Genomic DNA, 72,089 nt, shown 5'->3' on the forward strand with positions numbered 1-72,089 from the left:
TATACGGTATGGCAAACCAACAGGCAGCAGCATCTGAGATGATGGCTCAAGCTATGGAGAGGGTGGCCACTTCCATTGTCCCCCCAGAAAGGCAGATGGAGCAACTACAGCAGGCAACAGACTCCATTTGCCAATCACTCAGGGAGGACATGTTGGCGTCCAACAGGGACAGACGGGCGGCCCTGGACACTCTGCGGGAAGCCATTTCTTTAGAGTCCCAGGGCCAGAGGGAAGCCCTGAGAGTAGAAGTCCATCACCTCAAACTCTTGTGGACCTTGAGGGTTCCACTGTCACGAGGACAGAACAGCTGCTGGAGCGGCTCACACGTACACTCTCAGCAGAGATGCAGGCAACTCGGGAGGAGGTCCGGGCATCATGTCAGGTGGTGCATGGGGATCTCCGCACCATATTCCTCCAGAACGAGACCTTCCACACCCACATGCTTGCTGCCATGGAGGACCAGACTAGGGCTTTGCGTGGGCTGCCTCCCATAGCACCACCACCTCCTGTGGCGGCAGCAGCACAGGGTGATGAAAGCGACCACAGCGATTCTGAATCTCTCACGATAGCGTAGCCATGCAGGCCATGAGCCCATGGAGGTGTTTTTTTTTCGCAACATCCACACAGGTGGCTGTTGGTATGCACCCTGTCCTCTGACCTCCTGGGTGGCCTCCCCCACACCCCTTGGCCTCCACATGGCCATTTTTGATTTTTGATTTTTGATTTTTGTTTTTTGATTTTTGAGTTTTTGTTACAGTGTGTTGCCTTGTGTGGCTCCCGTGGGCATCCACTGTATTCATGCAGGCTTGTCCTGAGTTTGGGTTAGATGCTTGGGTTCCTGAGACACACACCCCTCCTGCTTGCCGTTTCCATGGGCTTGCAAAGGGTGTGCCCAAGTGACAGTGACTTACACAGTGATGTTGGTCTCCCATGACATGTGTGGGCAGTCTGTAGTCAATACTGTGTATACATTCCTAGTGCATATTGTTGTAGTATTGTACACTGCATGGTGTATTGATGTGTGCTTGTGCATCCATGTCTGCTCCTAATTTGCAGGTTCATTCCTCATGTCTTCACAGGGCCGTCTACTTTGGAAATGGAGTTCATGTTGTAAGCAGTGCACTTCCAGATTTGCGTGGCACCAACACTGTATAATTGGAAGTGGTCGATGTGCTAGCATCACCAGGTTGTAAGACTATGTATCCTTTAACTTAGTACTGTCATGTGAATGCTATGTTTGGGGTTGGCTAGCTGCATTATATTGTGGTAAGTCTTTGGTCATGTGTGTTGTCAGTTCTACATTAATGGGAGCATATTGTGTGTGGCCATTTTCCATTCGGGACACTGTACTTTGTGACACTTGTGTCATGTTTTGGGGATTCCTTTGTTTGCTCTCACATAGCATGACATGCCATGGTGTGTTAGGTGGCGGTGCTGGGGAGGTGTTGGGTGACATAGCACTGCTGTCATGTTGTATCTTGCAAGGGGGTCATGATTTTGGCAGCATTCAAGTGTGTCTTTTGATGACACAGCATTGGTGGTGGAGACATGAGTGGGACATGAGTGGGGGCCTGCTGGCAGGTGCCCTGCACTGCTGGGGGGTGAGGGTGCAAGGGGACATGAGTGGGACATGAGTGGGGGCCTGCTGGCAGGTGCCATGCACTGCTGGGGGGTGGGGTGCAAGGGGACATGAGTGGGGGCCTGCTGGCAGGTGCCCTGCACTGCTGGGGGTGGGAGTGCTGGGGGACATGAGTGGGGGCCTGCTGGCAGGTGCCCTGCACTGCTGGGGGTGGGGGTGCTGGGGGACATGAGTGGGGCATGAGTGGGGGCCTGCTGGCAGGTGCCCCTCAGTGCTGGTGGGTGGGGGTGCTGGGGGACATGAGTGGGGGCCTGCTGGCAGGTGCCCTGCACTGCTGGTGGGTGGGGGTGCTGGGGGACATGAGTGCGGGCCTGCTGGCAGGTGCCCTGCACTGCTGGTGGGTGGGGGTGCTGGGGGACATGAGTGGGGGCTTGCTGGCAGGTGCCCTGCACTGCTGGGGGGTGGGGGTGCTAGGGGACATGAGTGGGGGCCTGCTGGCAGGTTCCCTGCACTGCTGGTGGATGGGGGTGCTGGGGGACATGAGTGGGGGCCTGCTGGAAGGTGCCCTGCACTGCTGGGGGTGGGGGTGCAAGGGGACATGAGTGGGGGCCTGCTGGCAGGTGCCCTGCACTGCTGGGGGGTGGGGGTGGAGGGGGTCATGCGTTGGTGATCAGTAGTGCAAGCTGATATGTGGCTTGCCTGGGGGGCATGCCCATGGTGGATGGGCTGCTTGCGGGACATGAAGTCCCCTGTGGTGTGGGCTGCCTGCAGGGGCCTTGGAGGGTGTAGAGGGAACACCTGGGAGGACCCACACTGCCAATTCACGTGTAGGACTCCCCTGCACCCCAGATATACAAGTACCCCATTTGCACAGGGCCTTCCCACGCACCCCCGAAATACACGTACCCCGCTCGACCAAGGCCAATCGCGTGTGAAACTTCCCGTGCACCCCAGATTTACACGTACCCAGGCCAATCACGTGTGAAACTTCACGCGAACCCCAGGAATACACGCACCCCACTCGCACAGGGCCTATCGTGTGTGAGACTTCCTGAGAACCCGAGATTCACACGTACCCAGGCCAATTGCGTGTGCAACTTCACGCGAACCCCAGGAATACACGCAGCCCACTCGCACAGGGCCTATCGTATTTGAAACTTCCCACAAACCCCTGGAATACACGTATCCCGCTCCCCCAGGCACGATCGCATGTAGAACTTCACGCGCACCCCTGAAATACATGTACCCCGCTCGCCCAGGCCCAATCGCGTGTGAAACTTCCCGCGAGCCCCTGAAGTACACGTACCCCGCTCGCCGAGGCCCAATCGCGTTTGAAACTTCCTGCGAACCCCTGGAATACACCCCCAGGCACGATCGCGTGTAGAACTTTACTCGCACCCCTGAAATACATGTACCACGCTCCCCCAGGCCCGATCGCGTGTAAAACTTCCCGCGCACACACGAAATACACACACAAGCTAATTTTTCACACAGCAGGTGTCGTGTTTGTCGTGTACCCCTTTGCACATCATTTGTCCTTGGGGGCCACAGTATGGGACATTTATCAGAGCTGTATATTTGTGCTTTTTGTTAGCGCACATTTTGGCGCACATTTTTTTCCAGCGCAGGGATGCTACCGCCTGCCTTCGTGTGGCAGATGGGTTTGGGTCAGTGCGCGTCTTTGCCCGTGCGCTGGTTTGCCCTATTCGATTCCATGAATACATGTTGTAGGCGAGCGTGTGGGCGTTCCGCGCACTTGCCTCCTGTACTTCCCCCGTGACGCCCACATTTTCACGAGTTGTTCCCCATTCCGCGTGTTACACCCCGTGTTCCGCCTACTTTTGTCATGTGCACCGCGCTATGTGCGCTTTCGCTGTGGCCTTAGTGTACGCCGTTAGATGACCTGTGCGCCGGCCTGCGCCGCACACTTTTTCAGCGCACATCCCTGATTTTACTCGCGCACGGACTTCCATGAATAGATGGTTTCCCTGCGATATTCGCACTTGCACTGCGATTTTCGCTCTTTCACTGCGAATCGCACGTTTTCGCACGCTTGCGCCGAAATTTTCGGCGTACATTAATTCCATGAATTGACCTATATATATGAGCCTCTCGATCTAGGACAAGCCTTTGGGAATGATTCCAGAATATTTAAAAGGCATATTGATTATTTCAGAACATTTGTATATATTTGTTTTCTTTTAATGTGTAAGGTTGAATATGTACCGCCAATAACACAATAAAAACATTAAAACAAAGAGAAATTGGAATCTGAAAGACAGGATTACTGAAAATGTAAAAAATATGCTGTGGGAGGCGGAGATGGCCTTTAATGGCCCCCAGCACGAGCCCAGGTAGGCCCGAGTGAAGTGAAGGCATACGCAAGGGCTGGGCCACTAAAGGCCATGTCCGCCCCCCAAAGCAGTGCTGAAACCATTCCCATCCCAGGGTTTAACCAGGGTGTGAATGGTTTATTTTCCTTTCCTCCAGTGATTGGTGTGCAAGCAATGCCAATATCTAGAGGAAAAATATGGCTGCCACTATAGAGAAAAGGCACTGGGCCTCTTTATGAGTCACCCGGTATCGAAATAACGGTGGCGGTAAACCCGCCACCACCGTTGTTTCCATACCGGGTGATCTCGAGTCCTGCAGGCGGAGGTGTCATTCCCTCCAGGTCTGACCTGGCGGGTTTAACACCACCCGCCTTCAGGCGGACGTGGAAACACCGGCACCATCACGTGATGGTGCCGGTGATTCCAATTCCCCTTTCCCATCGAGTCCTATGGTACTCAATGGGAATGGGGATTTACCGAATTCCGCCTCCTGAATTCCCTGGTCACCAGTACATAATGCCCCGGTAATTCTGGGAATCACAGAGGCAGAATGGTAATACGAGTCCGTCTGTAACCTGCCGGAATTTCAGGCACGGTTACCGCTAGACTCGTACTGAGGCCCACTAAGTCCCTTTTCCATGTCCATGGTGGCGGCCAGGAGCGACAAGGGAGATGGGCCAGATCCAAAGCTCTGGTACAGTAGGCAAGTGGGGAGGGAGGAGTGTGGTAGAGGTTTGGATTGTTTTGGGGGGTGGGGAGGCAACCAGGAGAGGCTTTCCCGTGCCTCCCCACATAAAAAATGAAGAACTGGCAGCAAATGTGTATTCTCACCCCTGTTCCATCCACCTGATTGGCTATTCATTCATCCCCGGGAGCGAATGAGCCTTATTTTGACTTCATTTCATGCTCCTCTGACAGGACAATTTATCAACCCTCACACTTAGCACTATTTGCACAGACAGAGCCAGTCAATGTCATGTAATTTCAGCTGCACTATTGGATTTCCATTCACGAGAGAACAGTAGGTGTGAGTAAAATTGCATGATTTACTTCTGCATATTTGTTTTTTGTTGCCATATTTCTTTGCTTGTAGTGGAAATCATGCCGGATTCTAACACCTTAGAATGGTGAAATAAGGAATATTCACAAGAGGACATAAGACACTCATGAATGTTTTGTTTTCCTGATGGTGCTGCAGGCATGCTGAATCCACTTTTTTCTGAAAGAAAACAAATACAAGTATCAAGCACTATTTGCCTATTCTACATCATCCTCAATAACTTCACCAGTGTCTACTGACCAGTGGACTGATAGTAAAAGCAATATCTGCCATAATGCGGCTCTAGAATGTGGGTCAGGTCGGAATAACCTGCTGTTGAAGTGGGGGAATTACACCTAGTATCTTATTCAGAAACAATATTTTGCATTGTTGTTTCCATAATCTTTCCAGATACATATTTTCTAAAACATTCCAACAGGTAGGGCATTCACAATTTTTAAAAGGAGCACAATGTCATAGAAGAAGGTGTGTGTGTATGTGTGGTACATGCCATTTTACCACACATCATGACTTAATTTGGCATACACAACAACACCCCTAGGGTATTTTCTACTCATGTATAGTGTTTTAACATCAGTGGGATGGCGACATTTTCTGAGTAAAGACCCGCCATATACTATCACAGACATGATGTTTAGGTATTGTTTGACATTCTGCCTAACATTAACACATGTTAACTTCCTATGCTGATGTTGGATTTATATTACCCAAGTGTGACCCAACCCAGCATGTACACCCTCCTCACACATGCAACGACATGACATGTAACGTTATGCATGAATTAATGTGTCACCAAGTTATACATGAATGAGTGTGTCACCAACATCTTAATGGCTTGTAACATTCACAGTGTGTATCATGCAGTTGCTGCAGGAAGATGGCAAAATGTAAATGTACACCATGAAAGCATTTAACTTAAGTCATATTATGAGTCAATGAATGGGGTGGGCACAGAGTGGCTCTATTTATATGCAGAGGGATAGAAGTGTGTGCATGTTTTGCAGAGGGATTTGACACCACATGGTGCATCATAGGGACGGTCTACACACACAAGGAGGACAACAGCGAAGCCCCAGGAAGGCTAGCAGCAAGGTGGCAGAGGGATGTAGTCAACATATGCAAAAGCAGGAGTACAGACTCAAGTGGACTGCACTCAGTGGAAGGTAACTTTAACCTACTAAAGCAGTTGCTTACTGATGTCCATTTCTAAGAACAGGCCCTCACAACCTCATGCCCACAAACCACTAGACAATTGCAGAAGAGAGCCACTACCATGTGCAATACCTGGCAAACAAACTGCTACAAAATTGCCAACACACAGCAGGACAGAGACAATGCACACAGAAGCCCGAAGCAATGAGGTAAGTAAAGCCCTATTAACCCAACCCTAAAAGCTCAAGTTGTGCATGCACATCTCAAACACACACAAAAAAACACAACCACCTCTCTGCAAAGCAACCTGCATGCACTTCACCACACTGCAACGACTAAACATCCACACAGAGTCCTGCACAACAGCCCATAGGAACCTACGGAGCAGTAAATCGCACCCTAGCCCAACAAACGTTGCAAACCGAACTGAAGCTGTCAACAGGCTATCACAACTCTCAGTCTACTTGTTTCCGATACACCATACTAGCCCACCACTCACCACACACACTCTTATCTTTCAGATCTGCCAGAGTGCCAGGGGACCACTCCAGTGGTGATATTGCGCTATACAAATGATCTTTAACATTAACATTTAGTTGGCAGATGACACATTCAAGTATTATAGGTTTATGTATCGTTTGTACTTGTAGTATAAAAAAGGGCCAAGTTACTTTAGTACTCAGGGGGAGATGAGTGCAATGTTGTATGCAAAAGATGGGGGCGGGTGGAGACATAGATGCTGTAGTACCTTCTCTTGGAAGCATGCTGTTTGTTGTGGAATGGAGGAAACCTGACAAAAGCACGCCACATGGGATGGGAGAACATCTGTGACCTGTACTATTGCCCATGCATGTGAAAGAAATACTGTGTCTATGTTTCTTTCTGTTAGGAGCTAGTGGCAGTCTATCTGAGTGCTGAGCACAATATCAGCTCAGCAGTCGCTGCTTCCTGCATTGCTTTCCTGTAGCACTGGTAGCTTTGATTATTTGTGGTAGATATTTGATGTGGTCCTTACGTAGGAAGACGCGTATTTGACATTCTTGTTCTGTGCAAGCATGCAGTGCTTTTATATTGTAAAATGCCCTTCCCCTACCTGCCTGCATCATTTCAGATCATGCTGTGTGAATAGTACGCCTCATACATTACCCATTTTCCTGTGGGTATGGGCTTTGGGTGAATAATTTATTTTGGAACACTGATCCTGGTGAGCAAGATGACTTTTCTCTTCCACCCCCAAGGTTTAACATAATATTAAAGTTAGGCTTTTTCATTCCATTTTGGCATCAATAAACTTGTTTGGGTGCAACATATTCGGATGTTAAATTCCTTTGCTTTCTTCACAAATGTGTGGATAGCTGGTGTGCTATAAATATTGTCAATTACATATTGAGATTGTGTTGCTGTGGTAGTAGTAGAAGTTAGCATGTTTCTATATTCTGCTGTGTTTATTTTTCACTGCAAATATTTAGATGTAATTGAAACATGGACAAAACATGCAAAAGTTAAGAAAAAATTCACGTCTGAACATTCGTATTTTAATTTAAAGAATGATTTTCCTTCACACTTGGGAAATTGATTTATTTTACAGACTGTTCTCAAGTTTTACAAATTAGAGGTGGATTATCTGAAGAAATGTTACAGGAAAATCTCAAAACAACAACAAAGCGACATTGCATCAGTTCAACATTGCATTAATTACGTCCCGTCCTCCCTTCCTTGTCACAGTCTTTACTACATGATAGCTGACTGCCTTCCCAGTAAGGTTGCCTGAGGTCACTTCCCCATGTTGCACTCACAGGCTGTGGGTGCTGCACTGTAGCAGAGCAGGTGGACACCTTCTCCCTGGTCTCTGCCCCTTAGCAACATCCCATTGGAATAACAGACAAAAAGCCACTATTAGGAACCTGTGCATGAATCCTTGCAGCATTCCTGTATCACATCGAGTATATGAGAGATGATATGCACTCAGGCAACCGTTAAGCTTCCCTCAACCCTGATGGAGCCCCTTCCCTCTGCCCTCCAGCACCGGATACCATTGCGCTGGACTCCCCATCAAATCGTGCACTGCTGGGGGTAAGGATTGACTTTTTTGCTGACTTTTCATTAATCATGGCAAATAATATTCAAACTGCCTCTTAATTGCACCTTATCATTGTGCTTGCCTCCTCTTGGTCTGGCATGCCCTGCATGGCGCGCTTTGCGTGAAACCCACTTGGGTACATTTACAATCTGATTTGTGTGCTGTATGCTGCCTCCATCCTTTGAGACCCTCTAAGATGGCCGTCATTTTTATTGTACTGCTTGCATTATGTTGTCCTGTTGTGGGCCAGCCCCTGCCCCCCTCCCACTGGCTGCCATGGCCCCTTTAGCAAGTGGCTGAAGCCGGGAGGCAGGAGCCGGCCACACCACCTACGGCCCAAAACGGGGCCCTGTCTACCCCTGTCCACCACGGTACGCCACTAGTCCTCCCCTTATTATACCCCTTAGTGAACCCCCGCCAGTGTCTCCGTGTCCCCTGTGTCCCCGCCAGTGTCTCCGCACCCCCCTGCCCCCGCCAGTGTCTCTGTGTCCCCCCTGCCCCTGCCAGTGTCTGTGTCTCCCCTGCCAGTGTCTCTGTGTCCCCCATGTCCCCGCCGTGTCCCCCGGCCCCCGCCAGTGTCTCTGTGTCCCCCCTGCCCCCACCAGTGTCTGTGTCCCCCCTGCCCCTGCCAGTGTCTCAGTGTCCCCCCTACCCCCGCGACTGTCTTTGTCCTCCCAGGCTCTTCCAGTGTCTCCATGTCCTCCTGCCCCAGCCAGTGTCTGTGACCCCCCTGCCCCTTCTAGTGTCTCAGTTTCCCCCCTGCCCCCGCCAGTGTCTGTGCCCCCCTGCCCCTGCCAGTGTCTTTGTTTCCCCCCTGCCCCTGCCAGTTTCTCTGTGACCCCCTGCCAGTGCCTGCATGTCCCCCTGCCCCCGCCAGTGTCTCTGTGTCCCACCTGCCCCCGCCAGTGTCTGTGTCCCCGCTGCCCGCCAGTGTCTCTGTGTCCCCCCTGCCCCCACCAGTGTCTCTGTGTTCCCCCTGCCCACTCCAGTGTCTCTGTATGCCCCCACCAGTGTCTGTGTCCCCCCTGCCCCTGCCAGTGTCTCTGTGTCCCCCCACCAGTGTCTGTGTCCCCCTGCCCCCACCAGTGTCTCCGTGTCCCCCCTGCCCCGGTAGTGTCTGTGTCCTCCCTGCCCCCGCCAGTGTCTGTGTCCCACCTGCCCCCACCAGTGTCTCTGTGTCCCTCTGCCCCTCGTCAGTGTCTCTGTGTCTCCCCTGCCCCTGCCAGAGTCTGTGTCCCCCCTGCCCCCGCCAGTGTCTCTTTGTCCCCCTGCCCCTGAAAGTGTCTGCGTTCCCCTGCTCCCGCCAGTGTCTCTGTGTCCCCCCTGCCCCCGCCAGTGTCTCTGTGTCCCCCTGCCCCTCGCCAGGGTCTCTGTGTCCCCCTGCCCCTGTCATTGTCTTTGTCCTTCCTGCCCCCGCAAATGTCTCTATGTCCTCCCTGCCCCGCCAGTGTCTCTGTGTCCCTCCTGCCCCCTGTCAGTGTCTATTTATCCCCCCTGCCCCCACCAGTGTCTCTGTGTCCCCCCAAATCCCACCAGTGTCTCTGTGCCCCCCCCACCCCCTGCCAATGTCTCTGTGTCCCCCCTGCCCTCTGCCAGTGTCGTCCCCCTCCCTTCCTCTTCCCCCTCCTCTCCCCTTTCTCTCCTCCTTCACTCCCCCCCCTCTGTCAAATCCTTGTACTACCCCAGTTGCCTTCCGACATTGAAATCCTTAGCCGGCTGTCTTGCCTTTCGTCCTACCCATCCCCCTCCCTCACTTCTTGACCACTCTTAGCACTTACTCTTATCACTGGTCTTGACCTCCGATAACAGCTTGTCTGTCCCCTTCTTCCCTTCTTGTTTTTCTCCCCCTCCCACCCCAGTACTATCTTGAGTAGCCATTGACTCTTTGGATAGTCTTTTGTTTTGTTCCTCACCTTCCCCTTTCTCTCCTCTCCCCTACCTCCCCTCCTTCCCCTACCTCTTGTCACTCTTGCACTGCAACAATTGTCGATAGATATAGTAATGTTACGGCTAGATTTGTTCTCCTTCTTTCCTCCTTATCCTCTCCTTTTTTTTTGTTCCATGCACTTTACTATATGTTTATGATTTGATAGTTATTTTTCTCATTCTGTACTGTTTCAAGGACTTGTACGAATGTAATTGTATTCTCACATGTTCCCTCCCTCCTTGAAGCTCTTTGAAACACTTTTTTGTGTATAGGCGCTATACAAAAAAACAATCAATCAATCAATCGATCAATACCCACACGCTGAGATAGTGGATGAATGCTATCAAGAAGATGCCCTTTGCCAAGCTGTCGAAATGGAGCATGAACAGAATGGATGTACATTACAACAAATTCTAATGACAGTAAAACAATGTCATAAAGAAGATATAAGAACCTATGCTGAAACAATATAAAAATACTTAAGGATGGCGATATAATTGGAGTACTAAGAGAAACATGTATGATACAGTAATCATGAACACAAAGAAGAATGAAGTGATTCACTAGTTATTAACTGTAAATATGCCCTAACGCAAGGTAGAAAGAACACATAGATGCTTGCTTATAAGAGGTATATATTCAACGTTTAGGCCGACCATTAGAAACAAAACGGATGACGGCTTATGTCAATCAACCCAGCTACCTCAAAATACAAGCCCAGGATCACAAAGTGAAAAGTCGATGAAGAGGCTGTTTTTCCCTTGCAAAATAAAGGATTATATTGGTCTGAGGCCAAGGCTGCTATTTCGTGAGATGAAGGAAAAGTAGGAAGGGAGTCTAATGAGCAGAACATGTGCAAAGGACATATTTCTCAAGATTGGGAGGAACAAGAACATTTACAGATGCCAAGTATTGGACAATTAAAAGTGTAATAAGATTATATGTGATAAAGTGAGCAAGTCTCTAAAGGCCAAGAGGAGCAACTGCAACTAGTATAATTGAATCAAACAGTGTTAAATACACTGTCATCAAAACGGACACATTTTTGGTCTCTTAACACCTGGTGAAGAGCTCACAAACAAGGGCTATTCATTAGGGTTGAAACTAAGATAATGGTGTGCCTACACTCCCTTGAATGTTCCAGGACAGTGCAGACTGGCAAGGTCAATATTCAAACTGAGGACACTGACATCAGGCCTACCGATGAGAGAGGGTAGACTAATTGGGAAAATAAGGGAAGAGCTGATGCATCTCAAAGCACCTCGGTTCCATTTCTATGTATATGCTGCTAGCGAGCCAAATGTTCAAGGTTGGGTTTGGGTTGCCAACCAATCAGAAAAGCCTGCCATGCTCTTTTACATACAATTTTGCACACCGAAGTACACTAAAGTACTGTTGGCTGTTGCAGGCGACTCGTCTAAGACTTCACTGGATTTGCCTGCCTTGGATTTGAAAAGACTTTCCCTGTCGCCCAGCTAGTCTGCATTAAAGCAGACGTCTTTGGCGGGCACACAGAGGCTGCCTGACCCTCAATTTGGAACTTGCCACTCGATTGGACCAGTAGTCGAAAGCCCGCCTCTGGCTCCTCCCCCCCATTACATTCAAATACAACGTGTGCAGCGCACCCGCGCGCACACACGGAAGTACACTAAAGTACTGTTGGCTCTTCGCTGCTTCGATGAATTTTGATGTTAAGATTGTGCCTGATAACATTCTAACTTTGATCTCGATATAAGGCCTGACTTTGACTTGTGGTTCGGTAAGATAAACTTGAAGAAGTTTACTCAAAGTAAATTATTTGGTGTGTTGCCCTCTGCCCTTTTTCTGTATCGTGGCTCTTCTAGCTACTGTCTCAGTGGCGCATTCGTATTTACAAAGCGTGTCCTTAACTCGCTAATTTAGAAATGCCAGTTACCGTTAACTATACTGTTAGCCATTTACTTACACTTATTTACCTCACCTGTGTTACCATTCTTAGGAATTCCTATGATAACTGTCTATAACAGTTATGGGTGCAGGCTTACAGAGTAAATGTAACCACTTAACCATTACGGCACTTACATCTTCTAACATTGATTCACTTGTTTGTAACGGCCGCACATCATACATTGAACCCACTGCTTTAGAAGCAATGATCCCAGGTACTCTTGCGGTGGACAATGCCTGCCCTAATTTGTCTTCATATGCGGTTATGATACACGCCAATGAAATTAGTTCACCATCAACTCCTTGTCCCATAACTTCACATGGTGATAGAAATATGAACAACTCTCCAGCTATGCCTTCAGCAAACTTTTCGGAAGTTGCCCCGAGGTGCCCTTATCGAACCTATCTACCAGTGATCTACACAATCGCATCATAAAAAACCTATCCACCAGTGATCAACATGATCGTATCATAAAAAACATGGCTGCCCTTGATGACCAAGTGTCCCGTGCCATAGGTACATTGACCCCTCTTCTCTATGGCCCGCTTAAGAAGTTTCAAAGGGCTCTGTCGCAATCACTTGCTGACCAAGGTTCGGTAAGTGAGCCTGTTTGTGTCAGTTTACAAGATATTAACCACAAACTGCCTCCTCCGTGTATGTCCTATTCATTGGTTATTGCAGATGTCTCAATTAGGCCTTTCCAAATCGATCTTTTGGATGGCCCAATTGACTCAGGTGAGAAACTTTTGCGATCGCCATGTACTTTTCCAATAATCATTAAAATACTAGATTTACTGGATAAAGGGCATGACCTGAATCATTTAGAATTGAAAGAGAAAAAAGGCACCCTGCACCATCTAGGCTCCAAAATGGATAAGATTGAAGGTTTTATTATTGCTTCAGACACCTTACGAGCCATAAATAATAAAACTACTCAGTTTGCCTCGGTGCAATTTGAAAAAGCTACTCAAGCTGGTGATGAGTCAAGCACTCACGCCCCACAACCTCCAAGCATCTCCAATACCTCCTTGCCATGCAACTGCACATCTGAATTAAAATAACTTAAAGTTTTAATAGAAGCAATGAATTCTGCCATGATTTCTCAATTGAGCAAGCTGGTTCCCCGTGCTGACTGTCCGGATAGTCCTTCAACTTTGGTGAGGGTGCTTGACGAACAACAGCTGAAGGAACGTAAATTCCGAAAAGGATTTCTTTTTCATGTCTTGCCATGCAAAAAAGGTGCACCTAAGAGCAATGAAAAGAAATACAAAGAGGAAAAAGGAATCCATGGCTAAAAACTCTGACAAGGAGGGAAGTAATAACAATATGACATCATTGAGATCTGAATCTTCTCAGATCTTCCAACAAGAAACGGTCATAGTATGATAGTCTGATGAGGAAAGCATTGACCTTCAGCAACTCTCAAAAGAGAGTCAGGAGGCACTAATATTGACTCCAAGCATTAAATCTAAATCACAAACCAAAAATAAAAGGATTGAATCTATCACGAAAAAAGCAAGGGTCCCTGTGAAAATGACAACAATTAAGCCCCCTCTAGCCGATGTCCCGATCAAAACCCTTCTGGTTAATCTCGAATCATTGGTAACTGAAAAGGAGACCAAAGTGATCGACGAGACATCTCTCTCACACTCGAAATCAAATTTGACCAGCTATTTTCCGATTTTAGGAAGAAGCTGTACTACTAGAAAAGACGTCACACTCGAGCATTCCATCGCCAATAATGAATTAAAAACCAATACCAACCCTCATCCGGAATTGAGAAAATCTTACAGTGCAGCTTGCACTGAGCTTCCTTGTTGTCCAGGGATCCCTGTAGGAAAAAAAGAGATTAGCAAAACCAAGTTCTCAAATACTGTAAATGGCAAGGGAAAAGTCTCAGTATTAGATACTGAATCTGCCCAACATAAATCCAACTCCGTAGCACCCACCCCTGGCAAGTACAAGATGCCCTTGTCAGATAACGAGTTGGAAAATGAACAATCTACTTCAATGAAAAGGAACAGTACCTTTGGCAATGTGGAGGCAAAAACTATCTTTGCCCCTACTCACATTTCCATAAATGGTCCAGCTCTGAGTAGAGTCGTTCCTGAGACCAACTCTAAGGACCTTGTGAACTCTTATCAAATCCCTCTAGGAATTCTGAAAGAAGCACTGGAAGAGGGTACGTTTAGTATTGAAACACTCATGAAGCCGATCCCTGAAGTAGAACCATTGCCACCTTTATGCACTGAACTAAAAATCCCCTTGAAATCCCACCATGAGATTCTAGAAATTCTCAGAAAGGCTTTATACACCCACGATTTAATGTTGAAACCCAAAATAAGGCATTACCAACATCCGGATCGCAAATGGTGAAAGGGGAAGCCCCCCCCTTTGAATTGAGGAGAAAAGCCCTGAGAATTCGCATGAGGTTATTAATAAATTCCACCTTGTTGGCACGAAGGAAACAGGGCTTCAACTGCAGGGTAGCGCATTAATCAATCTTTTATCCTGTCGCTTTTCTCACCTATCCCACAACTAAGAATGGTCAAATCTGAAGACATTCTTAGAGTGTCTATAGCCCAGACTGACAATTGTAGAGCAGTATGCTATTTGAGCTCTGAAACCATACAGAAGTTTCTTTGGTTTCATCGTGATGAGCTCAAAAATCAAGGTCTAAACCTATTTACCTTTGAATTGGAATCTACAGCCAATGACTTTCTAGCCTACATTGACCCTGTTGTTGCTGCGAAACCAGTGAGTGGTATTAACGCTCAACAAACTAACGGTAGAGTTGATGGAGATTTGCATGCGCTCCTAACCCATTTAGCCATAACAAAAGGTATGCCATGGGTTGAACCAATGGTCACTGCTTTTTTGGGAACCAAAACACCAACTATTTCTTCGTAGCATGCTGAATATGGTTTGCTTAAGGTTCTCTCTTGGAACACCTGTGGCTACGCAAATTTCATGGGATGGCATGCATCATTACCAAGCAAAGATCAACCAACGATTCTAATATTACAGGAGACAATGAAACTGACCGCATTTTCTATACCAGGGTTTACCACTCATTGCAAGCTTGCTAATAGGCCTCTTTCAGGACGACCCAGTGGCGGCCTTGTAATAGCCATTAACAATTCGGTTAACCTCCAGTCAAAATGGGTATGGGAATCTGTAAATCTTTTGGGTGTCTTGTACAGAACAACTTGTCTAAAAAAAACGTTTATTTTAATTATTTGTCTATACTGGAATCCCGCTAGATCCTCGATCGAAGTAATGCTAGACAAACTGGATGAATGTCTAGGGAACATATCCACGAAATACCAACCCCTAGAAATTATTATTGGAGGTGACTTCAACGGTGACTATAGGGAATTCAGTGAATGCAAACCTCTTAAACCCTCACATCTGTCACGAGGAAGAGGTGCGCAATTCAGAGAGCTACTAGAAAATTGGGATATGGATATGGTAACAAGTAATGATGTAAAGAACCAAATTACATGGTCCCGTGGATCCAAATCATCGACAATTGATTTTATTTTTGCCACCCGATCCCTGTTCACTCTCATCTCACCATTGCAATATAGTTGCATCCTTACTAGTGACCATGCACGCATTGTTTGTAATCTGAAATGGGAATGCAGACTATTGGCTATTGAACCAGCTCTGACACTAGTTGAGATCGATCGTCCTCAAATCTCCATTAGATGGAGTCAAGGACTGTGCCAGCAATTTGTTAATTATGTATCACATCAGATACAATCATTTCAATTCTCCAACAAGGAAATTGAACCTTCCATGATAAATTGTTATTCTGATGTGATAAATAATGTGCTTTCCTTCTTTAGCAAAAGGTATACTGGGTGTGCTCACCCCCACCCGTTTGATTCCACTTTTAAGATCCTCAAACGAGTGAAAAATAAGGCACTTAGACAACTCAAAACATCTAGCCGATTTATGAGGGCGCAAATTCTGAAGGAATTTAAGAGGAACTTGAAACACGCACGTATACTTAAATACAATAGAGAGAATTGCAACCCCATTAGAGCAATATCTTTGCATGACACAAGAACAATATGGCGCATGATGAGAAAGCATGACAAAGGACTCCCATCAACCTCATTTTGTTGTATACCTGATAGAGTATGGTGTGACTACATAACAACCAAATTACGCATTCCATTGAGATTTGAGTATGTTCCAAATGTACAGTTGTGCTATAGCAGGATCACCCGATTGAAATGGACGCAGGAAGATCTCAAATGGGCAATGTCAAAAATATCATACTCTAAATCAGCAGACCCTGATGGCTTTCCTCCCTGCCTTTATAAAGCTGACCCTGAGTTTTGGGTAGAAATTTTGAAAACTAAATTTGACTTTATTATCAATAATGGTCAAATTCCCCCCTCATGGACTACAGCTAATATTGTCCAAATATTCAAAAAGGGCGATCCTTCTATGCCACAAAATTACAGACCAATCTCTTTGATCGATACAGATGCGAAATGGTTCGCCATTCTTCTCTTACACGACCTTGAAAAGTTTATTGAAGAAAACAGCCTTTAATCGAGACACCAAACAGGTTTCAGAAAAGGTATGAGTACCTTGTTGAATGCTGCTGTCATGTCCCACCTCACTGCAGGCACAAAGGTAAAGAATTCTCAATCTATATACATGGCCATGATAGACATCACATCAGCTTTTGATAATATGGTACGAAACCTCCTATGGAACAGGTTGAGGTCGATGGGAATCCCCTCAGCACTACTCTATTGGTTTATCAAACTCCATACTAACACCTCATACAAAATAAAAATTTCTGTAGACGGTAGAACAACTGATCAAATTAGCACGTCCATTGGTCTCCAGCAAAGCTATAATTCAGCGGCAACTTTCTTTAATCTGTATCTTTCTGACATTGATAAGGAATGGGACCATAGCAACTTGTTCTCTGTGAAAATTGGTTCTCTACAGCTGAAATGGATCACGTTTGCAGACAACATCATAGTCTTCGATCCCACGCCAGCCGGGCTGCAATCTAAGCTATAGCTTTTTCAGAAATTTGCAGTTGCACATAAACTTATTCCAAACCCTGCAAAAACAGCCATTTTAAAATTCGGTACTGTAACAATCAAGAGGGTCAGTTATACCACGGAGGGGCCCGAGACCCAGAGGCCCACCTGGTTGGGGAATGGTGGGGTCAGGAGATATCTAATCCAGGCGAAGCACAGATGGAGGAGTGTAATATGGAACTCCAGGACGGGCCCAAAAGAGTCGGAACGCAGCCTTTCTGCGAAGTAGCAGAGACGCCGACGTTCGAATCTGGCGGAGGTGTGAAAGACTTGGAACATTCGGGCGGACACACAAGAGTCAGAACATCGCACTCATATGAATTAGAAGTCACGCCGACGTTCGATTCTGACAGCCGGCAGAGAAATCAAGGAAACGCGCGCAGGGAGAGGCGGGGCTAGCGCAGCATGGGGAACCTGCGGGTGCTCGGCAGTTGTAACCCACATGAGAACCGCGGAGCCGCGGACTATGGAAATCTGTTACGCTCACCTGGTGTCCACGGGGGCGTCGATCTGCACTGGGCTGTTGTTACCTCTTCCAGCGACACACGGGGCGCCAAAATGATGGACTGGACCGGACCACCCAGCTTAGCTTGTTTTGCCCGTATGAATATTCTTCTGTAATGGAGAAAAGGGAATTAGCCACCTGCGGGGACTGGGCGCCCACCCCACCTTCCCCCACTCCTGCGATCTCTTCCCACAAATTACTTCCGAACTCTTGCTATGTTCTCACCTGATAGTTTGGAAAGATGAGCTCTCCATCCTGCCTCGAGCGCAGGGGCGCATAGATGACCAGTTACTTCACTGGTGTGGGATGTTGGAGAGTTGCAGTACGGTATTGACTCTGTAAGGAAATTGTTTGAAAAAGAGTTAAAAAACGTCTGGCTTTCACTCTGTCCAAATTCCCTAGGTTGCCTTAATAGTTCTTGAGAAGAGTTCCAAGTGGCAACCAGTAAGATACAGATAAGTGTTTATGGATTCTGTTCAGTTCGATAATGAGGACCTGGTCTAACCTGTGACCCTTTCATTTTGCAGGCGCTGAATCTGTGGAGGTTCTGGTGATTGCTGCCTCAGGCAGTAACCAGGTAAGTTTGTATCGGAATTCGGTTTCCCCTACTTGCGCTTTTGTGTTGCTTTTGTTTCCCCTTTCGGGCCGGGGTACGGAGGAGAAGCTGTGGAGGCCGCGCCGACCCGAGATGAGGTAAGTACCCCCTGTGGTATCAGGTAAGTCCTGGGGATTGCCTTTATTGTCTGGAATGCTCCCTTGCGCACCTTATTGTCTTTATTTCCACAGGTGTTGGAGAGCGGCCGCTGGATGCTGAAAAGCGCGATGGAATGCGGAGGATTGCTTCAGGTGAGTTCCCGCGCGGCGCTGCAGGATGCGAAGCGGCGAGTGTCTGATGATTTCTTCCTTCTAGGTCAGAGCCAAGAAGATTCAGGATTCAGGTAAGGATTGCAGGTAAAAACTCCGGTTCTAACCTTCCCTCTGCTTTCTTTTAGGTTTTCAGGAGCTGCGGCATCCAGGTGGGCGTGGCTGAAGACTGGAAGCTGCTGCAGGCACGGTGAGCATTACGCTGCAGGTGCAGAATAACGGAAAGCATGGATTGCTGTCAGGGCGTGGTTTAAATAGCATTGGAAGTAGTTCCAGGTAAGTATCCTTCCGTGGTCCCACCCGAGTAAAAAATAGTTCCTAGGGAAAAATAGTCCCTCCTAGGCCTCATTTGACTTCTGGTCACTGGCAGCATGGTCTGCCTCAGGTAAGTTAGCAGCATGGTCTGCTTCAGGTACGTCCTTGACCATGAGCCTGGCGCCCATGGCTCCAGGACTGATTCTGAACTTATGAGCCTGGCGCCATAGGTGCCAGGACTGCACCCAAATAGCCCCTAATTGGGGTTCATGGGCTTGCATTAAATGGCATGATGCCTGCTTCTGGGGTAGCTGGGCCAAACCTGGTTTCCCGGGGGCAGACTTCGTGACAAAATCAACATTATAACAACATAATAGAGCAGGACAAAAATACAAGACTCCCAGAGACCCACTAAAACCCTTCCAGGAAGGAACTACGATCTCACCTGGTCAGAGATGACCGGAATGGGGAGCGGGTGGAGGTCGAGGACAGCTTGCAATGCCTCAACGGAAAAGGAGGTGGTGTGGAAACAGAAAAATAATATGAGGCCGGGAAGCCCAACAAGAAACACACCAACACAGGTTACAAAGAACATACAATGGCGGAGTTCGGGCAGAGTTCCAGTCTGCTCCAGTGCTCTACGAGTGAGGACGTGTTTTCTACTGCTGACGCTGCTGTGCCTTTAAGGTTTTTTCCCAGCATCACCTTCAAAAACCTGCCCTGCGCGCGGAGCGCGCGCGGAGTTCGGGCAGAGTTCCAGTCTGCTCCAGTGCTCTACGAGTGAGGACGTGTTTTCTACTGCTGACGCTGCTGTGCCTTTAAGGTTTTTTCCCAGCATCACCTTCAAAAACCTGCCCTGCGCGCGGAGCGCGCGCGGAGTTCGGGCAGAGTTCCAGTCTGCTCCAGTGCTCTACGAGTGAGGACGTGTTTTCTACTGCTGACGCTGCTGTGCCTTTAAGGTTTTTTCCCAGCATCACCTTCAAAAACCTGCCCTGCGCGCGGAGCGCGCGCGGAGTTCGGGCAGAGTTCCAGTCTGCTCCAGTGCTCTACGAGTGAGGACGTGTTTTCTACTGCTGACGCTGCTGTGCCTTTAAGGTTTTTTCCCAGCATCACCTTCAAAAACCTGCCCTGCGCGCGGAGCGCGCGGAGTTCGGGCAGAGTTCCAGTCTGCTCCAGTCCGCGCCAGGACAAGGGACAAGGCTCCAGACGGTCTAAGAGCCCCAAGGTAACTTTTACAACTGAACCTGTCCGCGAAATCCACCGAAACCCACCAACTACCAACTACCAACTTGCAACTATCTTCCTCTCTACACCTTTCCCTACCGGTTACCCACTCCTGTTCTCTCACCCTCTTTCTTCTTTCTCCTTTCCTTCCCGCCAATCACTCCCTACTGTGCCCTCTCTTCCCTCCTTCTCTTCCCTCCTCTACCTACCTCACTGTCCCCCTTTTCCCTCCCCCCCCCACCACCCCCCCTCCCTAATTCCCCCTCCCATGGAGGAAGATTCAGATCAGCGCAGACTCAGAAGCAAAGTGCGTAAGAACCTACACGCACCATCGGCCGCCTCGGCCCCAACCTCTTTACATCTTCTGAGGCCTTTGACGGCGACCACTACGCTGCCGTCGCCTGCCTCGACTCCTCGAGGATATCTTCTTTTTCCTATGGCGAGCCAAACTCATGGAACTACCATAACTTCTGGGACACAGTCATCGGCACCCATGGAGCCTGTGAAGCTGGGCGCCCCCCCTGGGCCTGAGTCCCGGATCGTCCATACGCACCTTACAACGCATAAAGGTGGACCAGCTAACGCCACAGCGCCGGCCAGCTGTCTGGTGCCAGCTCCTGACGCGACCTGCCCTCTCACCGCTTCGGCGAGTGACCCATTCCGTGCAGGGACCGGAGGGTCCCTGCCAGTGGGTCTGAGGGCACCCGCATCAGTTGACTCACCCGGCACAGCCCGGCCAGATCCCGCTGTATCAACCGATACGGCTGAGCTGAGCAACATAGCGGCACCACCAAACACTTCTTTCAACTTGACTCCGGCCCACACGCCGTCATCGGTCTCTGAGCCTTGTTCTGAGTCCCAGCCATGCACGTCCAACATAACCATCGAGGCGATGATTCATATAACTACGGACGACCCCAGGACCTTATCGGATATGGCTAGACGTGAGACTCTAAAAAAACAATCAGCCTCCGCTCAGGCCCCAGTGGCGCTTTGCATGGCACCGGACCTGACCTCAGTCAATCTCACACAAACATCCGATATTGAGTTGAGCATTCTGCAAGACAATACATCTACAGCTGAGATTTCTCTTCTCAAACCTCCTTCAGATTCACAATCTCAACCTCAAAACAAACCCAAAGACACATCGATGAATTCCTTCTTGGAATCAATAACTGACACAGATTCAGATGAGGATTCCACCTCTCCGAACATCGCTTTGCACAAAAAACTGTGCGCCCAAACAAGACCACCGCATAAAAACCAAACTAATACAAGAACGAAACCTGTGCCAACGACACAAGCGCTCAACAAATTGACGGCACCAACAAAAAAAAAAAAACACCAAGTTCTGGCGTCTGTACCAGCAAAATCTTCCAAGCACCCACTAAGAGAGGTCCGACCCCAGTCTCGGAAAAAGAGAGGTGATTCTAAACTTTCTTTACCCACACCTCTCTTGTCATCCGCCTTGCTGAACTTCTTCAAGATCCAAGGGAAAAGAAAACTATCGACTGACTCTGAGCTGTCTGATGCGGAAATTCTAGAAGCGCTTGACGAAGCCGCGCCTGCCTTAAAAACCAGAAAAATTGTAGATATTGAATGCCCCCACCCACCCATCTGTCCTACAGATCCCAAAGACAACCTACAAGACCTCCCGACACCAGTCACGTTGACCCCTGAGCGGATACTTTCTGCTCCACTCATCACTGCCCCAGACATCCAAGCTGAGAAACACCTTTCTAGAAACCCGGAACCCAGCTCATCTCTTCACTTAATACTCAAAGACTGCCCGGCTAACCAGGGCCTTCCGGGCATTCTAGAATTATTACAGCCCAAGCCCGTCTCTTCATACAAAGTAAAGCCCACACACTCGTGGCCGAAAGCCCACCTACCCATCCTTCCCCCCCTGGCGTCGCCGGCAGATTCACCACCCAGCGTTATCATACAAGACGACAGCGACCAACACCAGAGCCCGATCACAGAGAGACATTCAAACGACGCAGAATTCGAAAGAAGATCAGTAAGGCGCAGGCATTCCCTGGCGAACCCTGCATCTTTAGGACCCAGAGATTTCCCAAGAAACAACAGACCACTCTTGGATCCTGTCTCTACATCTCAAAAAGACACATCGGGCAACAGAAAAGATTTAACGACAATTATGTCGGCAATAACCATCGCAATGGCCCCTTTCTGCAAACTCTATGAATCATTAGGAGATGCATCAAGAGACAACACGGCCATCTTGGCCTCCATTCAGTCTAAACTCACCTTCCTCGAAGGCTACATCACTGCTATCGACTTGAAACACGACATATTTAACACCTCAAAAGACCCAACACTGTTGGCCCCACAGCAACCACACTCACATGCGTTAAGGACGACGATCCTTCCTCAAAAGTTCTGTGCTGACAGCTCTACACAGACGTCCAACACTACCTCCCTCATTGACCTTGCTCCAATATTTTCGAGCAAACCAAAGCCCACGTCAGTGGCTCTAACGCCCACTTCCAGTTTCTACCCGACTTCTGCTCAAAACCAGGACCGGATCCAACGGAGACTTCAAGGCAAAAAGACATTAAATCTAGCGCCAAGCGATTGTCAATCCTCCCCGCTGATCCATCCCCACAATCTTCTGTCAGAACGCGGCCTAACAAACTCCGGCCATTCTATCTCAACGGACACCTTGGATCTGCCCAGGCCACGGCCTCAAACCACAATAACCTTGGCCCAGTCTTCGAAAACCTTTGAAGAATCTCTCGCTTCAAGTCCTTTACCTCCATCTGCAGCCCAAGAAGTGGCCGACTTGCCTATGGCACCTTCGTCTACTCAAGAGCTTGACCAAACCCCTTGCCGGCTGCCCACTCTACAGGCGCCCCCTGAGGCCCCATCCACCTCAACATGGGAGCCGGCTGGGAAGCATCTCGAGACTCACCCTCTGCCCACGCCTGCTCCAACCACGTCGACCAAACGAAACACTAACTACGTTCAAAATAGTGTGGTAGACAAAACAAGACCATCAAAGCCGCCCAAGACCCCCAAGCCAACGGAACTGAACCCGTCCAACGTTAAGCCAACTAGAACCATAACCCTGTTCAAAATCGAACAGATCTCAAGCAAAGATAAATACATAATCCTCAACAGAAGAACAGTGCTGAAAATATCATCGTCAATACCCGCCTTAAAACATCTGAAATCGGACCACTTTCAGCGGGTCGAACCTTACCACAGAGACAACAAGGCCAAGGCGCACCTTTACATCTACAGTTCGGCAATACAAGATATCTGTAAACAAGCAGGCGAAGACCTAAAGGCAATGGGGTTCCTTCTCTCAGAAATAAAAACCTATGCCGACAGACCAACCCCTTCTGGGGTATACTCAAGGAAGGAAATTAACAACGACCAGAGCCCATCTAGACGCCTCTATGAGCGCAGAGACAAGTTAAGGTCCCACTTCAATGTCCCATCAAGAAAAAAGTCAACCTCTGATCAGACCCATGAACATCGGGCAGACCCTACCCGGGACCACTTCTCTCAATACAGAACCTCATCGAAAGCGGTCTGGGTAGACGCATCACCCCAAAGGCCCCTCTGCCACAGCGAACACAGGCAAGCCACACCTGCCCGCGGCTTGTCTCAGTACCAGCAAGACAGGCAACGCACGGATAGATCAGCGCATGCCCGGAGACACTACTCACCTCAAAGTGATAGTCGTGCCTACAGGTCCCAACACCGACACTCAACTTCTGCCTCATCACCAGCGAAATCTACTACAAGGCCAACAGGACCATGGCACTGGATTAAAGAAGTTCTAGCTCCAAACAAGGCAAAATAGCAATCACTAGAGGAAGCCGATGTCCCCCTACATCTAAAACTTCTAACGCTGGCCTCCTGGAACACAAGGGGACATACTCACTTAACGACTCAAAACCGCATAGACTTACAACAGTTCGATATCCTCTGCCTCCAGGAAACATGGCTGCTAGACAAACCTGTGTTGGATGGATACGAAATTGTGACATCACCGGCGGTAAAGGGTCCTCTGGGTCGTCCCTCAGGGGGTCTCTTAATAGCGGTGAGATCGGACCAAAATTTAAAAATTCTCAAAACTACTGCTAACTCCTACGGGGTTCTGGCGGTCCTGTTGGCATGGAACAGCCCGTCGGACTCCCTCAAACCATCTTCTAAACCAACCCTGTCGCCCCCCCTTGCGTTGATCACCACCTATTGGAACCCACAGAGAACTTCCACATCTCTTTTTTGTCAAACTATGGAGGAAACAATCGACGACATTTGTATAGAATGGGAGACGCCATGGATCATCATTTGTGGTGACCTCAACGCTAAGTGCGACCAGCCGAAAGAGATCTCTTCGAAGGACACGGAACCCACGCAAGCCGAACGAAGAGGCGAAGTATGGATGGCACTCATGTCCTCTAGGAACCTACATAACGCCGCCAAGATCAGAGAAGGCCAGCCTCTCCTACCAACATGGAAAAGAGGCCACTGGGCGGCCACTTTGGACTATATTTTTGCCTCTCCAGCCCTATGTGCACAAGTCCTAGACTTCCAAGTGCTGGAAACCATGTCAAGCGACCATAACCTTTTGTCCCTCTCTTGGGCCTCAACAGCGCTCCCGAACGACAGCTACCTCCCCGAGGTGGAGCTCAATCCACAACAAACGCGCTTGCGTCTGTCTGCCGCAAATATAAGGGCAATCACCTCTCAATACGTGACAAACCAAAACGCGGAGTCACCCCTGAAATCTCCTGGTAGACCAAACTACCTCCCACTCCTCCTATCCTACAAGTATTCTTCGACGTTGGGTCCAAAAGCCCAAAAGATCCACACTCATCGCTTCGACAAACAAATAGCACTCAAAAAAACGGCATTGAGAAAGCTAAAAAGACAAGTCAAAGCTGTCAAAACCGTCGAAGCATGGAACAAGTGGGCCAACGAATTTCGAATGTATAAGGCATGGTTAAGAGCCAGACGGGCAGACATCTACCAGCGGGATGCTGAACTTATGCTCCGAGTCCTCACAACTAAAAAGACAGCAGACTTCTGGTCTCTAATAAACCGCACGCAAGCGACAACCTCCTCAAGCATGAGTAACGCTGTTCCGGAGCAAGCCTGGGTTACTTTCTTTACCGACCTTTATGCGAGCCCATCGGCAGCAAAATCTCAGTGTATCACCATGCCAGACTCCCCATGGGTGGACCTTTCAGCCGTATCTGACATATCTCTCGCAATCAAAAGGCTTAAATCGTCCAGAGCGCCAGGTCCGGATGGGCTGTCTAACATAGACTTAAAAAAACATCACAACGAATGGTCCACCTTTATTTCTAATCTGTTCAGCCATTGCAGACAAACGAGAAAGATCCCACTCTCGTGGTGCACATCCATCATTATTCCCATTTACAAACAGGGACCCAGAGACATCCCGAGCAACTATCGTCCGATAGCTTTGCTGGACATCATGGGCAAGATCTTTGCGTCTCTCCTCCTAGGCCACTTTCAACAATGGGTCAAAACAGCCCCCTGCAATGACCCTCTTCAAACAGGCTTTAAAAAGCAAGGGAGCACTACACTGAATATATTCATACTATCCCTGCTGAAAGCGAAAACGAAAGAAACCTCTCAGCCTGTCTATGCTGCCTTTATCGACCTTTCACAGGCTTTTGATAAAGTCGACAGAAGGAAATTATGGGGCAAGTTAAAAAACTGGAACTGCCCAGAATCGGTCCTAAATCCACTAATGGCCTTGCATACCAACACCACTCTCAAGGTCAGGCTGAACAGACAAGGCACTCTCTCCAGGGAAATGAGTGCAAACAGAGGGGTCAAGCAAGGCTGCCCACTGGCTCCAGCCCTTTTTGTCGCATTTCTTGGTGACTATAAAGACTCTGAGCGGCATGTCCGCTCCTTTCCGCCAAAGCTTGGAAACACGGTTCTGTCACGACTCCTCTACGCGGATGACATGATTTTGTTCGATCAGACGCCAATCGGCTTGCAACGGCAGCTCGACAACCTTGCAGCCTATATGTCAACCAACAATTTACTAATAAACCAGGCCAAAACCAAAATCATGATTTTTTCAAAAGACATTCGTCCTTACAAAAAACCTACATCGTGGACAGTAAACAACATCAGAATTGAGGTGGTTTCCCAGTTCAAATACCTGGGAGTAGTAATCGATGGTTCAACCAAGGAACAGAAAATGCAAGCTCACCTCTGGACAAAAACAAAGCTTTTGACTTCTCAACTTAAAGCGATCGACAGGAAATTTGGCAAATACTCACTCTCCCCGGCCATTGCCTTCTACAAAGGGAAAATAGTGCCAGCGTTAACATACGGCATGGACGCAATGTTCACGATTCCACACCAACTATGGCGAAGGCTAGAGGGCCACATCTGGAAATCACTTCTGGGTTTACCAAATGCAATTCCCATCGAAGCAGTCAGAAGAGAACTGGGACTGCTCTCGTTAGGCGTGACTGTCAGTGTGGCCTCGCTTGCCTTGTTTAGAAAGACCTTAATAAAAGATGGCCTTCAAATCTGCAACTTCATCAGCCAAGAGCTGTCATCCACGTCCTCCAAAGCCGTTCTGCTTTGGGTGCGCCGGCAAGAACACACACTGGAGGAAGTGTTATGTTCCAAACTTGACCTAATTTCGAACCCCCAAAGGGTAAGCGACAAATTAAAGACCCAAGACTGGATCTCCACCATAGAAAAAGCGGCAGCAGCGAAATGCTTAAGACATCTCCCGCCAACATTTAACAAGGTGAAGTCGCCCATAAATTACTGTGTTAAATTCCCAGACAAAAAACTTAGAGGAATATTTTTGCGAGCACGTCTCAACCTACTCCACACAAGAGAAATCCTGGGGATTAGATCTTTAACTGCCATAACTACCTGCAGGCTATGTAATGATCCTGACTCAACGGAGTCAACACGCCATCTCCTGTTGAACTGCCCCTCGCTGAACCGAGAACGCCTGGCCTATCTTCCTCCACTATGGCACGACTCAACCCTGATTGAAGAAAACACATGGTGGTGCCGTTTGATTTCTGGTGAAAAACCTTGCTGGGCAACGGCTACGGCAAAAATAATTCAGGAGGCTTTCCTCAAAATTGCGAACCAAAGCTCGAATTCCTTACCGGAGGTGCACGGTGGATACCAACATGACCACACAGACGCACGACATGAAGTCTCAACAGGCGAACCAGGCGTCGGCTGAATATCCCCCTTTATTCTGTAAAAATCCAACCTTGACCTGATCACAAATTCTCATCGCCTCGTCTGATCGCCGCCTTTTGCACCTGTGTGGTTCTTCGAATTTTATTGAAATTATGAACTGATACCCCTTGTAAAAATCATGCTTTTCTAGTTGATTATGTACAAGTAATAATAAAAAAAAAAAAAAAAACATACAAGTGCTTTATTTAAAAGCTACAACAGTTACCAAGTCAATTGACAAACGGAGAGCTATTCGGCTCTCAGAGTAACGTAACAAACTTCAACGAGGGTTCGATGCGCTAGTGAGAGACCGCACATTGATATACTTGGGCCTTTTATACAATTTGTCCAGCTTTTGGCCCCCCCTCTCGCGGGTTAACCATTCTATGAGCCGGTCCTATGGGTTCCTTGCCAGGTCAATCCTGTAATATATGTATTTCAATTAGTTTCACTGATATAGTTGTACATTTACATATAGGTCAACGGTAGGAAAAGGTCTCAGTTCGCGACCCGACAAGTGGCCTGCAGGCATATTAATTATTCATGTGTACGGAGGTCACAACGGCCAGAATCTTACTCAGAATGTCATTCGGCCTCCATTTTGATGTTCAGGGTGACTTCCATATAACAAGAGAACCTAAAATGGCAGCTTAATCCAAGATGGCGACTTACATTACTTTCTCTAAGGTCAAGACCTTGCCGTGGAGTTTGTTCACATATGATGTTTAGACAACTTGGCGTAGGCCAATACACATACAATTGTTACGATAGGAGGCATAATATTGTTTCAATTCCGACAGCAGGGCTTGGGAGAGTTTATATAGACTGGAGGAGGAAGTGAACACTGGTTGGCCTGTTAAACCCTGCCTATATAGAGACAACACTGGAAGGCGAGGTCGTGTTCATTCTTGGTTTTGTTGCAGATCGAACCAGACAGGACATCAGGAGTTGCTGAAGGCTGATGGGCGTATGAGGACTAGGAGGAGAAGCCTTGCCAGAAGTCCTTACCAGATCCCCTGCAAGGATCAGAGATGAAGCATAAGCACAGAGAAAGGACATTGCAGCAACTTTTGATTAAAGCTTATTCTTTTCTTTTTATCCTTTTTGAAATAGTCTGAATATAGACCAATTTTTAATTTCCATCAATCCGCCTAGCTGTCTCATTGTCACAAATTTGGTGGCAGAGGTGGGATACTGAAACACGGTATGGAGAGTATCATCAAGGCCTTAGCAGAAGGACAGCAACAGCTCCAGCAACTGGTGCAGGTGCAGGGACATCAAGCCCAGGCGGATCGATACGCTATACAACAAGCCCTACAGTTGCAAGCTGCGTCCCAGGATGCCCTGAAGAAAGTAACAGAAGCTGTGGTCGCTCATAGAGCCATGACGCCTGCCCCTTTCAACATTCTACAGAAATTCCAGGCCGGCGAGGATCCAGGTAATTTCTTTACAAATTTCGAACGGGTCGCTAGAAACTCCCAGGGGCCGGTGGAGAAATGGGGGCATTTCATAGCTCCTTTGCTAACAGGCTCAATGCAAGGGGCTTACCAGGCAGCAAACCCTAACGGAGACACAAGTTACGCAGACATAAAAAGAACCATCCTAGAAAGGATGGGGGTGGATGAGGAGGCCTATCGTCAGAAACTTCGGGAAACCAAATTCTGCAATGTGAAAACTCTGAGGCAAATGTACTATCGGGTACACGACTTAACCGAAAAATGGTTAAAACCAGCCAGCTCCACTATACCTGAAATCATGGACAAAGTGAAGTTAGAGCAGTTTGTGGATGCACTTCCAAGCAATATGCAACGATGGGTCCGACACCACCATCGACCCACTCTCACTGAAGCCATAGACATTGCCACAGCATTCCAAAAGGCAGGTGGAGCCAGGATAAATCCTGTCGAAGGAGGAAATAAACCCCTACTTCATCGACCCACAAATTTGGGAGATATAAAGCCAACCAAGGTAGATTCCAGAGGTTCGACATGGCCCATCTCCAGCAGGCAACCCCAGTGTTATGATTGTGGGGAGTGGGGACATATCGCCCGATTTTGCCCAAGAAAGAACAAACCCGAACCTATGGAGATTGGTTGTATACAGAACTGGGAGTTTAGAAGGAGAAGAGAGCCCTATACAGTGGAAGTTCGAGTGGACGGTGTACCCCCACAAGGCATGGTCGACAGTGGAAGCGAGCAAACTGCCATCAGACCGGAAGTAAGTGTCTTGGGGAAAAAGGGGAAGCAAAATATTTCGGTGAAATGTGTGCATGGGGATGTAAAGTCCTACCCTTCCAAAGAAGTAAACATAGAGGTTAACGGGGTTCACACACCAATGGAGGTAGCCATCATGCCTCATATACCTGCTCCTGTGTTAATAGAGACTGACCTGCCCAACTTTGATGACTGTGTTAGAGAAAAGGAATGGTTAAGAAGAGCTCCTTTCTCAGAAACTGATATTGAAGGGAATAGTAAGAGAATACCAAGGAAAACCAGAAGAGAGGGGAGAGAAGAGAAACGGAGATGGGTGGAGAGTTTCAGTCGACTCGTAGATTGGATTTCTGAAGATAAAAGAGTTTCTTTCAGAAGTGAAACACCAACTGACCCATCTTTAAAGCATGTCCTCGAGCAAGCAATGAAAGACCCAGAAAGTTCAAGCAGTTATCCGAGGTTTAAAGTACAGCGGGGACTTCTATACAGCTTTACCAAAAAGGACGATGAACAGGAGATGGAGCATCTTCTAGTACCAGAGTTTCAGGAAGTCTCTACTGGGGATGGCTCATGATGACCAGACAGGCGGTCAAATGGCCAGAGAGAAAACCCTAGAGAAAATCTTGAAGTGGTTTTACTGGCCAGGAGTTTATAAGGAAGTGGCAAAGTACTGTGATGAATGCCCCACATGCCAAAAATCAAACCCAAACAAACCAAGACGTGCCCCATTAGTACCTATGCCATTAATCAAAGAACCATTTTTTAGGATTGGCATGGATATAGTAGGTCCAATGGAACCCAGTAGTCATGGATACCAATATCTATTAGTAGTGGTGGACTACGCTACAAGATATCCAGAAGCTTTTCTGATGAGAGGAACAAGTACCATCCAAGTATGCAACCAATTAATTCCATTTTTTGCCAGGGTAGGAATACCATCAGAAATAGTAACGGATCAAGGTCGAAATTTTGTATCCGGAGTGATGAGAAGAGTATGTCAACAGCTTCAAATAAAACAAATCCGGACGGCGATTTACCATCCACAAACTGATGGTTTAGTAGAGCGTTATAACAAGACCATTAAATTAATGCTTAAGAAGGTAATGGCACCTACCGGAAAGAATTGGGACAGAGCAGTACCCTGGGTCCTAATGGTATTAAGGGATACTCCTCAATCTTCAACAGGTTTTTCACCCTTTGAATTATTGTTTGGTCATCAACCGAAAACAATACTGGATATTGTCAAAGAAGAATGGGAAGGTCAAGAGGATCCTGCCACCCTAACAGACTATGTGATTGAACTCCAGGATAATTTAACTAGGATGAGGGAGCTGGCACAAACCAACCTGGGAAGATCCCAGTTGACCCAAGAAAAATATTACAATCGGAACACCAGAGTTCGACAGTTTAAAATAGGTGACCAGGTGTTAGTATTATTGCCCACAAGCCAGAACAAAATGTTGGCCCAAAGGAGGGGGCCATATAAAATGAAGGCAATATTAGGTCCAGTAAATTACTTGGTGGATCAACCCGATCGGAAGGAAAAAACACAGAATTACCACGTAAACTTGTTGAAAGAATGGAAGACCCCGGACCAAGCCATACAGGTAGTCACAAGAATGACCCAGGAACCTGCATTCAATTCAGTTCAGTGGGGAAAACAGCCTACAACAGAACAGAAAAGAGAATTGAAGGAACACCTTGAGCCTTTAAGTAATGTGTTTTCCTTTTACCCAGGAAGAACACACTTGGCAGAACACAAAATTGAAACAGAACCAGGACAGAGCATAAGGATCCGTCCTTACCGATTGCCTGAGTCAAAAAGGAATGCAGTGCAAGCAGAAGTGGAGGAGATTCTGAGGCTGAGGGTAATTGAACCATCATGTAGCCACTGGTCATCCCCTATTGTTCTGGTCCCAAAACCGGATGGGAGTATACGCTTTTGTATGGACTACAGACAATTGAATTCCATCTCTACATACCAAGCCTACCCCATGCCACATATTGCTGAAGTTATTGAACAGTTAGGCACTGCTAAATACATTAGTACCATTGATCTGACAAAGGGTTATTGGCAGATTCCGTTAAGGACTGAAGAGAAAATCAAAACCGCTTTTTCTACCCCTTTCGGTCTATATCAATTTACAGTTCTACCATTTGGTTTACATGGAGCCCCAGCAACTTTTCAATCACTGATGAATCAGGTTCTCGCTCCTCATAAGGAATACAGTGCAGCCTACCTGGATGACATAGTTGTATACAGTAAAACCTGGGAATATCATCTGAGTCAACTATCATCCGTGATAAAATCATTGCAATCAGCAGGTCTTAACATAAACCCAAAGAAAACTCTACTGGCCGCCAATCAGGTCTATACAGGACAGGGCTATACAACCCCAGTTGTACAAAATTGAAGCAATAGGGAAACTGCCTATGCCCAGCAATAAGAAGCAGATGAGAGCCTTTTTAGGCTTCATTGGATATTATAGGCATTTCATACCTTTGTTTTCTTCCATTGCCAGCCCGTTGACGGAGGCTCTCAAATCTTCCTACAAAGGCGACCTGCTTAAAGATGAAGAAGCTTGTAAAGCCTTTACAGAGCTGAAACAGATAATATCAACACAACCTGTTCTAAGGTGTCCCAATTTCAAGAAAGTTTTTTGTGCAATCAGATGCATCAGGAATAGGAATAGGGGCCGTACTATCACAAGGTAGTGAAACGGATCTACAGCCAGTGGCCTTTATAAGTCGCAAGCACTTACCACATGAAATGGTGTATTCTACCATTGAGAAAGAGTGTCTAGCTATGAAATGGGCCATTGAGACACTCAGATATTACCTCGCTGGAAGAAAGTTTACAGTTTTTACAGATCATGCTCCCCTCCAATGGTTGGCCACGCACAAGGACTCAAACCAATGAGTATTGAGATGGTTCTTAACCCTACAGGAATTTTGTTTTGAAACAGTACACCGACCAGCGGTTTTTCAATTAGTTCTGGATTACTTATCCAGAAATCCTGACCAGCCCGATCGGCTGGATGCTTCGGGGGGTGTATGTAGCAATCAAGAGAGTCAGTTATACCACGGAGGGGCCCGAGACCCAGAGACCCACCTGGTTGGGGAATGGTGGGGTCAGGAGATATCTAATCCAGGCGAAGCACAGACGGAGGAGTGTAATATGGAACTCCAGGATGGGCCCAAAAGAGGCGGAACGCAGCCTTTCTGCGAAGTAGCAGAGATATCGACGTTCGAATCTGGCGGAGGTATGAAAGACATGGAACCTCCGGGCAGACACACAAGAGTCAGAACATCGCACTCATGTGAATTAGAAGTGATGTCGACGTTCGATTCTGACAGCCGGCAGAGAAATCAAGGAACCGCGAGCAGGGAAAGGCGGGGCTGCCGCAGCATGGGGAACCTGCGGGTACTCGGCAGTTGTAACCCACATGAGAACCACGGAGCCGCGGACTATGGAAATCAGCGTTATAACAACATAATAGAGCAGGACAAAAACACAAGACTTCCAGAGACCCACCAAAACCCTTCCAGGAAGGAACTAAGATCTCACCTGGTCAGAGATGACTGGAACGGGGAACGGGTGGAGGTCGAGGTCGAGGACAGCTTGCAATGCCTCAAGGGAAAAGGGGGCAGGGCTTGGGAGAGTTTATATAGACTGGAGGAGGAAGTGAACACTGATTGGCCTGTTAAACTCCGCCTATATAAAGACAACGCTGGAAGACGAGGTGGTGTTCATTCTTGGTTTTGTTGCAGATCGAACCAGACAGGAAATCAGGAGCTGCTGAAGGCTGGTGGGCGTATGAGGACTAGGATGAGAAGCCTTGCCAGAAGTCCTTACCAGATCCCCTGCAAGGATCAGAGAAGAAGCATAATCACAGAGAAAGGACATTGCAGCAACTGTTGATTAAAGCTTATTCTTTTCTTTTTATCCTTTTTGAAATAGCCTGAATAAAGACCCATTTTTAATTTCCATCAAGCCGCCTAGCTGTCTCAGTGTCACAGGTACCAAGCAAAACAGTAAAAGATATCAATGGGAGATTATGCAAACTAAAATTCATTGTACCTCCAGTGCGATATTTCTTGGTTACAACTTAACTGCTCAAAATTCAATTAAACATTGGACGGACTTAATCAAAATTAAGTCGCGCCCTCTATTATCCCAACTCAAAATGATTTATTCAAAATATTGTAAATTTTCACTAACACCCATGATAGAATTTTTGACTCTAAAAATAGAAACTGTCATTCTCTACTCTATTGATATGTGCTTAAGTGACATTACTGCAATCTGAACTCAACACAGGGATCACTGCTAAAATATGCTATGCACCTTCCAAAGTGCATACCAAATGCAGTGCTACGTCACGAGCTTGAGTTGGTTGCATTATCTACACGCTGGAAATGGCGTCAACTATCTGGTTACGTATGTTACGTAGGATGGCATCATAGATGATGCATCTAGCATTATATAAATTAAGTATAAATAAGAAAACAGTGTGATCCTGCATGAATCAATTTGATGAATGATGATTAACCCTGCTTTCCTTCATTGAGTTAAATGCAGTATTTTACCATCTTCTTTGAGTCTGTCCAGTTATTTGGTCTGATTCATTTTATTGGTAATTCCATCTAGCACAAAGACGTTGTGTGGTTCAATCTGGCAGTAGGCTTTGTGAAATATTTTAGTTTGGAGCCCCACCACTTCTTGCACACATCCACATTAATAAAATATGCACATATAATAGATGTTTGGTTGAGGGCATGGGCCCCGGACACACTGTTCTTGTAGTATCCTATCCTCAGCCAAATGAGGGAAGTACAATAACAATGCCTGTGTTCCACAGCATTTTCTCAAATCAGGTCATCTTGCATTACTATAGTTGAAATGTTTGGAAGTCACATATATGGCTACTTAACAAATGCCGTTGAGGGCCTATTAGCAAACTGATATTCTTTGATGTTTTAAAACATTTTTTTACTAGTATGTTTGGTTGTGACACAGCCTCTAATCAGGAGGGTCTTAAACAGTTAAATACAACTATTTGTGATATTCTTTGTTATTGCTGTAATGGCACGTCTGTTGCAATGGAGCACAAAAAGGCATCGGCAAAGAAGAATCACCTGTATCCAATTTCTGTGTCTTCCAGATTGTCTTACCCTATTTATTTATGTATTTATTGATATACAGGAGGAACAATGCTCTTTTGATCACAACACAATACACAATAATAATAAATCAGATTCAACAGGAAGTAGTAAGCTTCTTGCAATTGGGAGAGTTTGAGGGGCATTCTGACCAGGTTGTGGAGGAGAATAAATGGAACAGTCATGGGGACAATACATAAGTGGACATACATAGATTAAGGACAATCAACATTAGACATTGTTAAGTGCAGGTAGGTGGTATGGCCTACTGTGCTTGGGATGTGGCTGTGATGAATGAAGTGCTAGGGTGGAGGCAGAGGAATTGAGGGACAGATGCAGGTTAGAGGCAAGGGAAAACTGTTAGCTAGCAGGCAGATGAGAGGTAGGTTAAGCGGATGACTCAGAGGTGAGGAGGTTGGCTCTTAGTTTGGTTTTTAATAAATCCATGGGGACTGTTTCTCAAAGGTCCGGTGGAAGAGAGTTCCATGCAAGTGGAGCAAAAAGAGAGTAAAAGAAGAAGTGAGAGGAGGCGCAGGGAGGGTGAGGAGCCACAAGGCTAGTCGAGGAAGCAGATTGAAGATTGCAAGAAAGGTTGAAGAGTTGGATAGCGGAGGATAGATAAAGTGGTGGCTTACCATGGATAGATTTGTGTACCAGGAAAAGACATTAAATCTCACGCTCTTTTGCATCATCAGCCATCCAGATTGGTGATGGTACAAGGAAGTATGTTTGAAGTGAGGGAGTTCAAAGAGAGTCCTGCTAGCGAAGTTAACGATCTTGTCGAGAGGACATAAATCATAGTTGGGGACACTAAAGAGGATGCTGGCGCAGTAGTCCAGTTTAGAGAAAACAAGAGTGATTAAGAGATGCTTGGCTGTGTTGCAAGGAAGGAGGTGCCTGATGTTCAGGAATGCTGATATTCTAGTTTTGGAGATGAAAGTAGAGACTGTGGGAGGAGGGTCATAGATGATGCCAAGGTTTCTAGCTGAAGAAGAGTAGGGGGGAGTGTCATGTGGGTACTGGATGGCAGAGGAAGAGATGAGAGAGAGCTTTAGGCAGGGAAGAAGAGCACCTCTGTCTGGTAGAATTTAACATCAGAGAGTGCAAAGCCATCCAATATTTAATGGCAGAGAGACAATTGGCATTTTGATAGGGAGATTAGAGGAGAGTTCAGGAAAACAGAAGAAGATTTGGCTGTCATCCGCAAAGAGTTAGTATGAGAAACCACAGGTGCAGATCAGTTCCCCAAGAAAACACGTGCATAGTGTAAAGAGATACAGACCTAATACACAGCCTTGTGGAACACCAACAGTTAGAGGATTTAGTTGAGAGGTGCTGTTTCTCGAGGAGACATAGCACTGACAATATGCAAGGTAGGATTCAATCCATGCCAAGACTTGATTGTGAATCCCAAGAAAAAAAATAGTATGAAGGAGATCAGAGTGATCAACAGTGTCAAATGCAGCAGGCAGGTCAAGTGGGATTAGGATACAGGATAGGTTGGAGTGCTTAGCAGAAGAGATGATGTTGGACACATTCATGTGAGCAGTTTCTGTGGAGTGACAGGAGCAGAAACCTGCGTGTAGGGGTCTCAAAGTTTGTGGATGTCTACAAAATTGGTAAGACAGTTGAACACAACCCTTTCAAGCATTTTAGAGTAGTGCAGAAGGAGAGACAAAGGGTGAGAGTTAACCATCGGTTTGGATCAGCCCATTGCTTTTTTAGTAGATGGATGCCTGTGGCTGTTTTGAAAACAGTTTCAAAGCAAGCAGAGTCAAAGGACTTGTTGAAAAGTTCAGTGAGGTGAGAGGCCACTAAAAGGAAAATGGACTTGGCTAGCAGAGGAGCAAGAGGGTCTGATGGGGCATAAAAGGGGTTAGTCTTCATCAGTGGAGATATCACTTCAGTATTAGTGTGACTATAATCAGAGATAGAGGCAACGGATGATGGTAGAGTAGGCAGAGTGTAAGGAAGGTCAGGAGGGAGACTCTAAGTATGGAAATGCTTGCAGCAAAATATTCAGCTAGGTTATTTGCTGTGAGAGTGGAGTTGATAGCCATACACTCAGGAGGATTGAGGAGTGAGTTTAGGTTGCCCTGTAACTGGCAAGGATGTTTGGGGTGAGAGTTGATGAGGGTTAGGTAGAATTCATTCCCTTTTCACTCTATCAATAGTGAACTTGAGAGACTTCAAGACAGAGAGTTAGAGATGCAGGTCTTCATGCGAGTGGGTACACCTCCATTTGCGCTGCAGCCGATGCATGTCTGTGCAGAGAGAGCGTATGAGTGGGGTGACCCATGGTGGAGGATCCTGAGACTTAGGGGTGCAAGTAAGTAGTGGGAAGTGAGAGGAGGATGAGTCATACAGTAGGGATTGGAAGACACTAAGAATCTCTGTAAAGGATGGTGGCTATGGAAATTATTAAATAGGTATACACGTCAGTGCTGAGGTTATTCAAAATGTAATTTTTAACCTGCTGTTGATAACGCTATAGTGGCCCTCAGTAGACTTGTGTTTTCAGAGGTTCCTACCCCACCAGAAAATACCATTTCAAAGATCTTCCTCCCTCATGTTTTCCTTTTCATGAGAACAATGACAATCTACTGACAAAAGAGTGGGCAGACACTAAGTGCCCACGCACTCCCTTGTGCACGCCCTCCTAAAAAAACCTGTCAGATGACCCCTTTTGCCTGGATAACTTGCACCCTATTTCCACTACCCCTTTCCTGGGCAAACTTTTGGAGAAGTTGACCATCTCTAACTGACCCTCCACACTGAAACTGTTGGTTGTCTCCATGACCACCAGTCTGGCTACAGAGTATCTCGAGGCACAGAAATTGCTCTCCGGAGAACCCGTGAAGACCTGCTCTCAAACCTTGACTCCAAGTCCTAACAAGCAAACAATAAATAAAATCTCCTTCTGTTCTTATCCTCCTGGATTTGTCCTCTGCCTTTGATATAGTCAATCATGACACCCACATAAAGCGGCTCCATGACACCCTTGATATCACAGACCTGGCACTGGATTGGTTAACCTCCTTCTTCTCTAATCATCCTTCCCAGGTTCAACTGGGCCCTTTCCTCTCCTCCATCTCCCTCCATACCAGTGTCATCCCTCAGGGCTCTATCTTATCGCCCTGGCTCTTCAACATCTGCATTGCCCCTTTGGCCCACCTGATTTCCTCGTTCTCTCCTCATTTCCAGTGTTATGCTGATTACACTGAGTTCTCTTTGAAGCTTCCCTCTGCTACCTTCTCTCTGATGTCTGACATGTGTGACTTCTACTCAGGCATGGTGCATGGCTAATGATCTCTGTCTTAATGTCAGCAAGACCGTGATCCTTTTCATTGGGACCCCTGCTTGCCGCTTCCCTCCCACTCTCTGGGTGGCCTCCTTGTGTCCCCTCCCCTCACCATCCAGATCAAAAACCTTGGTGTCATCTTTGATCCCTCTCCCTCCTAAACCACTCACATCACAGACCTTGCCAAGAAGGCCCACTTTCAGTGTCACCTCCTCAGAGGCATTCTCCCCTTCCTTCCCTTTCCCCAGAAACTCAATGGGGGTCATTATGACCTTGGTGGTAGGCTGTTGCCGGAGTCATGAATTTTCCGGCACCTGGGAATGGGCAATTACTGGGTAAATACAGCCACGGTGGACCCGGTAAATGCCCATTCCTGGGTGCCGGAAAATATTACTTCCCATTTTAGTCCCATTGGACTCAATGGGAATGGGGAGGACAGATGCAACAGCACCATTCATTAATGGTGCTGGTGCATCTGTCAAGGTCTGCAAGCACGTGCCATTCCGCCCGCTAGGTCAGACCTGGCGGGCTGAAAGGCAACCGCTCGCAGAACTCGTAGTTGCCGGTCCGGAAACAATGGTACTAGCAAGCTTACCGGTACCATTGTTTCTGGACCGGGAAACTTATTATGAGGCAAAATGTCTCCAGAGCTCTGGTCCTCTCTAGGCTTGACTACTGCAATAGCCTCTTCCTTATTCTGCCTCTTTCCTCTCTTTACCCACTTCAACTAATCCAGAATAGTACTATGAGACTCATCCTTTGCCACAGGGACTGCATCTCTGCAGCCCTTAAATCTCTCCATTGGCTATGGGTGGCTGAAATTATCAAATTCAAGATCCTCTGCATCATCCACAAGGGCTTCTGGGGCCTGGGACCCCACTTCCTCCAACTCTCTCCCTAAATACCTCCTTGCAAGAGCCCTTGGTCTTCTAGCTCCAAGTCTCTGCATATCAGATGTTTTTTCTAAGCAGAGTGTGGGGGTAGATCTTTCTCTTCGGCAGGTACATCCCTCTGGAATGACCTATCTTCCCATCTTGGACTTGAGCTGAAACCTCCTTAAGTTCTGGAAGCTTCTCAAAAGCCTGTTCTTTTCTACCACCTTCCCTTGCTAACACCCCCACCTGTCGCTACAACTGGCGGTCTGTTCACTTATGAGTCACATAGAGAGCCAGGCCCTCCATAACCAGTCTATATCAGCCAACCCCTCACCAGCACTGCACTTCCAAGCACCCATGCCTAACTAGGCTGGAGGGACAGGCATCCCTACTGAGTCTGATACCCCCCATCCTTGCACTTTGACTGTAGTCCACCACTGCTATCCCCTAGCACTTACCCCCCAACCAGGCTCTCACCAGCACTTGCCTAGCCCATGGGCCCTGACTCCTTCTCCCCCATACAATTTCTGCCCCTGCATTTATGCCCGCTTCCCTGACCGTCACTACCCTCCTCCACCACTTCCCTGCCCCCTCCGCTTCTTGTTATTGCATTTTCACAATCCAAATAGCACAAGGCCTATTAGGACCGTTATTGTTGTAAACACACTTCTCAATACATCTTTTTACTCATTGGGCCTTACATCATATGGTACAGTAAATGTTTTTGCACAACTCTACCAAGTGAACAATCATGTATTGTACAGTAACGCGATATATATGTCAAAGAGTCCAGCAGTACATAAGGCTGTTATGGAGTGCCCCGTGCCTCGGGGAACTACCAGACAGTCATGCGGCCACTCATACGCACACGGCACAAGAAGACACGGGACGCGCTGTTGGTCTGTACGCGTCCCGGTGCGAACTGCCGCACGGGCGCTGTTTATTGCAACCGCGCATGCATGGCCGAGAACGAGGCCCACGCATGCGCGATAGTGGCACTGGGACGTCACATCCCTTCTTTTTTCCCAACAACAGAGCAAAACAAAACTGTGGTGCATACCCCTTATAGTAGAACATAACAGTAACACAACAATGATAAACCGGTGACCTCACGCGTCACTCACACCTCGCTCAGTCAGCTGTGTCCATGACATAGTCTTTCAGATGACCCGGAAGCCTCCGACTCCCGCGCGCAGGATATCTCGATGTGATGGTGGGCAAAACTTGGCCCGCTTCCGTTGTGGGTCCAGGATCCGATGAGGGGACGCCGCCCTGGGCCTCCGATGTTCCTTCCTGACTCAAAGGGTTGTTCGCTACCGGAGGTTCATCCGGGACATCCACTTTCTTGAAAAAGGATCGATTTCGGGTGACTGTACCCCGCTCGCTGGCTGCGGTCACCATCGTGCCCTTAATGTGAGTCACTGTCCAGGGGCGGGGTTCAAAAGGAAGGGATAACTTTCCTTCCGGATGTCTATTCTTGACTAGTACGACATCTCCAACTCTTACAGAGTTGTAGTCCTCTGTGTTCACTCTCCTTCTGGTTGCGCAACGCTCTGTCTTCACGAACTTTGTCGTTGTCTATGACCCCTGGCCTCCTGTCCTCCATCTCTGGCAACATCCCTTTCGGGCACCGCCCGAAGAGCGCCTCAGCTGGGGCAACCCCTGTGGACTGATGGGGGGTTGATCGATACACCCGAAGGAACTCCACCACTCTTTGGACCAGATCCTCACCCCTGCTGGCCGAGATCTGCGTTACCTTGTTGAGCGTTCTCATCATCCTTTCGGCTTCGCCATTGGCTCTCGGCCATAGCGGGGAGACTCTTCTGTGCTTTATCCCCCTTTCCCATAGATACTGCGCAAACTTGCTGCCGGTGAACCGTGGCCCATTGTCTGAGCAGATGGTCTTCCTTAATCCGTGTGCCGCGAACATTTTGTCCAATGCCGCCGTGGTGAACTCAGTTGCCGTCGACTCAACCACCTCTACTTCCGGGTACCGTGACCATTGGTCGACGGCCACCAAAAAGTACCGTCCCCGACCTGTCGACCCAAAGTCCACATGGACCGTGCCCCACGGCTTCTCACTGCGCTCCATCGAGCTAATGGGTGGCGCTTTGTCACCCGGTGTTGCCGCCTGGCAGGCCAGACACCTCTTCACAAAGTTTTCCACCCTCCCCTCTAGATCGGGAAACCAAACCTTTGGCCTTAACCTGGCTTTCGTCTTGACGACGCCCTGGTGTCCAATGTGCGCCAGCTCCAGCACCCGCAACCTCAGTTCCCTCGGAATGACGATCTGCTGCCCCCTGAGAAGCAGTCCATCCTCGGAAATCGACAACTCATCTCTCACCCTCCAGAGCGCTTGCAAATCCTTCTGTGCTTCCTCCTGGCGCCTTGAATTGTTCCGCAGCACTTCCCTCCAGTCCCCACTCCTCACCGCTGCTTTGATGATGCGGAAGACTTCGTCATTGGAGGACTCCGTCGCTACGGTGAGCCTCGAGAGCGCCATGGGAAGTGCATTTTCTACTACTTGACACAGCAGACCCTTACAGTCCGCTTTCTCACTGCCCACTTCTGCGTACTCTTTGTTAGGGTGACGCGACAAATAGTCTGCGGGGTTGTTGGTCCCCGGTCGATACACAAGCTTTACCCCATATTCCATTAGAGCCAGCATCCACCTCTCTATTCGGGGCGGCGGCTTTGATGATGCGCCCACCAGTATTGGCAGCAAAGGCTTGTGGTCGGTGACTACCACAACTGGCTTGCCCAAAATGTACAGGCGGAAATGCCGACAGCCCCATAGGATGGCCAGCGCTTCCCTTTCAATCTGTGAATATCTCATCTCTGTACTGGAAAGCGCTTTGCTGGCGTAGGCAATGGGTCTCATCTCGCCCCGCTCATCTGGTTGCAGCAACACCGCCCCTACACCCACGGGGCTGGCATCCACCACCACTTCTGACTCCACAGCCGGGTTGAAATATGCCATGGTGACTGTGTCTGATAGAACATTCTTGAGGGCATGAAATGCCTCTTGTTCTCGGGATTCCCATTTCCATACCGCGTCATTCCTCGTCAGAGCCCTGAGAGGCTCCGCCATCGACGCTAGTCCCCTGATGAACCTCCCACAATAAGTCACAATTCCTAGGAAGCTCCTTACCTCCGTGGGGGATTGTGGCGCTGCTGCCTCCTTTATGTCTCTGACCTTTGCCGGGTCTGGTGACACGCCGGCAGCCTGAAAGATGAAACCGAAGAATCCTATCCAGTCTTTAAAATATTCGCATTTTTGGCGATGTAAAGTGAGACCCAGTTCTTTCAATCTCCTTAGAGTACCCTCCAACCTTCTCAGGTGCTCCGTCTCAGAGTCTGCGAACACTAAAATGTCATCGCTCATGTTTATCACGCCTTGTAGGCCGGCCAGTGCCCCCCTTATGGTGTTCTGAAAGACTTCAGCCGCCGACGAGATGCCAAAACTCAGGCGCTTAAATTGGTAGAGGCCTTCGTGAGTTGTGAAGGTTGTAATGAATCGGGAGTCCGGATGAAGTTCCAACTGGTGATAGCCGGCCCGTAGATCCAGCTTTGAGAACACACGTGCCCCCTGGAGTTCCCCCACAATGTCATCAAGTGTCGGTGTTAAGTGTCTCTCCCTCTTAATCGCGGCGTTGGGGAGGCGCATATCCACACAGATCCTTACCGCTCCTGGCTGCTTCGGTTTGGGAGCGACCACTATAGGCGATACCCAAGGTGTGGGTCCCTCCACCCTTTCAATGATATCCATGCTGATGAGCGACCTCAGTTCTTCCTCCACCTTCTCCTGGAGATGAAACGGGATCCTCCTGTGCTTGAGGGCAACTGGTCTGATGGTGTCGTCGATGTGTAGCCTTATCGGGGGCGCTTTCAACTTCCCGACCCCTTCGAAGATGTCCGCATACTTGTCGAGTAAGCTCACAATGTCCACTTGATACACCTCCCATGCAAAATGCACCAAGTCAAGAGCTTCAGACGTAGCACAGCTGAGCAACGAATGGGGACTCACGTCTGTGACAAAGAATCGCGCTCTGATGATCCTGTCACCCTTTTCGACTGGCGTGATAAACACCCCTTTGATAGGTAGTGGGGCATCTCCACCAAAAGTGAATATCTTTGCTGCCGAACTGTCCAGTGGGGGAGGCCCTGGTAACTTCTGATAATGGTCCTCAGCCAGCACACATACTGACTCACCAGTATCAATCAGGACCTGTGTTGGCACACCCTGAATGTTCACCATGCATTTGGGCTGTCTCTTCTTCTTAGCCACAGATGCTAGGTTTGAGATGAAGAATACCTCTTCTTCGTCCTCCTCCTCCTCTTTGGCCAGCTGCAGCCGCTGTATTTCATGTTCAAGTGCCGCAATGCTCCTTTGTCTTCTGGGCCCACTGCTACCACTACGTGCAGGGCCTCTCGGCACCGGAATGGGAGCCGGAGCACGACACATCCGGGCGTAGTGCCCTGACTTGCCACACCGGCCACACGACCTCGACACAGCTGGGCATTCTTCTGCATGGGGTAGGTCGTACCCACACGCCGGACACATCGATCCCGACTCGGGAGAACGAGTCTCTTGCCTTCTCTGTCCCCACTTGTCCTTTATTCCGGGCCATTTGCTTATGGCAAATGCCTCCTTGGACGTGCTTGGATGCCTTGCAGCATCCATCTTGGCTGCTCTCACATCCACCAGCTCATATATCCTGCCGCTATCTAGGATCTGCAGCAGATTCCACCCCGGTTCCCTTAGCACTTGCCTTCTTAATTTTCCGGAGTTACAGCCTTGGATGAGCTGGTTCCGTATCATTAGCTCATCATTATCCCACCGACACGTGGTGGCCATCGACCTCAACCTGGCGCAGAACTGATCAAGGGATTCACCTTCTCTCTGCTTCTCGCCACAAAACAGAAACCTCTCGTAGTCAACATTTGAGAGAGGAATGAAGTGGTTCTCCAGCGCAGTTTTGACAGTATTGTACGTCACCACCTGCAGATTGCATGATTCGAAAATACGTAAAACGTCCAGCCCCGCAGAGTATAGCAGCGTGGCCCTCTTCGAATTATAATCGTTGATGCCAGTTGCTGTAAAGTACATCTCGAGTTTCTTAATCCATAGCAGCCACCTCGGCCCCAATTTGGATGGGGGGCCAGACACATCAAACTCTTGCATCGGTAGCAGAGACCCTTGTTGCGGCCTGACTGTACCTGCCGCCGTTCCTTCCTCCCCCTCGCTTTCCGCCATGTTTTCAGGTCGCACAGGCACCTCCTGGTGGTGTAGAGGCCGCAAACCTTACTTGGGGTTCTTGAGGCTGCTGCCAGACGGTCGCCCACTGTGTCTCTTCTAGGGTCTCTTTTCCTGGAGGCGTCCGCGTTCCAGAATAAAGAAGAAAAAAAAAGTCGTCCCCGGGTGCTGGGGGACAAACAAAGTTCCAAAAATTTAACGTAACCAAACCTTACAGCGGCGCACGAGCACCTATGCAGGCCGCAACCGCTATACGTGCATTACGGGATCATCCGCGTCGGGTCCGTGTCTCGCTCCGACACTCACTCTCGCGGCCGCAGTGCATACATGCACGACGTTGCCATGGCGATCGTTCCCCTCGTCGCCAGTTGTTATGGAGTGCCCCGTGCCTCGGGGAACTACCAGACAGTCATGCGGCCACTCATACGCACACGGCACAAGAAGACACGGGACGCGCTGTTGGTCTGTACGCGTCCCGGCGCGAACTGCCGCACGGGCACTGTTTATTGCAACCGCGCATGCGTGGCCGAGAACGAGGCCCACGCATGCGCGATAGTGGCACTGGGACGTCACAAAGGCTATATAGATGTGTACGGATGAAATTATCAGTTGATGCACCTTTGTCAGTTAGAATATTTAGTATTCACCTTAATTGTTCTGTTCTGTGCCACTAGACTTATTATCAAATGTCCTAGGTATGGTAACATGGCCAAAGTCTGCCATACTATTGACTCATTTAGACTCTGCTTATCAGTTTTTAGGCGGAATATCCAGTTTTGTTCTCGTTTGAGTAACAATGCTTGCATATCCCCCTCACTCTAAGGGCACATGACCTTCGCAATTATAGACCATTGTATGTCTGTAGGGGCATGTTTGAATTCATCCCTCTTGAAATCACACTCCAACAGAACCAAAACCCACAAGAACAGACTATGGATATTTCACATTTTGCTCAGCCGCGTAATAGAATAGCAGTTATGCATAGCCCGCCTGACCTAACATGTTGGACATCACGTGATCTCCGCTCCGGCAAGGTCACGTGAATTGATACGAGGATTACGGCTTTAACTTGCAGGGAAAGCCGCTCTCGTTGAAAAACACCCAGATCTTTTCTTCTTCTTGGCTGATGAGTGTTATCGTGTAATATGGTCTTTCAAGTGCAGGTATTTACACGTATAGCAATGTATGTCTGCGTTTTGCCCTTGCACTGCTGGCGAATTTTGGACACCTTGATTCAAACGAGTGTTTCATTTTCCCCATTAGGGTCTTTTTGTCCATGTTTTGACTGTTGAGAGTGCCATCCCACCACCTGAATGGCTGATTAACAAGTTAAAAAGTGAAAAAGAAAAAAACACTTTTGCTTCTAACTGGGATAAAGCGTGCATTGTGCACAGAGAGGTAGGCAAGTAACTGCAATTCAGACGTAAGTGGGATATAGACATTCCTTGCATCTACAACTACAGAACAGTCCTTAATGGCTTAAATTAACAAAGTCTGAGAGTAGCGGCAAATATTTTAGAAAAACCTTGAATTGAATGAGTGAATATTAAACAGGCATGCCTTTTGCAAATCACAAATGCTGCATTTATAATGCCACGAGCGTGGGTTAGCAAAGTGGCCTGACAAAATGCATTACATTTTGATAGAACACCGATCCTGACATGTTTTTAAATTCGAAACTTGGAGTTTTCCCTTAAATGTAAAATCGACCTGCATTTGTTATAGAAATGGTTCAATGAGTCTTGACTCAGTGCAAAAGTCGGATATATTACTCAAATGGTGCTTATTGTTAAAACATGCTATAATAAGCATAGTTTTAGATTTAAATGAATTCAATCATGCAACACAAGAATGACCCCGTTATTGTTTGATTCATTACAGAGTCACCAACCTGTTCACGTGTTATACAGCAGTAATAGGAAGGAGGGGCGAAGAATCACGAGATCCGTCCTTTCCATTCCTGATGCAAAAAGTTATATTCATTGGGATATGAAGACTGTGCCGAAGAGAGTGGGTAAATAACTTGTAAACCACTGACTCTGGTAGACTAAGAACTCTCAGAGACCACACAGTTTTGCTTCTACGCTGATTGGACACCCTGCGCCTTTTCTGAGGAGCCGCTTTCAGTGTGGGATAGCCCTTTTTGGTCTTCTTTAACATTTCTATGACAGAAACGTCATAGTGAACAATTTGAATGTTCTAAAACCTGTTTTTTTAAACCTCTCTGATTGAATTGATAACTTATGTTATATCTTTTAGAGCACTAGTACACATTAGATTGCGTCTACAGGTTATTAGAATTTAAATTTTTACAATGAGTAGACTGACCTAGTGTGAGTATTAACACTACCCGTGACGTCACACACTGTGCCTATTATGCAGTGTGATTGACGCTTTTGTAGGCAGGAGATTGCCAGATTTCAAATCCTGCCATCAGCTGCATATTTGGATTGTGTTCATTTTCCATTCCTTAAACTGTTTGCTTTTAGATAAGCAGCACACCAGCGCAACCTAGCAATAGAGGGTATTTGGGTAGGTGTAGTTGTTAGAACTTCATCCTATCGTTCTATCCTCTGTTTATGCAAACTGAAAGCTGGGGCACCTACGGTTGTATTCCATACTGGTTCTCTCATGATGACCAATTTTGGAACAGTGTGACAGTTGTTGCATTTCTTAATGTAACCTTGGGGTACTGTTCCCTTATTGTGTTAAATTACTATTGTTGGGACACATTTACAGGCCGATTAATGGAATTAATGTGCACTGACATTTTCAGCGCAAGCGTGCTAATCGCGGTGCCAGTGCGAAAATCGCAGTGAAACCCGCACACAGCGAATCATGGAAGTCCGTGTGCATGTAAATGCCAGGATGGGCGCCAAAATTCTGCATGGCGCACGCTGTCGCACACGTCTCCAAACAGCGTGCGCTACGCGCACAGCGCAATCGCACATAGCGCGGCGCACACAACAAAAGTAGGAGGAACAGAGGGCGTGACACGCGAAATGGGGAACAACGCATAAAAATGTGGGCGTCACAGGGGAAGTACAGGAGGCAAATGCGCGGAACGCCCACACGCACGTTCAAAACACGTATTCATGGATTTGAACGGGGCTAACGCGTGTGCCAAAAAAGCCGTGCTAATCCGGAAACACGTACGCCAGCAGGAAGCAAGCGTACCTGGACCCGCGCAGCATAAAAGTGCACACAAACAACAAACAAGCTCAGACGCCAGGATGAATATACCGTTCCTAGCAGCAGTGGTCATGGGATACCGCAGGAGGAGGAGGAGGATAGTCAGGCCCAGAATTTTCACACCCAGAACCAGCCTTTTTGGGATGCCTGATGACCAGTTGTATGGGAGGTCCAGATTTCCACCTCACATAATACTCGACCTGTTGAGTGAGTGGGAGGATGACCTCACATCACCCACCTGTGCTCCCAAGCACTCAGCCACCTGGAGAAGGTCCTCAATGTACTGCACTTCTTGGCCACTGGGTCATTTCAGCGGACAAGTGCTATAGTGGGGAAGGGTGTCACAGGCCACGCAGTCACGCTGCCTACACCAGGTCTTGGCCATCATGACTGCACGCCCATCAGTCCGCAGGCACATATACCTGCCCAGAACACCTGCAGAAAGGCAGGCTGCCGTCCAGGATTTCTACGGGGTGGCACAATTCTCCAAAGTCCTAGGTGCCATTGATTGCACCCATGTGGTTCTACGTCCCCCCAGGGCATCAGAGCACATCTATAGAAACCGCAAGCACTGGCATTCCATCAACGTCCAGGTAGTATGTGATGCCAAGGGAATCATCACCTCAGTATATGCCAACTATCCAGGGTCCACACACGACAGTTTTATTTACAGAATGTCAACCCTAATCCGGGACCTAGAAGCTGGGCAGCATGACGATACATGGCTGCTCAGAGAGTATAAATGCCACAGCACAAGCATGCATGTCAGATACTGAGTAATGTCACAACCCCACTAATGATACCCATCACCACCTCCCCAGGGGACAGTGCCTACCCTCTGAGCACCCACATGATGACGCCAATTCGGAACCCCACCACGCCACCCGAGGTAAGATACAACACAGCCCACATTGCAACCCGGGGCATAGTGGAGAGCACATTCGGAGTGCTCAAGTCACGCTTTCGCTCCCTTGACCGTTCTGGCAGGCAGCTGTTATACGCTCCCCCAGTAGTGTGCAGGTTCGTAGTGGCAGCATGTGTCCTGCACAACGTTGCAACATGCCGGGGCCTGCCCGTGGACTTGGTGGTGCCCCCACATCCCCAACCACATGCACGCCTGCTGCGCATGGGAGGGGAAAGGGCACGGGGTGAGGCAGCCCGTACGCAGCTGGTGGCTAATTTCTTCACCTAAAATCACACCCCTGTGGAGTGCACACAGCCCTGGCACATACCATCTGACAATCAATGATGATGACATAAGGGACAGTCAACTGTCACAACCATACCAGCCTGAGATTGGTCACCTGGAAGTGTTACAGTGAGTGCATCCCTACCTACACAAACACCACCAATGCTGTGTCATCAAAAGACACACTTCAATGCTGCTAAATGCATTACCCCCTTGCAAAATACAACATGACAACAGTGCCATGTCACCCAACCCCTCCCCAGCACCGCCACCCAACACACCATGGCATGTCATGCTATGTGAGAGCAAACCAAGCAATCCCCAAAACCTGACACAAGTGTCACAAAGTACAGTGTCCCTAATGGAAACTGGCCACACACAATATGCTCCCAGTAATGTAGATCTAACAACACACATGACCAAATACTTACCAACAATACAATGCAGCTACACAACCTCAAACATAGCAAAAACATGACAGTACTAAGTTAAAGTAGTGGTAGTCTTACAACCTTATTATGCCAGCACATCACCCCCTTCCAACTGTACAGTGTTGCTGCCATGCAAATGTGTAAGTGCACTTCTTACAACATGAACTCCATCTCCAAAGTAGACGGCCTTGTGAAGACATGAGGAATGAACCTGCAAATTAGGAGGAAGACATGGATGCACAAGTACATATCAATACACTATGCAGTGTACAATACAACAACAATATCCACTAGGAATGTATGCACATTATTGACTACAGACTGCCCACACAGCTCAAGGGAGTCCAACGTCACTGTGTAAGTCACTGTCACTTGGGCACACCCTTTGCAAGCCCATGGAAAGGGGAAGCAGGAGGGGTGTGTGTCTCACGAACCCAAGCATCTGACCCAAACTCAGGACAAGCCTGCATGTGCCCAGCCGGAATACAGTGGATGCCCACGGGAGCCACACTAGGCAACACACTGTAAAAAAAATCAAAAATCAAAAATGGCCATGTGGGGGCAAAGGGGGGGAAGCCACCCAGGAGGTCCGAGGACAGGGTGCACACCAACAGCCACCTGTGTGGATGTTGGGAAAAAAACACCTCCATGGGCTTTGGTCTGCACGGCTATGCCAATGTGGGAGAACTGCTGCTGTCGCTCTCATCACCCTCAGCTGCTGCATCAGGAGGTGGTGGTGCTATGGGAGGTAGTCCACGCAAAGCCCTAGTATGGTCCTCCATGGCAGCAAGCATGCGGGTGTGGAAGGTCTCGTTCTGTAGGATTATAGTGCAGAGACCCCCATGCAGCACCTGACGTGATGCCCGGATCTCCTCCCGAGTTGCCTGCATCTCAGCTGAGAGTGAACGTGTGAGCCGCTCCAGCTGCTGTTCTGTCCTCAAGTTAGTGGAAGCCTCAAGGTCAACAAGAGTCTCCCTGAGGTGATGGAGTTCTACCCTCAGGGCTTCCCTGTGGCCCTGGGACTCTATTGATATCGATTGGCGTAGAGTCTCCAGTGCCACCCGTCGGTCCCTGTTGGACGCCAACATGTCCTCCCTGTGTGATTGGCAAATGGAGTCTGTTGCCTGCTGTAGTTGCTCCATCTGCGTTTCAGGAGGGACAATAGAAGTGGTCACTCTCTCCATTGCTTGAGCCATCATCTCAACTGATGCTGCCTGTTGGGTTGCCATACTGTACATGAATTGTTCCCATGCGGTATTGCCTGGTGGCGTACGGCCACCGCGTCGGCGGGCACCTCACCTGTTTGGGGCAAGGCGATCTGCGCCTTGCTGTGCTGGCACTGCCTGAGGCTGCAGGACTGCATTCCCCCTCTGATCTGCTGGCCCAGGAACAGGATCAGATGTTGTGGAGTGTGACCCTGCATCCGTGGTTCACACATAACTGGTCTCACATGCATGACCATGATGTCCCTGCACACACACATCCATACATGGCCTATGTCACACATACAGGCAAGCATCAGACTACCAGCACACTGTAACATGCCCTGTCTCACACAGCAATGCTTGCCCACTTACTGCTCAACTCCAGACTGGTCTGCCTCTGAAGGATCTGGGTGTGGAGCGCTGGGCCTACGCGTTCCAGGACCCTCATCTGGATGTTACTCATGTGTGCCCGGCCCCCCTCCACGAGGCGCCAGGCCTTGTGGAGTGTCCTGGACCTGAAGTTCTCCCAGCGCTTCTTGACGTGCTTGATGCCGTGGGTTGCCACCCCCTCCGTGTTGATGGCAACCACTACGTCATCCCAGATCCTCTCCCGTCCTTCCTTGTTGGCGCGTGATGTTCCGAAGAGGGCATCATAATTCCCCAGGACATGTTCCACCAGGACACCAACTTCGGTGGCAGTGAAGCTGGTGGCCCTCTGCCTCTCTGGCTGGGGGTTGCCAGTGGTGCCAGATGGAGATGTGCCCGACATGGCAACCCCAGAGGCAGGAGTGGGTGGGCAACTGGGTCCAGTGGCTGGGCTGTGGAGCGATGGTATCCCAGTCAGGAGTCTTCTGTTCCAGCAGGGGTGGACACAGCAACTGGACCCCTGCAGATGGCTGATGGGCAGGCACCAAATAGCAGGGCACGTGGGCAGCAGACAGTCAGGCAGCAGCAGATGGCAGGTGGGAGCATGCTTGGGGCTCTGGAGGGCAGGAAAATGGCCTTCAGGGCAGGAGCGTGGTCTTCCCTGTGTGTATGCATGGCCAGCTTGATACGGAGTGATTTGGCATGTGAAAAAATTGCACGTCAGCGTGTAATTCGAGGAAAGGCCCTTAGCGAGTAAGCGGGTCAGCACACATACGCGATTTCATTGGACCAAAGGCCCTTAGCGCGTAAGCGTGTCTGTGATGTATCGCGCACGGGCATTACCCTTTTGCGTATAAAACTTCAAGCAAACCCCAGGAATACACGTACGCCACTCGCACAGGGCCCTTTTGCGTGTAAAACTTCACGCGAACCCCAGGAATACACGTACGCCACTCGCACAGGGCCCTTTTGCGTGTAAAACTTCACGCGCACCCCCGTAATACACATACCCTGCTGAAATTGCATGTGAGACTTCCCGCAAACTCCATTTATACACGTACCCCACTCGCACAGGCCTTTTTGCGTGTGAGACTTCCCGCGAACCCCTTAATACACGTACCCTGCTCCAATCGCGTGTGAAACTTCCCGCGAACCCCAGTATACACATACTCCACTCGCACAGGCCCTTTGGCGTGTGAAACTTCCTGCGCACCCCGTAATACACGTGCCCTGCTCCAATCGGGTGTGAAACTTCACACGAACCCCAGTTATACACGTACCCCACTCGCACAGGCCCTTTCGCATGTGAAACTTCACGCGAACCCCAGTAATACACGTTCCCTGCTTGGCGTTTTGCTGTTTGGCAGCCCTGTAAACTGGTCCAGGGTTAGCGCAGCCCTTTGTGCTGGATTGGGGATTTTGATGGCTTTTCCTTGCGTGAGGGCGTTCTTGGGGGCGTAACTGGCGCTGCTGCAGGGTAGCTGCGCCACTCTGCGCCACAGCTGGTTTTGGAGGCTAAAATCCATGAATGCTATGTGTGCGGAAATCGATTTTAGCGCACGCAGCTGGCACAGACAATCGCCCGCGCACACTGTGCGCCAGCCGCGTGCGCCACTTGTGGGCGAAATTCTATGAATTACCCCCTCAGCCTATAGCACCCTATTGTGTTTTTGTACTTCTCAATGAGATGAATATAAGTTATTAAATATTGTTTTAAAGTCATGCTTCTTCTGTCAATTTTGTTTTTCTAAATTGTTTGTTGATGGGTTTTGTTAATTTGCTTTTATGAATTTGAATTTGTATTTTGTGCAAGGTACAATTCGTACTAATAACACACAAAAACATTTATTTAAAAAAAACTATGGATGTTTGTTTGTTTGTTTATTTATTTATAACGCACGCCAGACCCGAGGGCATCCGGGCGCAAGTTCAATAATTCTCTAAGCTTACAAGTTACAGTTACACATTCCAAGTAGTTAGAGAATACATTGACAAGAATAGGTTAATGAAATGCAGGGTTATATACACAAGTATTTGTACACAGAAGTATATACACAGTATACATTGAAAGTTAGAGAACAGGGTGGAATAAGCAGGAGAGCTATGCATATAGGTATGCGTTCAGTAGTTGGATAACAGACAGGTCAGATATGGAGAGTCCTAGTGTAAGTCAGTTATAAATCGTTTTCTTTGAGCCATTTAATGCAGTTAAGTCTGAAGTGTGGATAGGATTGGTCGGATGAGAAGATGGGAGGGAGTTCCACAACTGGGCTGCTTTGACAGGGAAATTGTTGCCTCCGGCTGTGCTCAGTTTAAATGGGGACAACACTAGCTGGTTGGTATATGCTTCTCTTGTAGGTCTATTGGAAGTTCTTCTTTTGAACCTGTCTATTAGATATTTGGGGGCTAGATTATTCATGCTTTTGAATGTTAGTGACACTGCTTTAAGTTTAATTTTGTTAGCTGTGCAAAGCAAGTTAGATTGTCTTCTGATATCCGAGATATGCTCTCTTCTTGGGATTCCTAAGGCAGCTCTAAGGGCATTGTTCTGCAGGGTTTGGATTTTTTGAAGCGTGGGTTTATTGGATTCTATGTATAGTGCATTACAATAGTCCAGTTTGGATAATACCAGAGCTCTTCATAAAGTGAGGCAACTGGTAGTGGACAAGTATGGTTTCGCAGCTCTAATCAGTTTACAAGTGTATGCGGTGCTAGAGGCCATCACACTCACCTGTTTTGTTAGATAGAGGCAGGAGTCGAGGTAAACACCTAATGTTTTGAACTCTTTAGCTACTTTTATGGTGTTGCCATCTATAATAAATGATGAGTAGTCATTGTTCAGTCTTTTGCTGTTTTGTGTATTCCCCATCATGAGTTCCGTTTTGTCATCATTCAGGCATAGACAATGGCGGGCCTCCATGCCTGGATGATGAGGTATATCTTGTTCACCAAGGCCAAATCCTGTTCATAACCCCCCGAAAGTGGGATGAGAATCTGAGTGTCATCTGCATAGTTTGTGTAGGTGACACCCAGAAGGACCAGATCATCAAACAGGGGAAAATGTTATACATGGTCGGAGAGACACACGATCCCTGGGGAACACAACATGTGATGGGTACCGGATCAGCCGGTGCAGAGGGTGAAAAACCCTCATGGTTCTGCCGCTTAAGAATGACTTGATCCATGCAATGGCATGAGTGGAGAAGTGGGCTGCAGATTCCAGGTGGGTACAGGGTACATCATGATCCACCAAGTCAAATGCTGCTGAGAGATCCAGTAAGAGGAGTAGGGCAGTTTTTCCATGGTCTATCAGCTCGTCAACCTGGGTTTTGGGATCGATGAGCGTGGTTTCGGTACCGTGTTGAGGGCTGAAGCCTGATTGTCTGGTACTTAATAGTTGACGCAGCTCCAAGTATTTTTGGATCTGTAGGTAGACTACTCTATCTAGTATTTTTAACAGAAATGGTACTGTAGTAATTGGCTTGTAATTAGTCGGGATGGAAGGGTGCAGGGTTTGCTTTTTAAGGAGGGGGAGGACCCAGGATTGTTTGAGGTTATCTGGTATCGTACCAGATGCAAAGGAGGCGTTATTGAGTTTGGAAATAAATGGGGAAAAGTCTCTGGCCGCGTCAGTTGGGCAGGGCATATGTCGCCACGGCAGTTGGAAGGTTTGAGTGAGAGTATTATTTTTTCAATCTCTAAGATGGTTACTTTGGTGAAGTTGAATTTGTGTTCTGGTTTGGTGGAGGTAGGTGGTTTTCCACTTTGACTGGTTGAAGGAGGAATATTTTGTTTCTTTTTCTCAATGTTTGTTTGGAGCGTGGCAATTTTGTAGTTTAGAGCTTTTTGGATGTTGGAGCACCACGTTTTGCTTTTGTCTCAGTTGTCCGGAACAGGGATAGGGTTTTCTAGTTCCTTTAATTTAATGAAAAGCTCTTTGGTTCCAGATTTGGCCTGTAGTATTCTGTTGTTATAGTTCTCTTTTTTAGCTTTCTTTATTTCATTTTTATACATCTTGGAGGCATTGATGAGAGCTGCTTTATTAGACTCAGAAGGAGTCAGTCGCCAGGCGGATTCACATTTGCGTTTTTCAATCCTTAGGGATTTGAGTTGCGGGGTCAACCAAGTGTTTAAGTGTGCTCTAGGATTCGTTTTTCTCAACTTCAATGGGGCAATAGTGTCCAAGGCTATGGCCATGGTAGCACTGAATTTGTTCACTAGTGCTGATGGGTTTAATGATTTAGGTAAGGCATTGAGAGTTGGGAGGATAAATGGTAGCAATTTATCTGTAGTTATATTTTTTTAAATTTCTGGTTGGTAAGAGGGGAGCCAATATATTTTCCTTGGGTTGGGTAGTGTTTTCATTTAAGAGGAAGGTTATTCCTTGCGCATGATCAGTCCAGATTTGTGGGCAGACATCAGTAATCGTTACATTACAGTTATGGGTGGCTATCCAGTCTAGGGTTCTACCTTTTATGTGAATTGGTTGTGAGATTCTTTGGGTGAATCCAAGTTCTGTGATGAAATTGGTGATATTAGTCGCTTTCAGGTCTCCCAGAAGGATGGCTTCTGAAGCGTTTTTTAGATTGTTTGAGAGGATCATAGATATGTCCTCCTCAAAAGTTCCAATAGGTCTTGGTGGCCTATAGATGAGGTGTATGTTAATAGATTGAGAGGAAGATGTTAAGAATTTAGCGGTTAGGGATTCACAAGATTTGGTGATTGAGGGTGTTTCTATTTTTATGGCAAGATTGTTTTTAGCGATGATGGCTAGGCCACCTCCAAGAGAATTGGTTCTATCTTCTCTGATAAGGTTGTAATTAGGGGGAAAGGCAAGCATCAGAGCTGGTCCTGCTGCTTGGTGAAGCCAAGTTTCCGTTATGGCAAAGAGGTCATAATCACCTAATTGGATGAGGTTGGCGATTTTGGTAGCATATGCTATTAGTGACCTAGCGTTGATAAGGGTACCCTTCAGAGGGGTGTTTGGTTTGGGTGTCGCCGGGGTGATGCAGCTTTTCGTCTTGGTTAGCCTACTGCTTGATTTGCAGTGATGGTTAATGGGATTGGTAAAGTGGGAATCTCTTTTAGAGGTGGATGTGTTTAGGGGGCAATACGTTGGAGATCTCTTTTATTACTAGGTTTGGTGACTAGTCTAGCTCGCGGTTCATAGATTTTAGGTAATCTTGAACGTAGCTTTGCATTTCTGTTTAAGGTGCCACATTGTTAGGGGGATGTGGGGGATATGTAACTTTATAGACGGTAGGTTAGTGTCTGGGGTGATGGATGGTTGGCACTCATCAGAGTTCAATATTACAGTAGGCAAAGATTGCGGTGGGTGGTTTGCTGTTGTCATTATGGACCAGAGAGTAGTCAGGAAAATGAAGGTGGAGATCATTCTATCCTAGTGATAATTAACTATGTCTGGTAATCACTAATAGGTTATAGAGCTCATAGTTTCTAGCACTGCATCATAGTGATGATAGTGACCTGGAGCAATGCACTAGGATATTCATTTAGTCACCACACGCAGTAGTGGTGTTCACAACACTGTCTAACAACAGTATGCAGTGTGGAGGCTAAAGTAGTCGAGGTAGAGGGCTAAACAATGCTTGGCAGTAATCTGGAAAGTACAGAAATAACAGTAGCAGTGCAGTATATTGAGGCAGACATTATGCTTAGCTATGGCGAGTAGGGTAGCTATTAAGTGCATATGCAGGTACGGCTAGCACGTTACATATGCACAAATGCATCAAACAGTAAGACTAGCAAGTTAAATATGCCAGAGTGATCAGACAGTAAGACTAGCAAATTAAATATGCCGAAGTGCATCAGGCAGTATGGCTAGCAGGTTAAATGTGCCAGAATGCAGCAAACAGTAAGACTAGCAAGTTAAATATGCCAGAGTGCATCAGGCAGTATGGCTAGCAAGTTAAAAATGCCAGAGTACATCAAGCAGTGTATCAAACAGTGTGTGCATCAAACAGTATGACTAGCAGAATTAGTGTGGCTGAATGCAGTCAACAAGGGTATACGCGAATCAGGTGCAGCGTATGCTTAGGTTAAGTCAGATAGTCATCAGCAAGGGAAGCAGTTGTGCAGCGCAATGCGTTAAATATTGCTGTTGCTGTTACAGTGCTGGCACATACATACTTTGCGGTGGCTAGGCAGAGCGAATGAGGTTACAAACATTTGGGGCGTTCATAATCACAAAAAAGTTAGGCGGGCAGCTATGCCTGGGTTAATTAAGGAGGTACTATGGGTCACAGTGTGGGCACATATGATATGGACAACGAGAAGTTCAGCAGTCTCACCATGAGAAGGTTGGTGGAGGCGAGTAGTCCTACGGATGATGAGGAATGCAGATACAGTGCAGGTTTACAGGATGTAGGTAGATACCCAATGGCATATTCTAACTCTATTGGACTTTACAAGTTCTACTGTAGTAGTATGGATGTATTATGCAAGTACTAGCCTAAGTACCTGGCTTTTCCCGGGATGTCCATTATCAGATTTTTAAATCTCTAATCAGTAAATCTCAATTCAGTTTCTTCAGCAGTTTCATTGCTTCATTTTTTTAGCAGCACAAATTCTCAGTTGAATAAGTCTCACTTGAGTTTCTTCAGCAGTTTCATTCATTCGCTGTTCAGCAGCACTAATTTTCTTAACAGCAAGTCGTGCTTCAGTCTCTCGAGAAGTTTTGTTGTTTTTTTTAGCAACACAAATTATCTGATTAATAAGTCTTTGCTTCAGATTATTGAGCACTTTCATTGTTCTGTCTGAAAGCATGTTGAATTCTATGAGCTTCATGGTCTTGAGATCTTCCTTCTTCAGAATGTTGATTATGTTTCAACTTTCAATGTTTTGTTTTGATTTGGGTGGAATGAAATATTGCTCTCTTTTTTTCGTGGTATTTCTGTAAAAATGTAGAGCATACAGAAGAAAGATGTCTTTTTTTAAAACATGGAACCTGATTCAAATCAACTGATTCAACTATGAATTCTTCAAATTGTAGCAAAATTCCATTTGATGTCATGAGGGTGAATTACCTGTCCTTTCTATCGAGCCGGAAATAGTTGGATTCATTTGTCAATGAAATAAATAATATTCTATGCAAAATTCATGACACCAGTCCTCACTGTACATGAGGAGTTACGTCCCCAAGAATGCCACATACAAACCCACAAACAAATATGACTTTGTTTTGCATATATGGATAACTGTGATGGTATATGTGAAGTGTATTATCATGAAAGGTATGTTTAAAGTAGTTAGATACCCGTTGCATATTCTGACTGTGCATTGTATTATACTTTACTGAGTCAATTTGGGTTGAAGGAATATTAAGTCGGAGTTTTGCTAGATTTGCTGGCAACCTATGTTTTGGAGTAACAGATGTGTTGTTCCATTCAAAGCAATCACTTTTTCTTTGGACAAATGCTGTTAATTTGTCTGAAGTGGTTGTGGCACCAGTGTGGTAGATCATGCCAATGTTGTGAAGTTTTCTTTGCAACAAGATATTTGCCCGTTTGGAAATCTAGTGAGCTTACAATTATTTCTGGTACCATCTGCATTGTACCTTAGAAGCATTAGTATGACATATTGGACATGTCAGTATATTTGTATGCTGGATCAATTGTCTGAATTGCAAAAAGGGCATCATATGCCATAATTTTACATTCAGCATAAACTGATGAAATGGATTAATAATTTGGTATGGGTACGTAGACAAATCATTCATTAGGCATGTGATCTTGTGAAACATGGTTGCTGAAACTGCATGTATGAAATCTGGAACATTTCATTCATAGGGAGGTTTTTTGTTTCTAGCACTTGTAGTAAGTACATTAGGAATTATTGTGGATCTTCCTGTGTGTTATGGTGTGTTTTATCATTCTTGTATAATACTCCAATTTTTCCTTTATACCTAAGACACTATAAGGATTATTTTTAACACTTCTATGAAGGACGAGCATTTGCAAACACAACTGGCCTGTTCCATTTAAGTAAATGGTGGGAACAATTGGTGGCAATTGAAAGAAAGATTGATTGCTACATTTTTATAACAATTTTCTCCAGTTGCGTTGCAAAATTTAAATGTTCAAGCGAGTTGTACCTCTTTATCCTTTGATGGGCCCGCAGTTGGTTATTGTTAAGAGACATTTGTATTTTTGGTCTGATGTTGGACGTTAAGTTGATTTTGGACTTGAGGGTTTTGTGGTTGTATTATTTGAAGTAGCAGCAGTTTTTTGTTTTTTTAGTGGTATTGCAGGGAAATATGGTATAGTTTCTGTTTGTATTCATTTTTTAAAAGGTTTTCTTTTTTGAGGTACTGGGTACATATATAGATAGGGGGTGTACAGTGCGTGTAGCCTGTTGTATTCCAGGTTGCAAGGAATGTCTGCATTGACTTTGTTTGCATCAAAGTGGGTGAAACTTTGTTTCCTTTGTGGCATGAGGGGGTTCTGCTGCTGCCCAGACTCTGCTGGTAATACCCTGCTGGGCTGTTATTTGTGCTGCATTAACTGTATTCTGGTTCCCACTGCCCCCTGCTCATTGCTCCCTTTTAGTGAGTCCCTGTGTTTGTTTCCTCCCGCCTCCCTGCGTGACTGCCCGCCCACCCCCTCCCTGATTGACTGACTGGACATCCCGTTTTGCTTTGTCTATTCCCCCGTGACCGTGCTCGTCATTTCCTTCGTGGCGTGAGCGGGAGCTGCTACTGCCAAGACCCTTGTGGGCCGTTATTTGTGCTGCATTAACTGTATTCCCGTGCCCCCTGCTCATTGCTCCCTTGTAATGAATCCCTGTGTTTGTTTTCTCCTGCCTCCCTGCGTGCCTGCCCGCCCACCCCCTCCCTGATTGGCGCTCCCTTCCTACTTCCAGGCCCCTAGGGAAAGGGCAGCTCCCACTTGGCGGCTCCCTATAAGTGTCTGCAGGTGTCCGCAGGAGGACGCCAGCTGCCAGTCCCCTCCCTTCCTGATTCCCCTGCCTACCCCCTTACCCCCGCTAACCCCCCTTCCACCTGCAAGCGATCTTCCACCATGCATTGAAATGTGACGGTCTTAACATCAAAAATTGTATTGTGAATCCTAGGACTTTTTCCCCACTATTTAGGATTCTCAAACTTAGGTGGATTTTCCACTGTGTTCTTAAATGTGACTGTCTTAATATTAAAAATTGCATTGTGAAACCTAGGACTTTTTCCCACTATTTAGGATTCTCAAATTTAGGTGGGGTTTCCACCGTGTGTTAAATGTTCATTTTGCTATCTCTTAATCCTGAGTGTCCTCTGTCCCGCTGCTCAAATTACCTGCCTCTCGCTGTCCTGTCTGCCTGCCTTAGCTTCCTGTCTAGTTTCCCCTTCCCTCCCCCTCCTCTCCCCTCTCCCACCTACTCCATGGTGCTCTCTGTCACTGCTATCTTCTCCAACTGCTTCTCTATTTTCTATCCTGCTCTCCTCACCAAATCGGGTAGGAAGATTTTTAAAAAGGACATCCTGGTATCCAACCCAGGCATCCTTATCGCTGACACCTACACCAGTGCCTCCTCCATGGAAACTGTCACCCACATCCTCTTCGTTGTTCATTCACCAGAGCTATGAACCCTTCATGTGGTCTCTGTACTCTCTCCTTTCTCTTCCTCTCCCATTAATGGTGGCACCCGGTGGGATGCCCTCTTGGCCTCCTTCCATTCCTCTAAGGTCATCATTAATGTTTACTCTAATGGGACCGTCTTGGTCCAAGACCCGCAGGCCAACCTTCATCTCCTTGATAGATGCTTCCTGCGCCTCATCAACTTCCTTTCTTCTCCTGCTGTCCCCTCTACCCTTTCTGTGAATTCCTCGCCTCCTCCCTCTGCCTCTTCCTCGGCTACCTCGCCTTTATCCTTCCCTTTCTGCCCCCTCTCTTGCTCCCTCCACACCTCGAAAGGGCGTACCTCTGATTTGTACCCCTCCCCAGAAGTCTTTCAAGGACGGCAACCTTCTGCATATCGCCACTCTCATCTCTCGCTCTGCTGTCAAACATCCCTCTGATATCTGCCGGCTTCTTGAAGAACTTGACCTTGATGTCTTCAGTCTCACAGAGACATTGTTCACGGCCAGCTCTGTCGCAAGCTTTGATACACTCCTACCTGAGGGCTCCATTCCCAGGGCCAACCGCTCCAGAGGGGGTGTATCCCTGATCTTCCCTGAGTGGATTCCTGCCTCTGACACTCCTACGCTGGCCTCCTCCTCTATTGAATGCCTCGTCTGCAGGCTCTTTCTCTCCCCTATCCATTCCCTTACTGTGGCTACTATCTATCAGCCACCTGGTCAGATCTCCTCCTTCCTCTCTGAGTGGGCGGACCTCTCCTCGTTACTCCTGGCCTCAACCACTCACCTCCTCCTTCTTGGGGACTTCAACATCCACCTGGATGCCCCCTGTCCTTCCTCTGTACTCTTTTGTGACCTCTGTGACTCTCTCCCACTCACTATTCTCCCCTCTGGCCCAAATCATTCTGTAGGGCACACTCTGGATGTTCTGATCTCCTCAGACCTTCCCCTCTCTCTTCCTCTCTCCACTCCTCTCTCCTTGAATGATCACTGTCTCCTCTCTTCCCACCTCTCCCTCCCTACCCCTCAGGCCAAGCCACTTCCATCACTGCCACCCAACTTCTCGGTCATCCGATCCATGAAGTGCGTGTCAGTTGAGGCTTTCGTTACCACCTTCTCTCCCCCGTCCCCTTTGGATGACTCTCACCCTGACACTGCCCTCTCCATGCTCCACTCTGCTATATCTGATACTCTTAATATCCTTGCCCCTGTTATGAGAATCCGCCTGAAGCCCAAAGGCAAGTGCAACTCCTGGTATGACTCAGACCTTGTCACCCTAAAATGCAAGTGCAGGGTGGCCAAGAGGAAAGCGTGTGCTTCATGTACATCCTCTTACAAACTGGCCGGCTGTCCTGCTCCAAAGGCAATACTGGCTCTCTGTCTTAACCAAGAAGAGAGCGCATATCCAATCTTGCGTCTCTGCGACATCTAACAATTCGGCTGAACTCTTTAAAATCTGCAAGGAACTGGCTTATCCTGCTGCAGTCTCTACCTCGCCTGTCCCTTCCCAGGCCATTTGCCCAGGACTGGCTTCTCACTTCATCTATAAAACTCAGGACATGCTGTCCTCACTCTCCTCCTATCCCCCCCACTCCCTGCTCTTCCTCTGGCCCTTCTGCAGCCACCCCTCCTCCCTCCTTCTCTGCCTTTCCCCTGTTCTCTGCTGATGAGGTTTCTAGACAAGTCTGATCTATGAAAGTCACATCAAAACACATTCACCCCTGTTCCTCCAAAACTATCAAGGACCACATCGACTCCCTGGCTCCTGCCCTGGCCGATTTCTGCAATCACTCGTTTGCCATTGGAGTCTTCCCATCCCCCCTGAAGCACTCCTTTGTGCACCCTCTTCTTAAGAAACCCTCTGCCGACCCCTCCTGCCTGGCTAACTATCACCCAATAGCCATCACTTCCTTCCTGGGCAAGCTCCTGGAAAAGCTGGCCATCTCCCAGCATAATCTTCAAACTGAATCTGTTGGTTATTTCCATAACCATCAGTCTATCTTCAGACCTGCCAGAAGCATGGAAACTGTTCTCCTGAACATCCGTGAAGACCTGCTCTCCAACCTTGACTCTAACTCCCCTTGCATCCTCATCTTGCTTGATCTCTCTTCTGCCTTTGACACTGTCAACCATGCCATCCTGTTCAACCGTCTTCGTGATAACCTGGGTATCACTGGCCAGGCTCTGGCATGGCTGACCTCCTTCCTCTCCTACAGAGGCTCCCAGGTCCAACTTGGGTCCTTCCTCTCTGCTATCTTTTTCTCTACCTGTGGTGTCCCCCAGGGGTCTAACCTCTCTCCCTGGTTGTTCAACCAATACCTTGCTTTCCTTGCACAATGCATCACCGCTCTCTGCCCAAACTTTCAGTGCTATGTGGGTGACACCCAGCTCATTTTCAGGCTACCCTCTGACTCCTCCTCTCCTTTCCTCATCACTCCTGGATAGCAGACTGTCTGCTATCCAGGAGTGGTGTGCCACCAATGACCTCTGTCTTAATGCAAGTAAGACTGTGATTCTCCTCATAGGTACACCCGCTCCCTCCTTTCCTGTAACTCTCTGGCTGGAGTCTCTTGGCACTCTTCCAGCTCCCACCTGCAAGGCTAAAAATCTTGGGGTCATCTTCGACTCCACACTCTCCTTCTCTTCTCACATCTCGGACGTCTCTAAGAAGTCACACTACCAGCTGCACCTCCTCAGAGGTATTCTTCCTTTCCTCACCTTCCCCCAGAAGCTCACCGTCTCCAGAGCTCTGGTCTTCTCTAGGTTGGACTATTGTAACAGCCTCTTTCTAAATCTGCCTGCTTCTACTCTCCGCCCTCTGCAATTTATCCAGAACAGGACTGCAAGACTTGTCCTTGGCCTCAAGCCCAGGGATTGTATCTCTCCAGGACTGAAATCGCTGCACTGGCTCCCAGTGGCTGTGAGGATTAAGTTCAAAACCCTCTGCATCATTCACAAGGCCTTCTGGGGCCTGGGGCCTCAATACCATCAACTCTCTCTTCCTAAATATCTTCCCTCTCGAGCTCTTCGCTCATCCGCCTCCAACTCCATCAGGATCAGTCGCTTCTCTAAGCAACGAGTTGCTGGTAGATCTCTTTCTTCGGCTGGTGCCTTCCTCTGTAACAGCCTCCCTGCCTCACTCAAACTTGAGGAGAATCATCTCCGGTTCCGGAAACACCTCAATACCTTTCTCTTTGCTCATGCATTTTTCTCCTCTTCTCCTCTGCTGATCTCCTGGCTGTAACCTGAACTGCATTGGCTACCTGGATACCCTCTTATCTCTGACCCAGGTCCTTCCCCTGCCTGTGTCACACACCTGCACTGCCCATCTGGCACCCCCAAACTTGGGATTGTTTCTGTATCCCTACAGTCCCCCTACCAACCCTTGACATCTGATGTCCGCACTTACCCTGCACTTGCCACTTGCTGGCCGATACTTACTTATTGTTATCATCTTCCCATGTACAGCACTGTCCCTTCCCCCTTCCCACCACTTGCGCGATCTGAATGACACCTGGCCTAGTAGGATCGTTGTCCGTCCTCCTTCTGTTCCCCTCCCTTGCCTCGTCGCGCCTCGAAACACTTGTGTATAGGCGCGTTGTAAATGCCATATCATATCATATCATATCAATGTTAAATATGAATAGGCCATTGAGTACACAGAGATATTAAAGTGCTACATAACTCATATCTTTTTTGAAGACTGTACTGCCAATGTCAATCAATGCGTGATCTAGAGTTAGTCCTTTCAATTTCTTAATAGTGACAGCATATGTAGGAGATAGAGAGAATTGTTCTCTGCGCACACACACTTCTCTCAGTTTGTCAAAATGAATTTTGACAAACTGAATGTTGTTGTCATGTGGATATGTTTGGAGTACAACAACTGTCCCATTTGCTCCATTGACTAAACTTGGTTTTATGTTAAGGTTACATTTTAAAATTAATCTGCAGTTTAGACAGAGAGATAATAGTTTTTCTAATCCAGCTGTGTTGGAGATACATTTTTCTAAGCTATTTAGTCATGCTGTTGCTTGTTGACACAAAGGGAATGTCATGCTATGCACTTCTAATTTGCCTGCGGAGCTGATATGCACTATGGGTTGCATTTAAACATGGTATCATTGAACTGACTACAGTTTGCAAGGGTTGACATGCATTTTATATTTTGTTGAGTTAATTGTTCCATGACATCAGGAGCAGATGTCTTAACTCATATATCTCATGTATCAGTCTAGTTTTGTAAGATGGATTTTGCATCTTCAATAGGCATAGCAGTTCTAATGCCTTTTAAAATGTTAGCATAGCTGAGATCTTCAGACCGACACATGTTTTGAGTTAGTTCTCTGTAGTGAAAATGTTGCCAGAGATTTACATTTCCAATGTTGCTGAGTGTATTATGCCATTGTTTGTGTTGCAATGCTTTGAAAATAGGTTGACCTTTCACTGGTGTTAACTATAGGTCTCCGAAAGCAATAGCATGTTTTCCTCCAAACAATTCTTCGTAATTGGTTTTAGGACTTCTTGCATTCTGAGATTAATTGAAGCCAGTATGAGGTTGGAAACCATGCTTACTTCCTTAAGTTGTAGGCAACTAGACCTCTGGGGGCTGTTACAACAGATGAAAGAATGTTTTTTGTTAAGTCTTGTAGAAATATGTTGACTTTTTAAAATTAAGAACGTTTTGCTAGAACCAGATTCACCACTTACATACAGGAGCAGAGGCTTATAATTTTTACAGTTTTAGTTTCATATTTAAAACCATGTTAAATGTCTTCAGTGGCTTGTAGGTAAATGGTGAGTTGTTCATCATTTAGCTGTGATTTGAGCACTGACAAGTCTTCTTCATATTGTTCAGATTATTTTCTAACTCCGTCATGGCTATTTCGGCTTCATTTAGAATGAGTGGTTCTGCAAGTGGTTATTGGCTTCTTGTAAGAGAAGGTTGACTGCCTTCAGGAGTGACTTTCTCTAGAAGAAGTACAATGCTTTCCTTTTGTAGTCGTTCATTGTCCAACATGTGTATTGTTTGAAATTGACATTTGTTAAACTGCTTATATTTGCAATCAAATGAGGCATGGTCATCTAATAACTCTTCTTCCTTTCTCCAAGGTTTGAGATGCTGTAGTAGGTGTAAGGAAGGAGGGGGTCGGTTGAGCCCCCCCATTCATTCTACACGAAAGGAAACACTTGCTCTTGCACTATTGGAGGGAGGCCTACTTTGACCTTCTTCGGGCTCAGGGGACAAGGTCCGGGGGTAAGCAGAAGTGGGGCTATTGCAAGACACACTTGGACTCCGTTTTGTGTACCTTCGACTCCATCTTTGGACTAGGCTGCATTCTGGTATCGCAAACTCTCCTCTCCAATCAGCAGCGCCACACACAGCGAGCACTTTTGTCCCACGCCTGTGCCTCCCAAGTCCCTTTCTTACGGATGCCTTGAGACAAGATGTTGCAAACAAACAGTGTATTCATTTAATTTTTCCTCTGAGATCACTGTCCTGTTTGTGACCTGTCCGAACCATGACTTGGAGTTCATCCATCTCAACAAACCTGCTACCGCGCCTCTCACTCCCACTGTTGGAAAATGACTTCCTGTGCCCCTCCAAAATTATTCTTTTGATGCAACAGAAGTATGACCCTTCCTTGCTGACCACCCTAGAGTGCCCCCAATACAATGGGACTCCTGTCACAGTATATTCTGTCTTAAACTAACATGTGCCACTCCACTCCCTCCTGCTCTGATGTGCCAGACCTGACAGCTATCAATCCTGCCCCCCACAGGTTACCTAAGGGGCAAGACCCACACACCTTTTGCCTCACCAGTGACCCAACACGAGATAATGCAAACCCATGTGTACAATGTACAGGCCTCTCATAAAAACTTCAAAGGGGTAGTAATGATCATTATTTAATATATGTCTAGGATAAGTGTGTAGATTAGATAACCAGAACCAGCCGCCTCTCCGGACCTGACCCAACTTTCACCTCGCACGGACCGGCCCAGAGGAACCACGTGATGTCCAACCTCCCGCCAAGTCATCAGCCAATCCCGTGGAACCGGCCCTTACAGCACTATACTCACACCCCTCCCCTACCCAATGAAAATATAACTTGCAGACTGTATAGAAATCATCACTGATGACACTGTAACCCTTTAAAATGAATTGTTTCTGTATTGTTTGCCAGAGCGCTCTCAAACCTTTGCTGAATCTCAAAACCAGTCTCCTACTGGGATGTGTCCTTTATTCAGAGTTTTCATTGGTGATGTGGGGAGTGAGCACCTTCATAGGGCCAATGTGATAAAGTTATCTATGTTAAGGAGATTTGAATTATAGCTTTATTTGATTAATTAGGCTGGTTTTCATATGTTTTACTAGGCTTCCTTCACAAGTTGAGACTGAATATTTGCCAGTTGTCTTATTTGGCATGACATAGTCTTTGTAGGAGTAGTTGTTAGGCTATGTTGTACAGGCACATGTTTTCTAAAGCAGTACTTCTGTTTGGATAGTATGTTTCAATTTAATTGTTTTTTTACAATGTCTTGACTGTTGGGATCATCTCTGGCTCTTGTTTCTATCTCTTGGTAGGATTTTAGTACCCTTTTTCGTGATGAAGCTGTACCAAGGATTAGACAGACAATGTTTTCAGATTTTCCATATAAGTGTGTACCTGTTAAACGGCCTTCAGCATTGTAACACTCACATTCTCTATGGGAGAGCCCTTTAATACCAAAGCTGTGCAATTTCTGTGACAGTGTTTTGTGCAATATTGATATTGATATTTTATTGCTATCACACTCATACACAAGTGTCTCACACATGTCCCCCTGCACCCCCACCCCCCATCAGTGAGGGGCACCGGCCAGCAGGCCCCCACTCAGGTCCCCCTGTACCCCCATCCCCCATCAGTGAGGGGCACCTGCCAGCAGGCCCCCACTCATGTCCCACACATGTCCCCCTGCATCCCCACCCCATCAGTGAGGGGCACCTGCCAGCAGACCCCGACTCATGTCCCCCTGCACCCCCATACCCATCGGTGAGGGGCACCTGCCAGCAGGCCCCCACTCATGTCCCACACATGTCCCCCTGCACCCCCACCCCCATCAGTGAGGGGCACCTGCCAGCAGGCCCCCACTCATGTCCCCCTGCACCCCCAGCCCCCATCAGTGAGGGGCACCTGCCAGTGGGCCCTCACACATGTCCCCCTGCACCCCCACCCCTATCAGTGAGGGGCACCTGCCAGCAGGCCCCCACTCATGTCCCACACATGACCCCCTGCACCCCCACCCCCATCAGTGAGGGGCACATGCCAGCAGGCCCCCACTCATGCCCCACACATGTCCCCCTGCACCCCCACCCCCATCAGTGAGGGGCACCTGCCAGCAGGCCCCCACTCATGTCCCACACTTGTCCCCCTGCACCTCCACCCCCCATCAGTGAGGGGCACCTGCCAGCAGGCCCCCACTCATGTCACTCCCCTACATGAAATAAAAATGCACAATCATGGCCCAATTCTACACCAAAATACCACAGCACGCCACCCCATTTCTGAGATGCAATGATTTCCCAATCGAACCCACACTGACATGCCCATCTCAAGACACAAACCAAAAGTCAACTATGTACATCAACACATGTCCGTCACACACACACACTCATTGGCATTGATTGTGTAAACCCACATTTTCACATGCATTAACCCAATGAGCAAATCCCACACATGGAACTAAAATATGAAAATGTATTATGAACAAAAATAAATGAATAAAATGAAAGCATAACAAAATAGCAAACATGAAATGAAAAGCATGTGCAAAAGAAGAGTAATTGAAAAGTATAACCAATACAAAGAAATCCAAAAGAAAAATAGTCCAAACTCTCCCTCCACCAACGCAAATCCAAAGGAAACGTTAAAAAAAAATCCATTGGTCCATGGTGAAATTAAAAGAAAAAGTTTAAAATAATCCATTGTCCAAAAGAAAAATCCATGAATCCATGTACAAAATCAAAATCAATCCAACGTCCAACTATGTACAATCAAATTTCCAAGGGTCCATGAGCCCAACGAAACAAATGAAACCTATCTAATAACCTACCTAACAAAAAAACTATTTACAAAAGTGTGGGCATAGTCCAAAAGCCCCAAAATAAAGAAATAAAAGGAAACCTAACACTATAAACTATTTACAATGGCGACAGGCAAGTCCTGCGGCACACTCAGTGATGTTTTCGGCCAGGGCATCATCGAACTCCATGTCTATTTGCTGGAGGCGGGCCTCTGTCCTGGCCCCGAGGTCTCGCAGGGAGGCAATCATGGCCTGTTCCAACTCCCTGCGAGTCGCCTCGAGGCACTCTGTCCGCCTCAATGCCCGACGCACTGAGAACTCCGCCCTGACCATGGTGAGCCACACCTCTTCCACCCGCCGCTGCTCTGCACCTATACGCTGGCCCAACCGCAGCCACACGGAAGACACATCCATTCCAGGGTTCTCCTGCCCTCTGGCCGATGCCTGCGCCCCTGATGTCGATGGCCCTGAGCCATCATTGCTCCCACCTAGAGCCTGCTCCTGCTGCTGCTGCTGTCGGCCATGTGCCCTGTCGATGATGCCTGCACATCCTCCATCAGCTGGTCTCCAGTTGTGGTGTCCACCCGTGCTGGACCGCCGACTCCCGACTGTGGCAGGGATGGGCTCTCCACCAAGCTGGCTGTCTTGGTTAGGCCAGGTCCACAGGGGGCCCTAGTGGAATCTGGGCCACAAGACGGCAGGGAGAACGACTGGCGCATAGTATCCACCGAGGAGGAGAGGGCGCCAGAGTGTGCGTCACATGTAGGAACCCACCAACCAGGGCCAACAGTGCCACGTCACAACGCTGCTGTTCGTGATGGCATGCGTTCTCCACCCAGGAAGAACACACGTCACCACGAATGTCACGTGTGCGCAACGCGACACCAATCAGGACGGAGCCCATACGTTCATTGGACCCCTCGTCCTCAGGTAGTGGAGAGGCAGATGACATGGCACTCTCCCCTACCTGCGGACGGGACTGGGATGGGGCATCCCTGCTGGTGCATGGTGGTGTAGTCACAGGGTCAAGGACAGGGACATGCACAGGCCCCTCCACGGTGACCTGTGCTGCCTCCTGACCCTGGCCCTGGATTGCACCACTTGCTCCAGTGGTACTACCCCCACCAGGCCCCATGTGTGGCTCAGTAGCGGGCTCCTCCTTCTCTGTGGAGACCACCAACCTGGATGTCTCCGTACCGTCTGCCGCCATTGCAAGCCCCTGTGGGGGCTCACCCGGCCCTTCCGCCACACCCGTAGTGGCAGACGCGGCACCAGCCCCCTCACTCCCGGAAGATGGCAAGTCCTGGGAGGGTGGCTGGGCCTTGCATCGCCGCCCAGTGGAGGCATCCCCGCCGCTTGGCTCCACAGCGCTGTATCTGCCCTCTTCTTCACTTGACGCTGCGTAGAGGGAGACATAGAACACAAGCATCAGGGTACAGTACAATATTCGCCTAGACAGGAAGCAATAACACATGAGTGGCAGTGTCTAACATCACTTCCATCCTGTCCCTCCACAACACATGTGTGAATGCACGCAACACACATGCATAAACAGGCACAGCGCCTGCAATCAACATCAGCATCCATGTACAAGGGCCTCTATTAATCCAAATGTTGCCTTCAAACTCACATGCACCATGGCTCACACTGATCCCATGCACACACATCACTGGAGGGTCATGCATCATGCCTTGTACACCACAGACACATTGGATAGACACAGTGCATACAACCGTGACCGCACTGCATGAGTGAATGTACACATCATCACGGACATGTGTCATGAATCCATGGCGTATCAAAGTCACAGACACACTTCTCAGACACACACACATGTGCACCATACATGTACATGACAGCAGCACCCATCCCTCACACCCCCACCATGTGCAAGAACAGACACTGGCATGCTTTCATGTGTGCATTTGCCATACAGCTCCCCATGTTGCATTGGAACTCATGCACCAACCATGTGGTTCTCACATTACTGGTCTCACATGCATGAACATGATGTCTCTGCACACACACATCCATACATGGCCCATGTCACACATACATACAAGTATCAGACTAGCAGCACACTGCAACATGCCCTGTCTCACACAACAATGCTTGGCCACTTACTGCTCAACTCCAGACGGGTCTTCCTCCGAAGGATCTGGGCGTGGAGTGCTGGGCATATGTGTTCCAGGACCCTCATCTGGATGTCACTCATGCTGACCCGGCCACCCTCTGTGAGGCGCCTGGCCTTGTGGAGGGTCATGGACCTGAAGTCCTCCCAGCGCTTCTTGACGTGCTTGATGCGCGGTTTGCCACACCCTTCGCGTTGATGGCCACTACATCGTCCTAGATCCTCTCCCGTCCTTCCTTGTTGGAGCGTGATGCTCCGAAGAGGGCATCATACTGCCCCAGGACATGCTCCACCAGGACACCAACTTCCTTCACACTGAAGCTGGTGGCCCTCTGCCTCTCTGGCTGGGGGTCGCCAGTGGTCTCAGATGGTGTTTGCCCCGACATGGCGACCCCCGAGGCAGGCGTGGGTGTGCAACTGGGTCCTGGGTCTGGGCTGTGGAGCAATGGTATCCCAGTCGGGAGTCTTCTGTTCCAGCAGGGGTGGACACAGCAACTGGAACCCTGGCTGATGTGCAGGCACCAAATACCAGGGCACGTGGGCAGCAGGCAGGCAGCAGCAGATGGCAGATGGGAGCATGCTCGTGGCTCTGGGGGGCAGTAATTCAGCCTTCTGGGCAGGAGCGTGGTCTTCTGTGTGTTGTTGCGTGGCCAGCTTGATACGGAGTGATCTGGCACGTGAAAATCTTGCACGTCAGCATGTAATTCGAGGAAAGGCCCTTTGCGCGTAAGCGCATCAGCACACGTACGCGGTTTCATTGGACCAAAGGCCCTTAGCGCGTAAGCGACGTGACACGCGAGGGCATGTCCCTCATGACGTTAGAATAGTGGCTCATGGCGCATGAAAAAACTGCACGTCCGCGTGCGAATGCGTGTAATCTGAGGAAAGGCCCTACACATCTGTGACGTGATGCGCGGGTGTTTCCGTCAGCACGGGTGCATGTGTACACGTCCAAGAACTGCACGTCCGAGTGTCAGCTGTGTAATTGGAGGAAAGGGCCTTAGCGTGTACACGCGTAAGTGACGTTGTACATGTGGGCCGGTTAAAAAGCTACGTGTAGGACCCCATTTCCTTGTGCATACTTTTTGTGGAGAGCGAGTGGGTGAATTCTGTACTTCTTGTCGGTTCACACGCGATTACTTCACAGCGTTTCATGTTCGTACTCCCTGTTACCTCTGACAGTGTTCATTTTTTTTGTTGGGCCTGTTTCCTCAAACAGCGTTCACTACTTCTTTTGTCCTGTCTCCTCAGACAGCGTACAATTCTTCTTTTGGCGGGGGTGATGCCAACGCGCACACGTGCATCTTTTTCACTTTCTTTTTCAAGGCAGATGGTGAGTCGCGCACGTATTTACCAACTGTGCTTGCCCCGTGTGTCGCGCACCCCTTCAGAGGTCATTGTAGGCTGCGTGTAACACGCGTACGTTTATTTTTGTGTTTCTGGGTGCCACAGCGTAGTGCGGGTTCATTTTTCCACGCACGTGGTCTACGAGGGGTTGCGAGCACATTACTTTTTGTTTTCGGAGTGCCTGTGCATTGCATGACCCATAATCTTCCCCCAGGGGTCAAAGACAGCCTTGCTAGAGCACTAGGGTATGAATTCCATCTAGTACCCTACCCCGTTCACCCCCAATTGCCCAGGACAATCGTTTACTGCAACTCCCAACGCACAACAACATCAGTGCCATGGTTGGGAGGCGACCAAGCGGTAAGGGAGGCAAAGGTGGCCGACCTCCAAAAGGTGGGCGTGGTGGGCGCGGTAGGGACGTGGCCAGGATTTGCAGGGTGCCCCTAGACCCCCATGTGTGGAGGACCAATCAAGGACAACAATGCTCCCGCCCCCCATGGTTGAGGGAAACGTGGCTGAGACCATCCCAGCTCAGCCCTTGTTGAACCA

This window comes from Ambystoma mexicanum, chromosome 1q (assembly GCF_040938575.1).
Source record: "Ambystoma mexicanum isolate Mex_15411 chromosome 1q, UKY_AmexF1_1, whole genome shotgun sequence".
Taxonomy (NCBI): domain Eukaryota; kingdom Metazoa; phylum Chordata; class Amphibia; order Caudata; family Ambystomatidae; genus Ambystoma; species Ambystoma mexicanum.